General features: G+C 39.6%; 1 protein-coding gene across 4 annotated transcripts; it reads left to right on the top strand.

Moving 5' to 3' along the window:
* Nucleotides 1–14,547: 14,547 nt before the first annotated feature.
* LOC115225358 lies at nt 14,548–49,182 on the top strand. Of its 4 annotated transcripts, none has more exons than XM_036514095.1 (10): nt 14,548–14,632; nt 27,411–27,517; nt 29,649–29,716; nt 32,994–33,055; nt 36,326–36,402; nt 38,050–38,223; nt 40,254–40,356; nt 42,802–43,011; nt 45,747–45,814; nt 48,738–49,182. In XM_036514095.1, the coding sequence occupies exons 1-9, from the start codon at nt 14,585–14,587 to the stop codon at nt 45,801–45,803; spliced, it is 906 nt and encodes a 301-aa protein (XP_036369988.1). In that variant the 5' UTR covers nt 14,548–14,584; the 3' UTR covers nt 45,804–45,814; nt 48,738–49,182. The 4 variants fall into 4 exon arrangements, with proteins under 4 accessions (XP_036369988.1, XP_036369986.1, XP_036369989.1 ...); XM_036514093.1 differs by having other exon boundaries at nt 45,727–45,814; nt 48,738–48,919; XM_036514094.1 differs by lacking the exon at nt 14,548–14,632 and adding an exon at nt 19,830–20,012 and having other exon boundaries at nt 45,727–45,814; nt 48,738–48,919.
* Nucleotides 49,183–65,591: the final 16,409 nt, after the last annotated feature.

Raw genomic sequence — 65,591 nt, 5'->3', positions numbered from 1 at the left:
ACGCACACACACACACACACACACACACACACACACACACATGCTATATCTCATTTTATTATCTATTTATCATTCTTTTCATTTCACATTCAACACAACGTGAGTAGCTACACAGCTATTTCCAAAAGATAAAATTTCCAAAAGATAAAATTCTTTTTAAAAATAGCAAACAGCCGTGATAATGCATATGAGTCATCTCTTATCTTTTATTCAATCGAATCATGACCTTGAAGTATTTTTAACCGATCGTTGCCAGCCTCGGCTGGCCCCCGTGCCGGTGACACGTAGAAGCACCGTCCATTCGTGGCTGTTTGCCAGCATCGCCTGGCCCCGTGCCGGTGACACGTAAAAGCACCGTCCGTTCGTGGCTGTTTGCCAGCCCCGTCTGGCACCCGTGTCGGTGGCACGTAGAAGCACCGTCCGTTCGTGGCCGTTGCCAGCATCGCCTGGCCCCGTGCCGGTGACACGTAAAAGCACCGTCCGTTCGTGGCTGTTTGCCAGCCCCGTCTGGCACCCGTGTCGGTGGCACGTAGAAGCACCATCCGTTCGTGGCCGTTGCCAGCATCGCCTGGCCCCGTGCCGGTGACACGTAAAAGCACCGTCCGTTCGTGGCCGTTCGCCAGCTCTGTCTGGCACCTGTGCAGGTGGCACGTTAAAAACACCCACTACACTCGCGGAGTGGTTGGCGTTAGGAAGGGCATCCAGCCGTAGAAACACTGCCAGATCTGACTGGGCCTGACGAAGCCTTCCAGCTTCCCAGACCCCAGTTGACCCGTCCAACCCATGCTAGCATGGAAAGCGGACGCTAAATGATGATGATGATGATGATGATCGATCCAAGTACTAAAGCCTTTAGCGAGGTATGCCTGTTTTTCTGACCGGAGTTGGTAGCGAATTGGTCACTGGTGTAGGAGACAATCACCCCTGTAAAAAAATTCATGGCTTTCCACATATGATAGAGCTGATAATGTAGAGGCAATTGTGAAGTTGAACGTCGTAAATCATAAAGCAGGCAACGGCTGTGATCTTTTCCGTTTGAACGGCAGTTTTTTTCTAGCGGTGTCATATGAAATTGTCACCCATAATTATGACCCTAGTATCGATCTATTGCATTTCAATCTGTTTTAGGGTTAGGGGGAAGGGTAGGGAGAAGGGTATCTTTTTTTGTTCACAAATGTAAATAAACCCAATCTGTTTCTTAAACGAGGGACATATTCATACGGCACAGAATGTTTTTTTTACCTCAATAGACGTCACTGATTGGTTGAAATTCATAGCTTTCCACAAGTGATAGAGCTGATAATGTAGAGGCAATCGTGAAGTTGAACGTCGTAAATCATAAAGCAGGCAACGGCTGTGATCTTTTCCGTTTGAACGGCAGTTTTTTTCTAGCGGTGTCATATGAAATTGTCACCCATAATTATGACCCTAGTATCGATCTATTGCATTTCAATCTGTTTTAGGGTTAGGGGGAAGGGTAGGGAGAAGGGTACCTTTTTTTCTTCAGAAATGTAAATAAACCCAATCTGTTTCTTAAACGAGGGACATATTCATACGGCACAGAATGTTTTTTACCTCAATAGACATCATTGATTGGTTGAAATGTAAACATTGGCAATGTGTGTTTTTGCCAATGTTTACACCTATATGGCAAAAACACACCTTCCACTCATATAAATAATAAATAATATAGATAACCTCTTTGGTTTTAATAATTACTTTCACATCTACACCACTACCGTAGACAAATGCTTCCTCTCTATTCTGTTGCATCAAACATTAAATATAGTTGGCGTATGTTTATCTCTTTCTCTCTACCCCTACCCCTCTCTCTCTCTCTCTCTCTCTCTATCATGCACACAATCAAACACACAGACACAAATTTCTCACATTAATACTATATATATTTGACAATTGTTCCCCCCCACACACATGCATTTGCAAACACAAACACACAGACACAGATGCAGTTATATACACACACTCATACACACAGACAAACACTCAAACTCATTAACAAAACATACACCCGTCAATCCCCATACATACAGCATACATACTGTCCGCTTCCTATTTTTTTATAACTTCCTCTTTCCATCCAATTTTGACATCATTGCTTATAACAGATTATTTTAAATAAATACTCATTATCACTGTGGAAACCATGTAGGCAGACGGTAAGAAGCTTTTGTTTGTCTTGAGCCTGATAGAGTTTCCTTGTATTTCCTGATGAGAAGACAGCATAATGCAACCTTCATTCCTTCGGAATTAAGAGTATGCAGTCTACGAAACATATGTCGAAAGTAAAGGAATTTTGTTAAAATCTTCGTTCGACTCCATTCTTTTCATTTATTCATATAAAAAAACACACAAATTTCCACACACGAACACGGGGTTCGGCCCTTGTCATGTAACTTCAACTGTGTTTTACTGACGTGAATTTGCTACCCAGGTATTGATTAACCGAATTATCCATACTAGGATAATTCATTCATCTACTTATATATATATATATATATATGTATATATATATAGTTTAACAATTAAGGATAATCTCTTAATAAGGGATCTTAACAAGAAATTATCGGGTAGCTAGCGTGGAAAACCTCATAAAAGAAAAGAATTCGAAAATAATTTTTTTCTTTTGAACAAATTAATATATCTATATTGTATAGAGGGCATTATTACACATAAATGACCTCACACTAGGAGGGACAAAGTCATTACTACCAAAATTATACTAATCATACCAAATGCAGTTTTTCAAAGCAAGACATTTAAAAAATGAATTTAGTTCTGTATCACCGTGATTTCACATTCAACTTACGTCTAATGATCATAAGAAAAAAAATTATTTTCGAATTCTTTTCTTTTATGAGGTTTTCACGCTAGCTACCCGATAATTTCTTGTTAAGATCCCTTATTAAGAGATTATCCTTAATTGTTAAACTTATCCGAAATACTTTTCATTACCCGACATGCAGTTCGTAAAAAGCCCGCCATTTACCGGATATATGATTTATAAACATTCCATGTGCTTGGTCGGAGTGAGCAGTTGTTGTTCGTCTTCGCTACGTAAGGTTGGTAGTTTATTTATGATGTGTTCAGAATCAGTTCTGCTGATGATCATTAGACGTAAGTTGAATGTGAAATCACGGTGATACAGAACTAAATTCAGTTTTTAAATGTCTGCTTTGAAAACTGCATTTGGGTATGATTAGTATAATTTTGGTAGTAATGACTTTGTCCCTCTTAGTGTGAGGCATTTATGTGTAATAATGCCCTCTATACAATATAGATATATATATATATATATATATATATATATAACCACGGAGTGGTTGGCGTTAGGAAGGGCATCCAGCTGTAGAAACATTGCCAGATTAGACTGGAGCCTGGTGCAGCCTTCTGGCTTCCCAGAACCCCGGTCAAACCGTCCAACCCATGCTAGCATGGAGAACGGACGTTAAACGACGATGATGATGATGAATAAATTCAGGGTGAATACTTGATAACTGTAAGCATGTGAGAAAATAATGTGAGAAATTTGTGGCATAGTGACATAGGTGATAGGATATATGTATCAAATGAAGTACATGAAAAACAGGACGCAAAGGATTTTGCGGTACATATGTTTCTGGCTTTATTGAACAATTTATATCAATGCATAATTGATATAACAGATAGATCAAAAGCCTTCTTCAGCCGCGTACAATTGCTGCACCAAAGACTTGTATCACATTATAACAGGTTTGAGAAAGAGTTTGAGAAAAAACCGAGTGTCATTGGGAAAGTTAATCCTCAAAGGCGTACGTGGTATTGTTAGACTCCACGACATAGAATGAATACTGCGTAGATTACTTCATATAAGGGAAGGAATATATATACTCTACTCTCTTTTACTTGTTTCAGTCATTTGACTGCGGCCATGCTGGAGCACCGCCTTTAGTCGAGCAAATTCTTTGTAAGCCCAGTACTTATTCTATCAGTCTCTTTTGCCGAACCGCTAAGTGACGGGGACATAAACACACCAGCATCGGTTGTCAAGCAATGCTAGGGGGACAAACACAGACACACAAACACACACACACATACATATATATATATACATATATACGACAGGCTTCTTTCAGTTTCCGTCTACCAAATCCACTCACAAGGCATTGGTCGGTCTGGGGCTATAGCAGAAGACACTTGCCCAAGATGCCACGCAGTGGGACTGAACCCGGAACCATGTGGCTGGTTAGCAAGCTACTTACCACACAGCCACTCCTGCGCCCTATATATATATATATATAGAGAGAGAGAGAGAGAGAGTGCTTAATATTAAACAACAGATGTAAATGTATACCAATACATGCATACATGAATGCAGTAGTATTCGGTTTAGTCTACGTATATGTGGATTTATATATGTATATTTATGTAAATATATGCAAATGTATGAGTGGGGTTTCCCGTATTGTTCTCTGTTATATTATGATTATATATGCAAATGTATGCGTGGGGTTTTCCCGTATTGTTCTCTGTTATATTATGATTATATATGCAAATCTATGTGTGGGGGTTTAGAAGATCTTAGTGTATATTTGTGTATGTAATAGTGTGTATATGTTAATGTGTGTATGTATCTCTTTTACTCTTTTACTTATTTCAGTCATTTTGACTGTGGCCATGCTGGAGCACCGCCTTTAATCGAGCAACTCGACCCCGGGACTTATTCTTTTGTAAGCCCAGTACTTATTCTATTGGTCTCTTTTGCTGAACCGCTAAGTGACAGGAATGTAAACACACCAGCATCGGTTGTCAAGCAATGCTAGGGGGACAAACACACACACACACATACATACATACATATATATACATATATAAGACGGGCTTCTTTCAGTTTCCATCTACCAAATCCACTCACAAGGCTTTGGTCGGCCCGAAGCTATAGCAGAAGACACTTGCCCAAGATGCCATGCAGTGGGACTGAACGCGGAACCATGTGGTTGGTTAGCAAGCTACTTACCACACAGCCACTCCTGCGCCTATTACTTATTCTCGATGTTGTAGGGCCATAAACAAACCAACACCGGTTATCAAATAGTGGTGGGAAGAAGCATTCACAGATATATACATACATCGCATAACAAAACTTGTGCCCGTGCTAGCAGGGTGCCAAGAGCACCATCCAAGGGTGATAGTTCCCAGAGCAGCTAACTGACCCTCATGCCAGTGGCATGTAAAAAGCACCCACTATGCTTTTGGAGTGGTTGGCGTTAGGAAGGGCATCCAGCTGTAAAAACTCTGCCAGATCAAGATTGGAGCCTGGTGCAGCCATCTGGTTCGCCAGTCCTCACTCAAATCGTCCAACCGGACGTTAAACAATGATGATGATAATGATGATGATGATGATATAAACGTATATGTGACCGCGCGTGTACAGTTGGTGATTTTTTACCTCTGTCTTCCCTTCTCTGGATCTTTCCTTCTCCTATGTTTCCAACAAAGAGCTCCGCTCGAAACGTTAAACCCTCCTTCTTTCCTTCTTTCCTGAGCGTCCAATAATACTATATTTGTTCCACATCCTCGCGTTGTTGTGTTTTCTTGTTTGGATTAACTGTATATATATATATATCAATGTATGTAAATATATATGTATATATTATGTATCTGTGTATATATGTATGTATGTATATATATATATGTATGTATGTATATGTATATATTATATATGTGTGTATATATGTATGAATATATATATATATGTATGTATGTATATGTATATATGTATGTGTGTGTGTATGTGTATGTGTGCATATATGTATGTATATATATATGTATATGTGTGCATATATGTATATGTGTGTATATATATGTATATGTGTGTATATATATATATGTATATGTGTGTATATATATATATATGTATATGTGTGTATGTGTGTATATATATATATATATATATATATATATGTGTATATGTGTATGTGTGTATATATATATATATATATATATATATGCATATATGACTGACTGCTAAATCCACAAGTTTTTTTTTTTTAAATTCTCTCTCTTTGGATACAAAACGTTCATCTTGGACATTTTATGACAACCACCTCAACATTGGAAAAGTCAATTTGAAGATAAACAGTAAGGAAGTGATTTATAATAATAATGATAATAATAATAATAATCCTTTCTAGTAGAGGCACACAGCATGAAATTTTGGGGGAGGGAACTAGTCGATTACATCGACCACCATATTTCACTGGTACTTAATTGATTGACCCTGAAAGGATGAAAGGAAAGGTTGACCTCGGTGGAATTTGAACTCAGAAAGTAATGACTGACAAAAAGCTGCTAAGTATTTTGCCCGATGTGCTAACAGTTCTGCCAGCTTGCTTCATCATCATCATCATCATCATCATCGTTTAAAGTCCGTTTTCCGTGCTAAAAAGGGTTGGACGGTTTGACTGGGGTCTGGGAAGCCAGAAGGCTGCACCAGGCTCCAGTCTGATCTGGCAGTGTTTCTACAGCTGGATGCCCTTCCTAACGCCAACTACTTTACAGTGTGTAATGGGTGCTTTTTACATGTTTCAGCTTTAAGGTTGTGACCATGCTGGGGCATCACCAGTATAATCATCTTTTCACTGCCCAGTCTTATGTGATTGGCAGTCAATGCAGGAGGGAGTTTGACACTACTGCCCTCTTTTGAGTTTTCTTGCTGTGATGTAGGGGTCATCAGGGACCTTGGAGAGTGGGGAATCAAATTGTTTCTTCAAAACACCTACTTCATGAAGCTCTCATGTTTTGCCATATATATATATCATCGTTTAACGTCCGTTTTCCGTGCTAGAAAGGGTTGGACGGTTCGACTGGGGTCTGGGAAGCCAGGAGGCTGCACCAGGCTCCAGTCTGATCTGGCAGAGTTTCTACATCTAGATGCCCTTCCTGATGCCAACCACTCCGTGAGTGTAGTGGGTGCATATATATATATACACATATATATATACATACATACGTTTATATCATCATCATCATCATCACCGTTTAACATCCGTTTTCTGTGCTAGAAAGGGTTGGACAGTTCGACAGGGGTCTGGGAAGCCAGAAGGCTGCACCAGGCTCCAGTCTGATCTGGCAGTGTTTCTACAGCTGGATGTCCTTCCTAATGCCAACCACTCCGCGAGTGTAGTGGGTGCTTTTACATGCTTGTAGGTCTGTGATTAACCATTTAGAATGTAATCCAACCATATCCAGTCCAAATATTTTTCTTGTGTTATGTTCAAACTAACAAGATTTGGCCTCTCACACCTATCCTACAATGTCATTCTAATGATAAACAATCACATCACCAAAATCTCAAAGCATGATTAATTTAAAACAATGTGGATGAATAAGTGTTGATTTGATAGAAAAATGTGAATGCCAAAGGGATAAAGGATTTCCACCCTTGACCATCATGTTTTATCTCTCCATACAAGGGACCCATCATATCGTTTAAAGTCTGTTTTCCATGCTGGCATGGGTTGGACGGTTCGACCGGGGATCTGGGAAACCAGAAGGCTGCACCAGGCTCCAGTCTGATCTGGCAGTATTTCTACAGCTGGATGCTTTTACGTGCCACCAGCACAGGTGCCAGGGGAGGCTGGCAACAGCCACGATCGGCTGGTGCTTTTTACGTGCCACCGGCACAGAAGCCAGCCAAGGCAGGGCTGGCATCGGCCACGTTCGCATGGGGCTTTTTATGTGCCACCGGCGCAGGTATCACAACTATAATTTCCATTTGATATTTATTTTAATGTTGATGTACTTGACTCAATAGGTCTCCTCAAGCACAGCAGATCAAGTGCCACTGGCACAGAAGCCAGTCAAGGTGCCGCTGCCATCGGTCACTTTCGGTTGTGCTTTTCACATGCCACCGGCACAGGTATCACAACTACAATTTCCATTTGATATTTATGATATAAAAATAATATTGAAATTATTGTATACAGTGCTCAGGTGCACCACAACTTGTCTGACAGTGCATATAAAGTACATGCAGTAATGTACAAATGTCTGGAAAGCGAACAGTGTATGAGTCAGATACGTGCTTGTGTGTGTATGGAGGGGAGAAAGCTCAGGTGTGGTGTTGGCGAATCTCAGGAAGCATGGAAGTTTTGAAGGATGTAGTGCTCCGACAACTAACAACTTATGCCGGCAGTTTGTTCCATGCTTCAGCAACTCTTAGCATGAAAAAATGTTTCCTAAAGTCATGGGAGCTGTGCTGTTTTCTGACTTTGTAAATATGTCCACGGGTGTTAGATGGGTGGAGTTTGAAAAGGTGCTCAGAGTTATTGTTTGTACAATGGTTGATAATTATCATTAATAATATTGGGTTGGTGCATAATTATTGCAGCATTTTTGCAACAAATTTTATAAAAGCAATAACATGTAACAAAAGCATCTTTAAGTGATTTTTCCGGAGCATATTCACCATCTACTTCAATTACTGCTTCCCATTTGCTTGGCAGACGGTCAGACCATCATTTAAAGATGTTTTTGTTAAATATTTTTATCGTTTTTGATGAATAAAATTTGTTGAAAAAAAGCTGCAATAATTACGAACCAACCCAATAATAAACCTTTCTTCTACAGACACAAAACCTGAAATTTTGTGGAAGGGGGCTAGTTGATTACATCGACCCCATGGTGTAACTGGGACTTATTTCATTGACCCCAAAGCAATAAGAAGCAAAGCTGACCTCAGTGGAATTTGAACTCAGAAAATAAGAACAGACAAATTGCCGCTAAGCATTTTACCTGGCATGCATACTATTCTTATTTCTTTATTGCCCACAAGGGGCTAAACACAGAAGGGTCAAAGAAGAACAGACAAACGGATTAAGTTGATTATATGGACCCCAGTGCATAACTGGTACTTAATTTATCGACCCCCGAAAGGACGACAGACAAAGTCAACTTCGGCAGAATTTGAACTCAGAACGTAACAGCAGACGAAATACCTATTTATTTACTACCCACAAAGGGCTAAACACAGAAGGGACAAACAAGGACAGACAGATGGATTAAGTCGATTATATCAACCCCCCTGTGCGTAACTGGTACTTATTTAATTGACCCCGAAAGGATGAAAGGCAAAGTCGACCTCGACGGAATTTGAACTCAGAACGTAACAGCAGACAAAATACTGCTAAGCATTTCGCCTGACATGCTAACGTTTCTGCCAGCTCACTGCCTTCCCACTTATAATGATAACAATTGCGTGAATATTTTCAAAATATTTATACAAATTAAAAGTTTGTAACTTGACAATTTTAAGGTTTGCTTCTGTAGTAGTTTTTCTTGGATCTTTTCCGTTTGACCGGCATTTTTAAAAAAATAATTTCCACGTAACTAAACACTTTTAAACTTCGTATACTGGTAGAATGTGTTTATAAAACATCTTTTTCTCTTGGCTTTATTAAGAAAATTCTATGGTTTGTAAGATATTTGTTGTTTTTTTTTCTTCAGTTTCTGCAATTTCAACCAATCACTGACGTTTATTGAGGTAAAAAAACATTCTGTGCCGTATGAATATGTCCCTCGTTTAAGAAACAGCATGGGTTTATTTACATTTGTGAAGAAAAAAAGATACCCTTACCCCACCCCTAACTAACCCTAAAACAGATTGAAATGCAATAGATCGATACTAGGGTCATAATTATGGGTGACAATTTCATATGACACCGCTAGAAAAAGACTGCATGGTTCCAGGTTCAGTCCCACTGCACAGCACCTTGGGCCGACCAAAGTCTTGTGAGTGGATTTGGTAGACGGAAACTGAAAGAAGTCCGTCGCATTTATATATATAAAAGTATATGTTTGTATGTCAGTGTTTGTCCTCCGCATCCCCTGACAACCGATGCTGGTAGATCCCTTTAACTAATCAGTTCAGCAAAAGAGACCAATGGATTAAGTACTAGGCTTACAAAGAATAAGTCGTGGGATCGATTTGCTTGACTAAAGGCAGTGCTCCAGCATGGCCACAGTCAAATGACTGAAACAAGTAAAAGAGTAAACTTAGCGGTTCGGCAAAAGAGACCAATGGATTAAGTACTAGGCTTACAAAGAATAAGTCCTGGGGTCGATTTGTTTGACTAAAGGCAGTGCTCCAGCATGGCCGCAGTCAAATGACTGAAACAAGTAAAAGAGTAAACTTAGCGGTTCAGCAAAAGAGACCAATGGATTAAGTACTAGGCTTACAAAGAATAAGTCGTGGGATCGATTTGCTTGACTAAAGGCAGTGCTCCAGCATGGCCACAGTCAAATGACTGAAACAAGTAAAAGAGTAAACTTAGCGGTTCGGCAAAAGAGACCAATGGATTAAGTACTAGGCTTACAAAGAATAAGTCCTGGGGTAGATTTGTTTGACTAAAGGCGGTGCTCCAGCATGGCCGCAATCGAATGACAGAAACAAATAAAAGAATAGTTTAAATAAATGAATAAAAAATGAATTGTAAGAGAACTTTAGTTTCACTTTCTCATGATAAAATTGAAAATTCTGAGAAAAAGCAAAAAAAAAAAAAACGACAGAAGGCGTCCAGTGATACAAGGGAGGCAAATGTGTATATGTTCTAATATAAAAATCTCTCTCTATATATAAAGCTGAAGTTGTCTGTGTGGCAGGTTTGGTAGCCTTCAACTAACACCATCTCCTCCGAGACCCTGCGGCACAAGTTGACCAAAATTGAGAACATGATAGAAGAAGGATTGCTCTTCCTTCCGTAGAAGAAAAATTCAAATCAGACCATGTTAACACCAAAAATTACATACATAAAAAAAGGTGTTTTTTTCTATGAAAATCCCTATTTTTTACGATTTTTTGACTGCTGTGTCGCCACTTTTCGGTGTATTTCAATCAGAAAAATGTTCACATAAAGAAAATAACAAGCTACATAATGCAAAATTTTTACTTTTCAAAATACCAATTCTAAAGAGTCGAAACAAACCCGGGAGATACTGCTATTATATATATAAAGCTGAAGTTGTCTGTGTGTGGCAGGTTTGGTAGCCTTCAACTAACACTATCTCCTCCGAGACCCTGCGGTGCGAGTTGACCAAAATTGAGAGTATGATAGAAGAAGGCTTGCTCTTCCTTCCGTAGAAGAAAAAAATTGAAATCGGACAATGTTAACACTAAAAATTATTTACATAAAAAAGGTGCTTTTTCTATGAAAATTCCTATTTTTTACGATTCTTTTCACTGTTGTGTCGCCACTTTTCGGTGTATTTCGACCAGAAAAATGTTCACTTAAAGAGAATTACAAGCTACATAATGCAAAATTTTTACTTTTCAAAAGTTCTAATTCTAAAAGGTCGAAACAAACCCGAGCAACGCCGGGCGATACTGCTAGTCTCTCTCTCTCTCTCTCTCTCTCTCTCTCTCTATATATATATATATATATATATATATATATATATATTATATATATATATATATATATATAATTAATTAATAAGGGTGAGAGAATTAGATACTAATTTAATAGTATATCTATTCAACACCAAGTGGCCTAGTGCTCCGAGAAACCTGGATTATTATAATATTTTATAATATATTATAATATTTTTACAAAATAAATATAAGAGAGTGGTCATTATATGGCTCACTCTAGCACTAGTTAATCCAAAAGGTTTCAACCACAAAAATACATGTTTCCCATGAAAGTCAGTACGATTGTTAGTGGTTGAAACCTTTTGGATTAACTAGTGCTAGAGTGAGCCATATAATGACAACTCTCTTATATTTATTTTATATTATATATATATATATATACTGGTAGAATGTGTTTATAAATACCAAACCAATATATATATATATATATATATATATATATATATATATATATATATATATATATATATATATATCTACATATATATATAAAGCTGAAGTTGTCTGTGTGTGGCAGGTTTGGTATTTATAAACACATTCTACCAGTATACGAAGTTTAAAAGTGTTCAGTTACGTGGAAATTATTTTAATAAACTGCCGTTCAAACCGAAAAGATCCGTCAGCAGAAGTTGGCCATTACCTTCTCCCAGAGCTTAGGTATTTCGCTCATAAACACACGCATCGCCCGGTCTGAGATTCGAACCCGCGATCCCTCGACCGCGAGTCCACTGCTCTAACTGCTAGGCCATGTTGAAAAGTGTGTAACTGAAAGGCGAAGTTTCAAACAACGGGATTTATTTTCGTTACATTTACGATTATAAATAAACCACGTCAGCCCATTTCATTTCATTTGAGTTTGAGTCCATGCTCAGGCCAAGTCGAAGACTCCACCCTCAGAGTCTGGTGTGGTTGCCAGGTTGTATTCTCTGTTTAATTTTGACATGTGTAGGAGCGAGTTTGAGTCAGTTTGTGCTCGTTGTGTATATCCTGGGAGATGGGGTTTAAGTATCTATCCAGCTGCAATTTGAATGATTCCACACTGCATCCTGATAGATTTCTGACATGTACTAAAATATAATTTTAGCGGTATGTATTTGTTGACAATCTGCTTAGCCTTGTGAAATTACTACTAATGAAAGGGTGTGAGACGGATGTGATAGAAAGGGGTAATCTGTAAGCGTGGACATTTAGATAGATTAATCAAATGTGAGCAGATGTGAGGCGCAGGAGTGGCTGTGTGGTAGGTAGCTTGTTTACCAACCACATGGTTCCGGGTTCAGTCCCACTGCATGGCCCATAAAGGTGTAGGAGTGACTGTGTGGTAAGTAGCTTGTTTACCAACCACATGGTTCCGGGTTCAGTCCCACTGCATGGCACCTTGGGCAAGTGTCTTCTACCATAGCCTCGGGCCGACCAAAACCTTGTGAGACGGAAACTGAAAGAAGCCCGTCGTATATATGTATATATATATATGTGTGTGTGTGTGTACGTTTGGGTGTCTGTGTTTGTCTCCTTAGCATTACTTGACAACCGATGCTGGTGTGTTTATTTCCCCGTCAGGCGCAGGAGTGGCTGTGTGGTAGGTAGCTTGTTTACCAACCACATGGTTCCGGGTTCAGTCCCACTGCATGGCATCTTGGGCAAGTGTCTTTTACTATAGCCTCGGGCCGACCAAAGCCTTGTGAGTGGATTTGGTAGACGGAAACTGAAAGAAGCCCATCGTATATACGTATATATATATATGTGTGTGTGTGTGTACGTTTGGGTGTCTGTGTTTGTCTCCCTAGCATTGCTTGACAACCGATGCTGGTGTGTTTATTTCCCCGTCACTTAGCGGTTCGGCAAAAAGAGACCGATAGAATAAGTATTGGGCTTACAAAGAATAAGTCCTGGGGGTCGACTAAAGGTGGTGCTCCAGCATGGCCGCAGTCAAATGACTGAAACAAGTAAAAGATAGTAAAAGAAGTCTACTTAGCCTTGTGAAATTACTGTGTAACGGATGTCATAGAAAGAGCAATTTGTAAATGTGGTAGGCATGACATTTAGATAGATTAATTGTGAGTATATAAATGTCAGTGTGAAACAACAGGCTGGGGATCTTTTCCGTTTGACCGGCAGTTTTTTAAAATAATTTCCACGTAACTAAACACTTTTAAACTTCGTATACTGGTAGAATCTCTCTCTATTTAAACGGCAGTTTGTCTGTGTGTGTTTCTGTTAGGTTGTACCCTCACCCTGACCACGGCTTTCAACCGATTCTGATGAAACTTGACACACACATAGCCCAATGTCATAATTCAAAACTAACGCAGCGAAAATTTTGAAAAGTTCCCCCAGTTCTGAAAAAAATCGATAAATTCGACATGGGGTCGAGAATCAGAAACCCAAACCACAGACCGTCTAGGGGTCGCAACTCCACCTTTTTTAACTCTCAAAAAAAATTTACCATAATTTTTTTTCCATTTTTTGGCTATAACTCTCTAAAAATGCTTTATAGTTATTTCCCTTACAAACCTGAGCAACGCCGGGCGATACTGCTAGTGTGTTTATAAAACATCTTTTTCTCTTGGCTTTATTGAGATGAAATACGGCAACGCACTTCGCCCGGCGTGCTAACGATTCTGCCAGTCGCCGCCTTCCTTCCTCCCACTTTTACCGTACATCTATTGCTATCCCTCCCATACAGTCTTTGTCTCTCTCTCTCTCTACTCCTTTCCCTCCGTATTTATCCATTCCTCCCACTATAACTACTTCCTTCTTTCACTTCCCCCTTCTATATATATATATATATATATATATATATATATATATATATATCACCACGTCAGTCTCCTCCTTTTCCCCTCAGTCATTCAGTCTCACCTCCCCTTCTATATCTCTCTCTCTCTTACTACGTCAGTCTCCTCCTTTTCCCCTCATTTATTTTGTCTCACCTCCCCCTTCCATATATATTTCTCTCTCTCTCACCACGTCAGTCTCTTCCTTTTCCCCTCATTTATTCAGTCTCACCTCCCCTTCTATATATATCTTTCTCTCTCTCTCTCTCTCACCACATCAGTCTCCTCCTTATACCCTCATTAATTCTGTCTCACCTCCCCCTTTCTCACTTCATCTGATACACTCTGAAGTCATTTTCAGTTTCCGCGTTACTTTGAAATGGCGGGTTATTTGAATTCAGTCGAAAAGCTTCTGCACCGTTTAGAGGTAAGTTCCTTATTATTCATTTAATAAACCGACAGTATCTAATATTCTACATCCAACCATCTACTTAATAATACATAAATACATACGTGACATTTTAAATCGCTGAAATACAAAATTCTCGAAATAAACCGTTCCTGACCCTCGTCGAAGTAGGTTAGTCTGTTTAAAAAGTGAGACGAAGGTTAAAAAAATATGCACACCAATCATTTTCGGCGTTTAGGATTAAAAAGTAACAGGGCAATCTTTCGTCTCTAGTAGACCTTTCCGTCGATTTCCGTAAAAAAATATTTTTTTTTTACATATGGGCTTGCGGGAACTTTTGAAGTAATGAGAGCGAAAGAGACTAAGAGAAAGCGATTGTATGATGAGGGAAGTTCTTTTGAAGTTACCGTGCATGGAAAGCATTGATGTACATGTGTGTGTGTGTGTTTGATGGGGTGTGGGAGACAGACAGTATGTTGTGTAAGTGAAGAGACAGAGTAATGTGTGAAAGAAAGAGATAACTGAAATTTTTTACTCGGTGTATGTGTATATGTATGTATATTACTTCAAAAGTTCCCGCAAGCCCATATGTAAAACAAAAAATTTTTTACGGAAATCGACGGAAAGGTCTACTAGAGACGAAAGATCGCCAAAGATGGTTGTGTGTGTGTGTGTGTGTGGTGGAATTCCTCTTGGCTCTATTTAAATACAAAGGTCCCGATTCATCCCGACAGGCGGCATTTTAGAATTTTAATTTCCATTTCTTTACTACCCACCAGGGGCTAAACGCAGAGGGGACAAAGATGGAAAGACACACAGATTAAGTCGATTATATCGACCTCCCTTGCGTAACTGGTACTTAGTTTATCGATCCCGAAAGGATGAAAGGCAAAGTCGACCTGGGCGGAATTTGAACTCGAGGTCGACTTTGCCTTTCATCCTTTCGGGGTCGATTAAATAAGTACCAGTTACGCATTGGGGTCGATATAATCGACTTAATCCGTTTGTCTGTCTTTGTTTAGAATTTTTATTTGAACTCACGCCACCCACTCCATTCTTCAATTTTCACTTTTTTCAGGATTTTTCTTTTTTCTTTGTGAAATTCGTAGAAAAGTATGAAAAAATTTTGTAAAATTACAATTTTTAAAAAAAATACCTATTTCTTTATTACCCACAAGGGACTAAACACAGAGCGGACAAACAAGGACAGACATAGGTATTAAGTAGATTACATCGACCCCAGTGCGTAACCGGTACTTAATTTTTCGACCCCGAAAGGATGAAAGGCAAAGTCGACCTCGGCGGAATTTGAACTCACAACGTAACGCAGACGAAATACCACGAAGCATTTCCCTCAGCGTGCTAACGCTTCAGCCAATACCTCCCAACCCTGACTCTAACGCTAAGAAGAAAGGGGAAAGACTTCCGCCCGCCCCTTATTATCTCCCAATTTTTTTTTCTGCCGAGGTTCCGGAAAATTGCCAGAAATCGGCATCGTGAAATCCATCCACCAACACAATTCTTCAATTTTGACTTTTTTCACCCCAAACACTAACCCTAAAACCCTAACCGTAACTACAGAAATATTTTGAAATTTTTGTCCGAATCAGAATGTCCGTTTTTCCGGTTAACCGGTTTTTTTTTCTGCATATTTAGAAAAAAAAGAAATTCTCTTAAAAAAGGAATTTTACAAAAATGTTTGGAAATTTTTTTCAGAATCGTAATCTTCGTATTTTTCCGCATATTTTGAAAAAGAAAATTTCTGAAAAAAGTTTTAAAATTAAGGAAATGGGGGTGTGGTCATTTAAAACTGCCGATTTTTGCCAATTTTTTTTGCAGATTCGTATTCCCCGTAGTTTGTGTCCAAGAGAAAAAAATGTTTTATTTTGACACATTCTACCCAGTATACAAAGTTTTAAAGTGTTTAGTTAACTAGAAATTGTGTTGAAAACTGCCGTTCAAAAAGAAAAGATCCAAAATGGTTGTTGACAGTTACAAAAAATATTGAGTGCCAAAATGGCAAGACTTCCTTTTGTACCCTGAACCCCAAACTCGTTTCATTTTATTTTTAGTCTTGCCTTTCTTTGCTATTTTTTACTTTTTTCCCCCCAAACACTAACCCTAACCGTAACTACAGAAATATTTTGAAATTTTTGTCCGAATCAGAATGTTCGTTTTAACGGTTAACGGTTTTTTTTTTTCCCTCGGTCTTCAAGTTTTTTTTTTTTTATTTTTAACGAAAGTTACAAAAAACAAATGAGTGCAGAAATAACAGCAAAGTCAAAATAGCAAAGAAAGGCAAGACTAAAAATAAAATGAAACGAGTTTGGGGTTCAGGGTACAAAAGGAAGTCTCGCCATTTTGGCACTCAATATTTTTTGTAACTGTCAACAACCATTTTGGATCTTTTCCTTTTGAACGGCAGTTTTCAACACAATTTCTAGTTAACTAAACACTTTAAAACTTTGTATACTGGGTAGAATGTGTCAAAATAAAACATCTTTTTCTCTTGGACACAAACTACGGGGAATACGAAATGGCAAAAATCGGCATTTTTAAATGACCCCATTTCCTTAATTTTTAAACTTTTTTCAGAAATTTTCTTTTTCAAAATATGCGGAAAAATACGAAGATTACGATTCTGAAAAAAATTTCCAAACATTTTTGTAAAATTCTTTTTTTAAGAGAATTTCTTTTTTTTTCTAAATATGCAGATAAAAAAAACGGTTAACCGGAAAAACGGACATTCTGATTCGGACAAAAATTTCAAAATATTTCTGTAGTTACGGTTAGAGTTTTAGGGTTAGTGTTTGGGGTGAAAAAAGTCAAAATAGCAAAGAAAGGCAAGACTAAAAATAAAATGAAACAAGTTGGGGTTCAGGGTACAAAAGGAAGTCTCGCCATTTTGGCACTCATATTTTTTGTAACTGTCAACAACCATTTTTCTTTTATTCGACATAAACACCCCCTTTTCAGCTACGGGGAATACGAATCTGCAAAAATCGGCATTTTTAAATTACCACCCCACATTTCTTTAATTTTTCAACTTTTTCATAATTTTTTTTCTCCCAAAATATGCGGAAAAATACGAAGATTATAATTCTGAAAAAAATTTCCAAAAATTTTTGTAAAATTCTTTTTTTAAAGTCAAACTGAACAACGCAGTATTGGATTTACAACAAAGCGGGATGGCCACGACCAAAATGTCTAATAATTTAGGGTTGGTCAGGGATTAAATTCCAGTTGAAAGAGAACGAGCATAGCTGAATGGTTAACGAAGTTTGCCGTAGCTATTCGAAGGAAACCCAAGTGAATTGTCGCCTGTAGGGGTCTACTTTGAAAAAAAAAATGTTTTTCAATGCTTCTAATTGTTTTGTAACGAAAAACAAAAAACGTAATTGTCTTTAAAATAATATACACCGTATATCGTTGAAAAATATTTCCTGAGCTACAGTAGGGGCTCGCTATTAACTTAGTTTTTGCAGTGTTGCGCCCATCAGCTCATTTGCATACGCCAGTCGCTGTAGGATCGACTACTTCCGACTGGCTAGCCCGGATGCGCGCACCGTTCCAGTCTACGTGGCTAGTGCCAACGACGTCATTCTTTAGTACGTTGAAAGACCAGCGGCACCACAATTCGTTATTCTGGAACTTTAAATCCTCAACCGTGGATCAATTTTGGAGGGATCCTGAAATATCACTCAATTAACCGAATCACGAGACAAGATTCTTCAGTGGTTGGCACGGCGTAAATTATTGCTTTTTTTTTTTTTTTTTTCTCAGCAAATTTTACTCTACAAAAACAGTAACAATATTTAACAAAAGCATCTTTAAATGACGATCTGGCCGTCTACCAACTCAAATGAGAAGGAATAATTGACGTAGATGGTGAATATGCTCCGGAATAATCATTTAAAGATATTTTTGTGGCGAAGTTTCGCATGTCGTAGATCAGATTTCCGTCGATTTCCGTAAAAAACTTTTATTTTTTTACATAAGTAATGAGAGCGAAAGAGACTAAGAGGAAGCGATTTATGACGAGAAGGTTTCACTTTGAATCGGCCTGTGTGTGTTTGATGGGGTGTGGGAGACAGACAGTATGTTGTGTAAGTGAAGTGCTTTGTTAGTGTGTGCGAAGAGACAGAGAGAGTAATGTGTGAAAGAGAGAGATAACTGTTTTTACTCGGTGTATGTGTATATGTATGTCTGCATGTATGTGTGTGTGTGTGTGTGTATGTATCTATGTGTGTGTGTAAGTATGTGTGTGTGTAAGTATGTGTGTTGTGTATGGCCGATTCATCGTAATTTTTTACTCGGTGTATGTGTATATGTATGTATGCATGTATGTGTTGTGGTGTGTGTATGTATCTATGTTGTGTGTGTGTTTATGTATGTATGTATGTATGTATGGCCGATTCATCGTAATTTTTTACTCGGTGTATGTGTATATGTATGTCTGCATGTATGTGTGTGTGTGTGTGTATGTATCTATGTGGTGTGTAAGTATGTGTGTGTGTAAGAAGTATGTGTGTGTGATGGCCGATTCATCGTAATTTTTTACTCGGTGTATGTGTATATGTATGTCTGCATGTATGTGTGTGTGTGTGTGTATGTATCTATGTGTGTGTGTAAGTATGTGTGTGTAAGTATGTGTGTGTGTAAGTATGTGTGTGTGTATGGCCGATTCATCGTAATTTTTTACTCGGTGTATGTGTATATGTATGTCTGCATGTATGTGTGTGTGTGTATGTTATGTATCTATGTATGTGTGTATGTGTATGTATGGTCGATTCAGTGTAATTTTTTACTCGGTGTATGTGTATATGTATGTCTGCATGTATGTGTGTGTGTGTATGTATCTATGTGTGTGTGTGTGTGTGTAAGTATGTGTGTGTGTGTATGTATGTATGTATGTGTGTGTGTGTATGTATCTATGTGTGTGTGTGTGTGTATGTATGGCCGATTCATAGTAATTTTTTACTCGGTGTATGTGTATATGTATGTCTGTCTCTTCACACACACTAACAGAAGCACTTCACTTACACAACATACTGTCTGTCTCCCACACCCCATCAAACACACACAGGCCGACTTCAAAGAGAAACCTTATCGTCGTAAAATCGCTTCCTCTTAGTCTCTTTCGCTCTCATTACTTATGTAAAAAAATAAAAGTTTTTTACGGAAATCTGTGCTACTACAACCGAAACTATGCCATTTTTGTTACAAGTTGTTATTGTTTTTGTTGATTAAAATCTGTGGAAAAAAAGCCGCAATAATTATGCACCAACCCAATTATGAACACGTACTCTTACGATAATTGCAATTCGTCATGCGGCCTTGCTACGTATGGTGACGCTATTGGTGGGAAAATGTGGTCCTACAAGATCTGTGGATGGAGGTAATTAGTTTGTTACTGTTTCATTCTTAGAAAAAAAGCCAGGGTTTTTTCGGTTTGAACGGCAGTATTTTAAAATAATTTCCACGTAACTAAACACTTTTAACTTCGTATACTGGTAGAATGTGTTTATAAAACATCTTTTTCTCTTGGCTTTATTGAGAAAATTCTACAGTTTGTAAGATATTTGGGATCTTTTCGGTTTGAACGGCAGTTTTTTAAAATAATTTACATAACTACAGATTTCTGCCCCCGATTTTAGATGGTCGTAAGATTCAGAGAAATGGATATAACCCTACGGAATATGTTGTATTATGTCGACGTAGATTCCAAATATACAAAAATTTGGGTGTGAGGAATTTCGGAAACTTCACCAGAGTTCACTTTAATTTGTCATAACTCTTCAGCAAATGGATATTTTTTAATGAAATTCTCTACAAACCTACCTCGGCCTATGTAGATTCCAAGGACATAGGAATTTTGAAGGCGGAGATGCAATATTTCTTCACTTTTTCCAGAATTTCTTCTCTTTATTTTTTTTTTTTTACGAAATACGTACAAAAATACGGAGTTTATGATTCATGTGTGAGTGTGTGTTCTTGATACTCGTTTAGAACAAGTAGTTTTACACCAATTACACTATTTTTTTCTTAGTTTAAAGGCCGTGGACTGAAGATGTGAAATTTCCGAGGCCACTCCCCATTCGCGTGCGCGCATTTTTTTCGTGATAGTCGTTTAGAGCAAGTTGTTTTACACCTATTACGCAATTTTTGCTTTTGTTTTTGTGCCCGGTTCAGACGCTTTCGGAAATTCCCGATATAAATTTTCCGAGGCCTCTCCCCCACCCCTCTTTCGCGAGTGCGCATTTCTTTTGTCATATTCGTTCAGAGGAAGTTGTTTTACACATATTACACAAATTTTTTTTTGTTTCTTTGAATGGTGTAACGCTTTAGTTTAACCCAAAAATTTGGGGGTGAGGAATTTCGGAAACTTCATCGGAGTTCACTTTAATTCGTCTTAACTCTCAAGAAAACGGATATTTTTTAATGAAATTCTCTACAAGTCTACCTTGGACTATGTAGATTCCAAGGACATAGGAATTTTGTAGGAAAACAACCGGGGGTTATTTTTGAGAACTGTTCTGCACTCGGGGGTGTTTCAGAATACGTCGTCCATATTTCTTTACTCCCGTTTCGGGCGTTGTACTTAATGAAGCAACAGGCAATGAAGGTCATTGATGCTCTCACCAGGAAACTCGTTATGCTAGAAATAGCAGCTAAAGGTCTAAACGTTTCTAACAGAAAGGCATTGAATGGAATAATTCGCCGTTTAAACCTTTTTTTTTTTAATTACGTGTATGTGTGGGGGCGATGAGAATAAGGGTACCACTAGCGAACAGTGGTCCCGGTGCGCGCATCCGCGCTAGCTAGTCGTAAGTAGTCGATCCTACAACGACTACCTAGCAAAGTAAATAAGACACAAAATAAATAATTTTTTTAAACAAAGTAAATAAAACACACAAAGGATCGACTAGTCACGACTAGCTAGCGCGCATCCGGGCTAGCTAGTCGTGACTAGTCGATCCTTTGTGTTTTATTTACTTTGTTTAAAAAAATTATTTATTTTGTGTCTTATTTACTTTGCTAGGTAGTCGTTGTAGGATCGACAAGTCACGACTAGCTAGTAGTACCAATAACAGCTAAAGGTCAAGACGTTTCTAACAGAAAGGCATTGAACGGAATAATTCGCCGTTTAAACCCTTTTTTAATTACGTGTATGAGTGAGGCGACTGAGAATAAGCATTCCACCTGTTTGTGCTTTTTTTCCCCCCTCTACGAATTCCGCCCTTTGTCTCCCCAACGGTCATTCTGAATATGCAAAAAAATCGGATCTTTAGAACCCTTTGAACGGCAGATCGAGAAATTAATTTTTTTTTTAACTAAACACTTTCAAACTTCGGATACTGGTAGAATGTGTTTATAAAACATCTTTACTCTTTTACTTGTTTCAGTCATTTGACTGCGGCCATGCTGGAGCACCACCTTTAGTCGAGCAAATCGACCTGAGGACTTACTCTTTGTAAGCCCAGTACTTATTCTATCGGTCTCTTTTGCTGAACCGCTAAGTGACGGGGACGTAAACACACCAGCATCGGTTGTCAAGCAATGCTAGGGGGACAAACACACACACAAACAAACATATACACACATACATATAAACATATATATATATATATATATACGACGGGCTTCTTTCAGTTTCCGTCTACCAAATCCACTCACAAGGCTTTGGTCGGCCCAAGGCTATAGCAGAAGACACTTGCCCAAGATGCCACGCAGTGGGACTGAACCCGGAACTCCTGTGCCTAGTGTTGTTCAGAAAAGTTTATATGTTCAAAAAGTAAGTTCTTGTGTTTCGGTCAATCAATCAATGACGTGTATTCAGCTAAATAAAATTACTGCTGTTGTCTGTCAGCAACAGCTTCGTTTCTCAGTTATTTATAGACCTATTTCATCTCAGTTATGTTTGTACGAAGAAACGAGTGTATCTGAAGCATGTTTACTTCATGGCATCACCATAATACTTCGTGCGTTTCTACTGCCTTTTCGGGGTTTTTTTTTCTTTCCTGTTTTTCAGCTACTATTTTCGGAAAGACTTTTTGGTTAAACTAAAGCGTTAAACCCGGTCAAAAAAACAAAAAAAATGTGTAATAGGTGTAAAACAACTTCCTCTGAATGAATATGAAAAAACAATGCGCGCGCGCGAAAGGGGAGTGGGGGAGAGGCCTCGGAAATTTCACATCGGGAATTTCCGAAAGCTGAGCCGGGCACCAAAACAAAAAAAATAGTGTAATATGTGTAAAACAACTTGCTCTAAACGACTATCATGAAAAAAATGCGCACTCGCGAAAGGGGGTGGGGGAGAGGCTTCGGAATATTCACATCTTCAGTCCACGGCCTTTAAACTAAGGAAAAAAATAGTGTAATTGGTGTAAAACTACTTGTTCTAAACGAGTATCAAGAACACACACTCACACATGAATCATAAACTCCGTATTTTTGTACATATTTCGCAAAAAAAAAAAAAATAAAAAGAAATTCTGGAAAAAGTGAAGATATTTTAAAGTTAAAGAAAACATTCCTTATGAGATAATTTCACTGTTTTTCTTCAAGATCTTTTCAAGAAATACTGTTACATAAACAGACTTAGGTGAAGCGAAACATTCTTTGATTGGATTATTTATAATCCTTCCGAGTGAATATGCATATATCGCAGTTAATCTTTTTCTTGCTGTCAACTAATAGGGTTACATGGTACTAACAAGTGAAATTATGTCATAAGGAATGTTTTCTTTAACTTTAAAATATCTTCACTTTTTCCAGAATTTCTCTTTTTTTTTTTTGCGAAATATGTACAAAAATACGGAGTTTATGATTCATGTGTGAGTGTGTGTTCTTGATAATCGTTTAGAACAAGTAGTTTTACACCAATTACACTATTTTGTTCTTAGTTTAAAAGCCGTGGACTGAAGATGTGAAATTTCCGAGGCCACTCCCCATTCGCGAGCGCGCATTTTTTTCATGATAGTCGTTTAGAGCAAGTTGTTTTACACCTATTACGCAGTTTTTGCTTTTGTGCCCGGTTCAGACGCTTTCGGAAATTCCCGATATAAATTTTCCGAGGCCTCTCCCCCACTCCCCATTTCGCGTGCGCGCATTTTCTTTTTCATATTCGTTCAGAGGAAGTTGTTTTACACCTATTACACACACATTTTTTTTGTTTCTTTGAATGGTGTAACGCTTTAGTTTAACCCAAAAATTTGGGTTAATATAGGGCGTAACAAATATCAGAAAATCAAAAAAAAAATGTGTGTAATAGGTGTAAAACAACTTCCTATGAACGAATATGAATAAAAAATTCGCGCACGCGAAAGGGGGGTGGGGGAGAGGCCTCGGAAAATTCACATCGGGAAGTTCCGAAAGCGTCTGAGGAGCTGACCCGGGCACCAAAACAAAAAAAAAACAGCGTAATAGGTGTAAAACAACTTGCTCTAAACGACTATCATGAAAAAAATGCGCGCTCGCGAAAGGGGGGTGGGGGAGAGGCTTCGGAAATTTCACATCTTCAGTCCACGGCCTTTAAACTAAGAAAAAATAGTGTAATTGGTGTAAAACTACTTGTTCTAAACGAGTATCAAGAACACCACACTCACACATGAATCATAAACTCCGTATTTCGCAAAAAAAAAAAATAAAGAGAAGAAATTCTGGAAAAGTGAAGAAATGTTGGATCTCCGCCATGTGAATCAAAATACGTGTCAGAAACATCTTGAAATACTACAGAAATTATGTTACGAAAATGATAATGTATACATACCTCTTTGAGTGGTCCATCGATAATGATGATAAAGAAATGAGTTGGATTTGAACTCAGAGTATTTGACTAACACAACTACATACTACAAGACTCAAAATATTCAGCCAAGTCACCACCCTTTAACTAGCAATAATAATAACATCAATAACATAACAGCCAAAAGATTTATTTGTTCTGAAAATAACAATCATAGTAAATAAATATGTTCTTTAATATTCACATTCATGTGCACAGTTAAACACACTTACATACAAACAGTCACGCATGCATAATACAGAACGGAACACATAAATGAAGGATGCATTACTTAGTATATATTACATCTAGAGAATTTTGATTAATAAGTCAAATATGCAAATTATAAAGATAATTAATTGCTTTACTAAACAGTGTTGTAAAGGTGAAAAAATAAATTTGGGAAAAAAATACACGCCAAAACTAATTAATAAAGGATAATTAGGGAAGGATTGACACAAAATAATAATTTTTTCTGTCTCTTTTTTTCTGATAAATGCATCTTAATAAGTGAGAAGAATTGCATATATCTGAACTATTTCAAAGAAAAGCATAAATTTAATGTTTAAAATAGCTTTAACCAAGGAATGAGATCCAACATTTCTTCACTTTTTCCAGAATTTCTTCTCTTTATTTTTTTTTTTGCGAAATACGGAGTTTATGATTCATGTGTGAGTGTGTGTTCTTGATACTCGTTTAGAACAAGTAGTTTTACACCAATTACACTATTTTTTCTTAGTTTAAAGGCCGTGGACTGAAGATGTGAAATTCCGAAGCCTCTCCCCCACCCCCCTTTCGCGAGCGCGCATTTTTTTCATGATAGTCGTTTAGAGCAAGTTGTTTTACACCTATTACGCTGTTTTTGTTTTTGTGCCCGGTTCAGACGCTTTCGGAAATTCCCGATATAAATATTCCGAGGCCTCTCCCCCACCCCTCTTTCGCGAGAGCGCATCTTTTTTTGTCATATTCGTTTAGAGCAAGTTGTTTTACACATATTACACTATTTTTTTTTTGTTTTGGTGCCCGGGTCAGCTCCTCAGACGCTTTCGGAACTTCCCGATGTGAATTTTCCGAGGCCTCTCCCCCACCCCCCTTTCGCGTGCGCGAATTTTTTTTTTCATATTCGTTCATAGGAAGTTGTTTTACACCTATTACACACATTTTTTTTTTGATTTTCTGATATTTGTTACGCCCTATATTAACCAAAATTTGGGGGTGAGGAATTTCGGAAACTTCACTGGAGTTCACTTTAATTCGCCTTAACTCTCAAGAAAACGGATATTTTTTTATGAAATTCTCTACAAGTCTACCTTGGACTATGTGGATTCCAAGGACATAGGAATTTTGTAGGAAAACAACCGGGGGCTATTTTTGAGAACTGTTCTCCACTCGGGGGTGTTTCAGAATACGTCGTCCATATTTCTTTCCTCCCGTTTCGGGCGTTGTACTTAATGAAGCAACAGGCAATGAAGGTCATTGATGCTCTCACCAGGAAACTCGTTATGCTAGAAATAGCAGCTAAAGGTCTAAACGTTTCTTATAGAAAGGCATTGAATGGAATAATTCGCCGTTTAAACCTTTTTTTTTTAATTACGTGTATGAGTGAGGGCGATGAGAATAAGGGTACTACTAGCGAACAGTGGTCTCGGTGCGCCCATCCTCGCCAGCTAGTCGTGACTAGTCGATCCTACGATTACCTAGCAAAGTAAATAAAACACAAAATGAATAATTTTTGTTAAACAAAGTAAATAAAACACAAAGTAAGGATCGACTAGCTAGCGCGCACCGGGACCACTGTTCTCAAGTAGTACCAATTTCTCGATCTGCCGTTCAAAGGATAAAGATCTGGTGCGCGCATCCGCGCTAGCTAGTCGTGACTAGTCGATCCTTACTTTGTGTTTTTGTGTTTTATTTACTTGTGTAAAAAAAAAATTATTTATTTTGTGTCTTATTTACTTTGCTAGGTAGTCGTTGTATGATCGAGTATTTACGACTAGCTAGCACGAGTAGTAATAAGTTGGTACTTGTATCGCAGTGTGGTCCCGGTTGCGCACACGCGGATTCGCGCATGCGCGCTAGCCAGGCGTATGCACTCGAGATCATACGAGGTGACTTGCGCATGCGCTGTGCGCGATTCGCGCATGCACGTTACGACCCCCCACCCCCATATAATTTGTTAAACTTAATGAATTAATTTCTTCACACAAATGTATATAACTTTTTTTGGTAAAATTACAGAGTAACACCCGCACGATTTTCACTAAAAACAAAAAAATCGGATTTTTTTAGATACCTTTCTGCTTTTTAAGACAATAAGGTGTTATTGGAGGGAAATCTGGCTGCTATTTCTAGCTGCCTGAGTGACAACATAGCGATTCCCTCGCGGATTTACCGATAAATGAATTAATTACTATTTTACAGAATAAAATTAATGAATTAATTATATAAATTAAATAATTATTGATATATTAATAATATTATAATATTTTTTGAACAAAGTAAATCATTTTTAAAACTTAAATAATAATTTTTTTTTTACACAAATGCGAACGTATATAATTTCTGAAACTTAATTATTTTTTTTTGTTAAACTTAATGAATTAATTCCTTCACAGAAATGTATAAATTTTTCGGGTACTAAATTCTTTCCGTAGAATTTATCAAATTAAAAAACGCAAAATTAATATATTTTTTTGAAATTGCAAATTATTTAGAATATAAAAATATGATTTTCAACAGAGAGAATTTATCAAAATATAAAACAAATGATGTTTGAAGTTAAGTTTTAAAATAAATGTGATACCTATTCTCTGTAAGTTGCTAAATCTTCTTTTGTCCAATTAATATAAAATATCAATAATGTGTGTGTTTAGTACTGACTTACTAAACTACTTAATGTACTGTTTAAATTGAGGCAGATTTCTTGACCATTCCATGCCCTCGCTGTTTATACCTACCTCCCCTCTCACACCTAAATGGACTGTTCATGTTGTCTTTCTATTTTACCAGGATCTAGACTGCCCCCATGTCGTGGGGATTGATCGGAACTGGATCTTGGACCAACTGGTTAACCCTTCGGAAGAACGAACCAAGATTATTGCATGGCTGCTGAGGATGTAGGTATCTCTCTTTACTCTTTCTCTTTTTTCTTGTTTCAGTCATGCTGGAGCACTGCCTTTAGTCGAGCAAATCAACCCCAGGACTTATTCTTTGTAAGCCCAGTACTTATTCTATCGGTCTCTTTTGCCGAACCGCTACATGACGGGGACATAAACACACTAGCATCGGTTGTCAAGCAATGCTAGGGGGACAAACACGGACACACACACACATATATATATATATATATATATATATATACGACAGGCTTCTTTCAGTTTCCGTCTACCAAATCCACTCATAAGGCTTTGCTCGGCTGGGACTATAGTAGAAGACTACGTAACTAAACACTTTTAAACTTTGTATACTGGTAGAATGTGTTTATAAAGCATCTTTTTCTCTTGGCTTTATTGAGAAAATTCTATAGTTTGTAAGATATTTGGGATCTTTTCGGTTTGAACGGCAGTTTTTTAAGATAATTTCCACGTAACTAAACACTTTTAAACTTCGTATACTGGTAGAATGTGTTTATAAAACATCTTTTTCTCTTGGCTTTATTGAGAAAATTCTATAGTTTGTAAGATATTTGTTTTGTTTTTTCCTTCAATTTCTGCAATTTCAACCAATCACTGACGTCTATTGAGGTAAAAAAAAAACTCGCTTGAAGAGTTTACTCTTAGGCAGACAATGAAAAATGGCAACACAGCGCTAATATATGATACATGATTTATAAAAACTTGTAACATACTAATAAATATCTGTGAATATAAAACCATCCAGATTTCTGAGTACCTTATTTCTTCTAATATAAAATACCTGCACATCATCTCCAAACCTTCTAATATATTTGGACAATCAAACTGGTGAATGATGTGGAAAGTAGTAATTAGGGTGACAACCACAGTAGTTGAGGGGAGATAAGCCTATTGTTGTTCTGAATATTTTGTGGTTCTGTCCATTAGTCTGCTTGCCATGAATAACTACAGTAGTCCAGAGATAAGCCTATTATTGTAATCTCTCTATGTATAAAGCTAAGTTTGTCTGTATGGTAGGTTTGGTAGCCTTCAACTAACACTATCTCCTTCGAGGCCCTGCGGCACAAGTTGACCAATAACTAGCTACATAATGCAAAATTTTTACTTTTCAAAAATTCCAATTCTGAAGGGTTGAAACAAACCCGAGCAATGCCGGGCGATACTTCTGGTAATCTCCCTATATATAAAGCTGAAGTTGTTTGTATGGCAGGTTTGGTAGCCTTCAACTAACACCCTCTCCTCCGAGACCCTGCGGTGCGAGTTGACCAAAATTGAGAGTATGATAGAAGAAGGCTTGCTCTTCCTTCCGTAGAAGAAAAAATTCAAATCGGACCATGTTAACACCAAAAATTATTTACATAAAAAAGGTGCTTTTTTTCTATGAAAATCCCTATTTTTTACGATTCTTTGACTGCTGTGTCACCATTTCTCGGTGTATTTCAACCAGAAAAATGTTCACTTAAAGAGAATAACAAGCTACATAATGCAAAATTTTTACTTTTCAAAAATTCCAGTTCTAAAGGATTGAAACAAACTCGAGCAATGCCAGGCGATGCTGCTATTATATATATAAAGTTGAAGTTGTCTGTGTATGGTAGGTTTGGTAGCCTTCAACTAACCACTATCTCCTCTTCTGAGACCCTGTGGCGCAAGTTGACCAGAATTGAGAGTATGATAGAAGAAGGCTTGCTCTTCCTTCCGTAGAAGATAAAATTCAAATTGGACTATGTTAAGACCAAAAATTATTTACATCAAAAAGGTGCTTTTTCTATGAAAATCCCTATTTTTTACGATTTTTTGACTGCTGTGTCGCCACTTTTCGGTGTATTTCAACCAGAAAAATGTTCACTTAAAGAGAATAACAAGCTACATAATGCAAAATTTTTTACTTTTCAAAAATTCCAATTCTAAAGGGTCGAACCAAACCCGACCAACGCCGGGCGATACTGCTAGCTTGAGAAGTAAAATTGTCAGCACACCTGTGCTTGACTCTAAGACAAACTTACCTGCCTAAGTTTTTCAAGCTGAGGTAAATTTGCACAGAACCTATGACAAACACCTACAATGCCATGCAAACATATTTATTTACCGTTTTTCCTTCTCTGCCACTTAGGATTGAACCGACCATGCTGGTTTCCATCGACACCACAGCTCACTTTGACAATGAGAGCCTTAGGAAAGGTAACTGACTAATTGATCTCTCTGGTTTGTCTAGGGATTAGGGGCAGGGGTCATGGTTGGTATGTATCAATGTCCATGGGATGTATACGCTTACTCTCTTTTACTTGTTTCAGTCATTTTACTGCGGCCATGCTGGAGCACTGCCTTTAGTCGAGCAAATCAACCCCAGTACGTATTCCTTGTAAGCCTAGTACTTATTCTATCGGTCTCTCTTGCCGAACCACTAAGTTACGGGGACCTAAGCACACCAGCATCGGTTGTCAGGTGATGTTGAGGGAACAAACATACATACATATATATATATACATATATACGACAGGCTTCTTTTCAGTTTCCATCTGCCAAATCCACTCACAAGGCTTTGGTCGGCCCAAGGCTATAGTAGAATACACTTCCCCAAGGTGCCACGCAGTGGGACTGAACCCGGAACCATGTGGTTGGTAAACAAGCTACTTACCACACAGCTACTCCTACGCCTATATATATATATATACACACACACACACACACACATATATATGACGGGCTTCTTTCAGTTTCCGTCTACCAAATCCACTCACATGGCTTTGGTCGGCCCGAGGCTATAGTAGAAGACACTTGCCCAAGGTGTCCCGCTGTGGGACTAAACCCAGAACCATGTGGTTAGTAAGCAAGCTACTTACCACACAGCCACTCCTACGCCTATATATATATATATATATACACACACACACACACATATATATGACGGGCTTCTTTCAGTTTCCGTCTACCAAATCCATTCTCAAATCTTTGGTCAGCCCAAGGCTATAGTAGAAGTCACTTGCCCAAGGTGCCCCGCTGTGGGACTGAACCCGCAACCATGTGGTTGGTAAGCAAGCTACTTACCACACAGCCACTCCTACGCCTATGTATGTTGATGTTAATATAGTAAAGCTGGTGGGTTGTTTTTTTTTTTGGCCTCTAGGTCAGTACCAATCCAGCAGATTGATCGTGTGACATTCCTACCATGACCATGCTTTTTAACTCCAGGGACTACACTGGCCAATGATGTCATGGGTTGAAGATGGGTGTGTGCCAGTGTCCCATTTGCAGCACCCATGGCTAGTGCCATGCATAAAGCACCCAGTACAATCCTGTGAAGTGGTTGGCGTTAGGAAGGACATCCAGGTCAATCCATGTCAAAAGAAACCTAGCTGGAGCATGGACAGCTTTCCCGCCGACCAGCTTCTGTCAAACTGTCCAACCCACACCGCCAGTAGGGAAAATGGACGTTTGACGATCCTAGATGTCAGTGGAATTATAATAGTAGACTAACTTTATCTTTCCTCCATTTTGGTTTAAGCCTTTTGTTACCATATTTCTGTTGAGATGCTCTGTGTTTCTTTCAATTAATTTTAAAAATAACAAAGTATTTAGTAAAATAACTTAGTTATCATTAAGCTAGTGTTAGGAACATAAATTGTGACTAAGGTTTGGTGGAAGATTTTAATTCAAAATTTATGAAAACAAGACATTTGTACTACAGAGCCAGAAGCAGTTTCAGCCGGGTTGGTATTGAAAGGGTTAAGAATTGTTTCTCTATTATATTTTTAAGCCCTTTGTTACCATATTTCTGTTGAGATTCTCTGTGTTTCTTTCAATTAATTTTAAATATAACAAAGAATTTACTAAAATAGCTTAGTTATCATTAAGCTAGTGTTAGGAACATAAATTGTGACTAAGGTTTGATGGAAGATTTTAATTCAAAACTTATGAAAACAAGACATTTATACACAGCCAGAAGCGGTTTCAGCCAGGTTGGTATCAAAAGGGTTAAGAATTGTTTCTCTATTATATATTTTTAAGCCTTTTGTTACCATATTTCTGTTGAGATGCTCTGTGTTTCTTTCAATTAATTTTAAATATAACAAAGAATTTACTAAAATAGCTTAGTTATCATTAAGCTAGTGTTAGGAACATAAATTGTGACTAAGGTTTGATGGAAGATTTTAATTCAAAACTTATGAAAACAAGACATTTATACACAGCCAGAAGCGGTTTCAGCCAGGTTGGTATCAAAAGGGTTAAGAATTGTTTCTCTATTATATATTTTTAACCCTTTCGTTACCCTATTTCTGTTGAGATGCTCTGTGTTTCTTTCAATTAATCTTTATATATAAAAGTGAGGTTGTGTGTCTGTCTCCTACGATTTAGATTCCTAACTACTCCCACATTTTGCGGTGCAGTTTAACCAAAACCGGGTATCTTTTAGTCATGATTCATATCGAGCCCTTCTGGGTATTAGCATGAGTCTATGATTTTAAAAAAAATTTACCATCAATTTTTTCCCATTTTCAATGCATTTTTGGCATATATAAGGGAAGTAACTCTCTAAAGATTTATTATTAAATCTCAGAACGTAAAAAGCTACTGTAAACCCCCCCCCCTTGTGGTTAGCCATATTGAGATGGCTATTATACTTTACATCTCTAAAAATGCTTATATAGTTATTTCCCTTACAAACCCGAGCGATACTGCTAGTTTTAAATATAACAAAGAATTTAGTAAAATAACTTAGTTGTCATTAAGCTAGTGTTAGGAACATAAATTGTGACTAAGGTTTGGTGGAAGATTTTAATTCAAGACTTATGAAAACAAGACATTTGTACTACAGGGTCAGAGGTGGTTTCAGCCAGGTTGGTACCAAAAGGGTGAAGAATTGTTTCTCTATTATATATTTTAACCCTTTTGTTACCATATTCTGTCAAGATGCTCTGTGTTTCTTTCAATTAATTTTAAATATAACAAAGAATTTAGTAAAATAACTTAGTTGTCATTAAGCTAGTGTTGGGAACATAAATTGTGACTAAGGTTTGGTGGAAGATTTTAATTCAAGACTTATGAAAACAAGACATTTGTACTACAGGGTCAGAGGTGGTTTCAGCCAGGTTGGTACCAAAAGGGTGAAGAATTGTTTCTCTATTATATATTTTAACCCTTTTGTTACCATATTTCTGTCGAGATGCTCTGTGTTTCTTTCAATTAATTTTAAATATAACAAAGAATTTAGTAAAATAACTTAGTTATCATTAAGCTAGTGTTAGGAACATAAATTGTGACTAAGGTTTGGTGGAAGATTTTAATTCAACACTTATGAAAACAAGACATTTGTACTAAGAGCCAGAGCCGGTTTCAGCCGGGTTGGTATCAAAAGGGTTAATAAAACATGGCACTAGTGATATACTGGGGTAGATATAGTATCGCTTCATGCTTGGAATATGTTTTTCTTTTCATTCTTCTTTGTTTGTTGTCACAGATCTGTTGATGCTGCTGTCATCCCTGGGGTTCTGTGGACCTGACAGAATGGACTTGATAAAGGTAAGAATATATCACTCGTCTGTGATTTTCTTCATGGATGAGGCAGGATTTGTTTAGACAGATTTCCTACATCTTGTTGCCCTTCCTTTTGCCAGCACTTATTAAAAGTTAAGTTAATTTTTTGGCTCAAAAAGCAAGGCCATGTAGGGGCACATGGAGTTATGTACAGGGTGGTGTTCATGCAAAGAGTTCAGGCCATTTGTGGTCAAGAGAGACTTTGAACCGAGCGGTCGTCGGCATCTTCACTATCTCGTCCGGCAGCTTATTCCACGGATCTGCAACCCGGACAGAGAAAGCCCTCTCCTTCGATTGAGATGAAATTGTCGCAGATAGAGCTTTTCGGAGTGACCCCGCTCTGGAGCAGGAGTGAAGAGCAGCTCTTTCGAGAGGTTACACTTTCAACTTATGATGTTGTGAGCAAGAATGAGATCACCATAGCGTCGTCGTTTTTCTAGAGAAAAAAGGTCGAGCGTCTTCAGCCTTTCTTCATAAGACAAATGCTTGAGACCAAGAACCATGCGGGTAGCCAGCTTCTGGACTCTTTCGAGATGATGTATGTCTTTGAGGAGATAAGGAGAAGAGGCTTGAATCCCGTACTCCAATATGGGTCTCACCAGCGTGACATAGAGCGGTAGGAATATGGCTGCTGTGAGCATTCCGAATGACCGTCGAATCAAAAACAGAACTCCGCGTGCTTTGTTGGCAGCATGGACGCACTGGGCTGAAGGCGAAAAGGAAGAATCCACCAAGATACCAAAAAGAAAGGTTGTAGTTTCATCTGGCCAGGCATGCTTTCACAGAAATCTGGAAAGGCATGACACTGCTTGTATGACAGTGACACTCCTTTACAGCTATCATGCAATGTCAAGGACAAGGCGACGAGCTGGCAGAAACATTAGCAAGCTGGGCGAAATGTTTCGTCTGGGTCGATGTAATCGACTTAATCCCTTTGTCTGTCCTTGTTTGTCCCCTCTATGTTTAGCCCCTTGTGGGTAGTAAAGAAATAAGTGTGTGTGGAAATATATATATATTTTTTTTTGTTTCAGTCATTTGACTGCGGCCATGCCTAGGCACTGCCTTTCGTCAAGAAAATCGACCTCAGGACTCATTCTTTGTAATCCTGGCATTTATTCTATCAGTCTCTTTTGCCAAACCGCTAAGTTACAGAGACATAAACACACCAACATCGGTTGTCAAGCGATGTTGCGGAGACAAACACAGACACACAAACATATTCACACACACATATATATATCTACATATACACATATATATGACAGGCTTCTTTTCAGTTTCCGCCAACCAAATCTACTCACAAGGCTTTGGTTGGCCGAGGCTATAGTAGAAGACATTTTCCCAAGGTACCACACAGTGGGACTGAACCCAGAACCATGTGGTTGGTAAGCAAGCTACTTACCGCACAGCCACTCCTGTGCTTATATATGACGGGCTTCTTTTCAGTTTCCGTCTACCATATCCACTCACGAGGCTTTGGTGGGCCTGAGGCTATAGTAGAAGACATTTTCCCAAGGTACCACACAGTGGGACTGAAACCAGAACCATGTGGTTGGTAAGCAAGCTACTTACCGCAGCCACTCCTGTGCTTATATACGACGGGCTTCTTTTCAGTTTCCGTCTACCATATCCACTACAAGGCTTTGGTGGGCCTGAGGCTATAGTAGAAGACATTTTCCCAAGGTACCACACAGTGGGACTGAACCCAGAACCATGTGGTTGGTAAGCAAGCTACTTACCGCACAGCCACTCCTGTGCTTATATACGACGGGCTTCTTTTCAGTTTCCGTCTACCATATCCACTCACAAGGCTTTGGTGGGCCTGAGGTTATAGTAGAAGACATTTTCCCAAGGTACCACACAGTGGGACTGAACCCAGAACCATGTGGTTGGTAAGCAAGCTACTTACCGCACAGCCACTCCTGTGCTTATATACGACGGGCTTCTTTTCAGTTTCCGTCTACCATATCCACTCACAAGGCTTTGGTGGGCCTGAGGCTATAGTAGAAGACATTTTCCCAAGGTACCACACAGTGGGACTGAACCCAGAACCATGTGGTTGGTAAGCAAGCTACTTACCGCACAGCCACTCCTGTGCTTATATACGACGGGCTTTTTCAGTTTCCATCTACCATATCACTCAGAAGGCTTTGGTGGGCCTGAGGCTATAGTAGAAGACATTTGCCAAGGTACCACACAGTGGGACTGAACCCAGAACCATGTGGTTGGTAAGCAAGCTACTTACCGCACAGCCACTCCTGTGCTTATATACGACGGGCTTCTTTTCAGTTTCCGTCTACCATATCCACTCACAAGGCTTTGGTGGGCCTGAGGCTATAGTAGAAGACATTTTCCCAAGGTACCTCACAGTGGGATTGAACCCAGAACCATGTGGTTGGTAAGCAAGCTACTTACCGCACAGCCACTCCTGTGATTATATACGACGGGCTTCTTTTCAGTTTCCGTCTACCATATCCACTCACAAGGCTTTGGTCAGCCTGAGGCTATAGTAGAAGACATTTTCCCAAGGTACCACACAGTGGGACTGAACCCAGAACCATGTGGTTGGTAAGCAAGCTACATACCACACAGCCACTCCTGTGCTTATATACGACGGGTTTCTTTTCAGTTTCCGTCTACCATATCCACTCACAAGGCTTTGGTCAGCCTGAGGCTATAGTAGAAGACATTTTCCCAAGGTACCACACAGTGGGACTGAACCCAGAACCATGTGGTTGGTTAGCAAGCTACTTACCACACAACCACTCCTGCATCTATCTCTTCTCTCTATATATAAACGGCAGTTTGTCTGTGTGTGTTTCTGTGTGTCTGTTTGGTTGTACCCTCACCCTGACCACGGCTTTCAACCGATTCTGATGAAACTTGACACACGCATAGCCCAATGTCATAATTCAAAACTAACGCAGCGAAAATTTTGATAAGTTCCCCCAGTTCTGAAAAAAATCGATAAATTCGACATGGGGTCGAGAATCAGAAACACAAACCACAGATTGTCATGGGGACGCAACTCGACCTTTTTAACTCCCCAAAAAAATTTGCCATATTTTTTCCCCTTTTTTTGCTATTTTTTGGCTATAACTCTCTAAAAATGCTTTATAGTTATTTCCCTTACAAACCCGAGCAACGCCGGGCGATACTGCTAGTATTTTTATACAGCTTTAGGATTGCATGAAAGCATTTTACTCTCTTTCTCTCTCCCTCTCATTGGCAGTTTCTCCTTTCTATTTTTTTAAGGGAACAGCTTCGAAAAGGGATCAGCTCCAGTTGTTCTCCCTCCTCTTGGACGTTGTTGAGGTCAGCCATAGTGAAGGGTAAGTATATTCCTCATGTCTTCTCTGTCTTTGTTTTTTTTTTTTCTTCCTCTTTCTCTCTTTCCTCAATGTGTGTCCATGTTGGTCTGAATACTGAAAAGTCTGGTTATCATTTGTTCATCATCGTTTAACATCCGCTAGCATGGGTTGGACGATTTGATTGAGGACTGGTGAACCAGATGGCTGCACCAGGCTCCAGTCTTGATCTGGCAGAGTTTCTACAGCTGGATGCCCTCCCTAATGCCAACCACTCTCTCTCTCTCTCTCTCTCTCTCTATATATATATATATATATATATATATATATATATATATATATATATATATATATATATATATATACTTTATTTAAAAGCAGCAGAAAATTCAACAAAATCTGTTACTCTGAGTTTCTGCTGCTTTAAATAAAGCATATTACTCTACCACTGGTATTTGAGTACTCTTTTTTCCACCTTGTTTCACATTTATGTGTTTACTCCGGTATATATATATATATATCATCATCATTTAACATCTGCTTTCCATGCTAGCATGGGTTGGACAATTTGACTGAGGGCTGGCAAACCAGATGGCTGCACCAGGCTCCAATCTGATCTGGCAGAGTTTCTACAGCTGGATGCCCTTCCTAACGCCAACCACTCCGAGAGTGTAGTGGGTGCTTTTACATGCCACCGGCACAAGGGCCAGTTTAGAGGGACTGGAAACAGCCACGCTCAAATGGTGCTTTTTATGTGCCACCTGCACTGGTGACAACCTCCCTCGAATTTTTTTTTTTTTTCAACGTGCCACCAGCACAAATACCGTATTTCTATCTCTCTTTGTCTTACACACAGTCTCTCTTCTCTCTCCGTATGTGTGTGTGTGCGTGCATGCATGTACGTGCATCTGTACATTTATATATGCGTTTATGTGCACGTAAAATGCACCATCTGATTGTGGCCGTTGTCAGCCTCGTCTGGCCCCCATGCTGGTGGCACGTAAAAGGCACCATCCAATCGTGGCCGTTTGCCAGCTCCGTCTGGCACCTGTGCAGGTAGCACGTAAAAAGGACCCACTACACCCACGGAGTGGTTGGCGTTAGGAAGGGCATCCAGCTGTAGAAACACTGCCAGATCAGACTGGAGCCTGGTGCAGCCCTGGTTTCCCAGACCCCAGTCGAACCGTCCAACCCATGCTAGCATGGAAAGCGGACGCTAAATGATGATGATGTGTTTGTAGGCGCAGGAGTGGCTTGTGGTAAGTAGCTTGCTAACCAACCACATGGTTCCGGGTTCAGTCCCACTGCGTGGCACCTTGGGCAAGTGTCTTCTACTATAGCCCCGGGCCGACCAATGCCTTGTGAGTGGATTTGGTAGACAGAAACTGAAAGAAGCCTGTCGTGTATATATATGTATGTGTTTGTCCCCATAGCATTGCTTTACAACCAATACTGGTGTGTTTATGTCCCTGTCACTTAGCGGTTCGGCAAAAAGACACCGATAGAATAAGTACTGGGCTTACAAAGAATAAGTCCCGGGGTCGATTTGCTCGACTAAAAGGCGGTGCTCCAGCATGGCCGCAGTGAAATGACTGAAACAAGTGAAAGAATGTATATTCTCCCAAGCTGTTGTGGCGTTATAAATGACTTTCCTTCCTCTTCAATCGCTAGCCTCCCGTCAGACTTAGACGATGTTTGGCAAAAACAAGACCACTTCGTGCACCAGATAGCCACCCATGCGACCATTATGAAGAGCTTGCTCTCTCACAAGGTCAATCTCCTACCATCAGAAGTTGCGGCTCGCATTATGAAGAATCAACAGAGAAACACAGAAGATTTGTCAAAGTAAGTACCCTATTTTTCTCTCCATCTCTCTCTTTCGATGCACCTCCCTGTGCCTGTGAAATCTTGTATCCCTGCCGTAAGGCTTTATTTCCACACACACCAGCTTAATTTAATTCGTCCTTAGTCGAAAGACACCTGTTGTTATGTCCTGTTATTTGTATTTGTGTAACATTCTCCGTTTTTTTTTTTCTTTATTCCGTCCTTCTCGTATACATTCTCTGCTTTCTTCCAAGGAATCTAATGCTCTTAGATTAGTGTTTCCTTGGGGCTGGCCAGATTGGAGCAATCTCGAGTATAATCGGCCGAAATTGCAACAATAATCTGGAACTTGGCTGAGGAAAGAAAACTCCGTATGACCCATCCTTGTGTTCTTTGTATCATCTATCTGGATGTATTGTTGTCCCTTTTTTGTATCACCTAACTGTCCGGATGTTTTGCATTCTTGTCCCATTTTGTATTTTATGATAGACTAGCAGTATTGCCCGGCGTTGCTCGGGTTTGTTTCGACCCTTAAGAATTGGAATTTTTGAAAAGTAAAAGTTTTGCATTATGTAGCTTGTTATTCTCTTTAAGTAAACATTTTTTCTGGTTGAAATACACCGAAAAATGGCAACACAGCGCTAATATATGATACATGATTTATAAAAACTTGTAACATACTAATAAATATCTGTAAATATAAAACCATCCAGATTTCTGAGTACCTTATTTCTTCTAATATAAAATACCTGCACATCATCTCCAAACCTTCTAATATATATATATATATTTATTTGTACAATTTGTTTTTGTGCCTGGGGTATAAGGTTCTTTATGTGAATTCGTTGGTTGAAATAACAAGCTAAGAGAAAAAGTCATTGAAGAAAGTTGCCAATAGCAACAAAAAAGCTTTGACAAAAAGAAACAAGCAAACACAAAACAAACAACCTACTAACATTTGATTATTTTGAAAAAATAAATAATAATAATAATAATAATGAAATTGTTGTATACAGTGCTCAGGTGCACCACAACTTGTCAAAAGTGCGTATAAAGCATATATGAATGTATATATATATATATATATATATATATATGTGTGTGTGTGTGTGTGTGTGTATTAATAATTAATGAAATTATTGTATACAGTGCTCAGGTGCACCACAACTTGTCAAAAGTGTGTGTAAAGCATATGCAGTAATGTACAAATGTCTGGAAAGCGAACAGTGTATGAGTCAGATACATGCCTGTGTGTGTATGGAGGGGAGAAAGCTCAGGTGTAGTGTTGGCGAATCTCAGGAAGCATGGAAGTTTTGAAGGATGCAGTGCTCCGACAACTAACAACTGATGCCGGCAGTTTCTTCCATGCTTCAGCAATTCTTAGCGTGAAAAATGTTTCCTAAAGTCATGGAAGGAGCTGTGCTGATTTCTGACTTTGTAAATATGTGCACAGGTGTTAGACAGGTGGAGTTTTTAATTAATAATAATAATGAAATTATTGTATACAGTGCTCAGGTGCACCACAACTTGTCAAAAGTGTGTGTAAAGCATATGCAGTAATGTACAAATGTCTGGAAAGCGAACAGTGTATGAGTCAGATACATGCTTGTGTGTGTATGGGGGGGGGGGAGAAAATCAGGTGTAGTGTTGGCGAATCTCAGGAAGCATGGAAGTTTTGAAGGATGCTGTGCTCCGACAACTAACAACTGATGCCGGCAGTTTGTTCCATGCTTCAGCAACTCTTAGCCATGAAAAAATGTTTCCGAAAGCCATGGAAGGAGCTGTGCTGTTTTCTGACTTATTAAACATGTCCACGAGTGTTAGACAGGTGGAGTTTGAAAAAGTGCTCAGAGTTATTGTTTGTAAGATGGTTAATGAATACTTAACCAAATGATTAACAATAAAGGAGTTGAGTTGAATGAGTGCATGTGGTTATAATACTGGTTGGGGTCTTATCTGGGGCTAAATGTATCTCTGGGACTCTCACACCTTCCGCAACCACAAACCACACACACCCTTACTTATCCTCACTTTGTCTTGGTATTTTCCAGGAATAGAATAGCTGACCTGGTGAAGGGGTACGAAAGTACTTTAGAGACCCTCCAGCAGGAGTTAGCAGAGAAATCCCAGGAATTGGAGGTGATCAAGGATATGGTAAGTTATTGTTTAACCCCAGATCGGACATATCAGGTCATCCCATAAGTGCTGGCCGAATTTTGAATAAAAAAAACAAGGATCTTTTTGGTTTGAATGGCAGTTTTTTCTAGCGGTGTCATATGAAATTGTCACCCATAACTTCAGCTTTATATAGAGAGAGATTAGTTTAAATGTACGGAAATGCATAAAAATAATTTTTAATTCCATTAGATATATAGAGAATACCAAACGAGTTCCCTATGGATACCGTATTTATTACGAGTGGCTTGTAAACGTATCTGATAAATACGGTATCCATAGAGAATGAGTTTGGTATTTTATTTATTACACACGAATAAACGACCATATTTTATTAACCCAATAACTAAATTCTTCACATCGTGTTGAAGCGCGCATGAATACAGCTTGATTTCACGTCAGTGACGTCACAATGTGTAACTGTAAAAGATGTCATGCTGCAGGAAGATAGTCCGACTTTATAGCGCTAAGTTTTCAGGTGAAATGACTGATAACTGATGACTGTTTAACATTTTGTTAACATTCAAGAAATACATAACACAGATTGAAAGTTTAGTTGTAACTTATGAATGACAAAAGTAGTGCCGTCACCGTGACCTCGGGTCATCGCCATGGATTGACCAATCAGAAGCAGCGCTCGCAGTATCTGACATATGTTAGATACCAAAAATATCTCAGTGTTCTTACTCACATCATCATCATCATCATCATCGTTTAACGTCCGTTCTCCATGCTAGCATGGGTTGGACGGTTCGACCGGGGTTCTGGGAGCCAGAAGGCTGCACCAGGCTCCAGTCTAATCTGGCAATGTTTCTACAGCTGGATGCCCTTCCTAACGCCAACCACTCCGTGTGTGTAATAATCTAAAATACTATTAAATTTCTTTCGTTTTAAAAACAAATGTAAAATCGGACAGAACTTATGGGATGACCTAGTATATCTAGGGCTACATTATCCAATGTATTGTATACTACTTAGTATTAATGGTTATAGTTTTTTTATTTCTGGGTCAGTCCTGATCCACACAGACCTATGATCAAGGATGTTCCAGCTGTGACCATCCCCTCTTTTATTCAGGCATAGTGTATCTAGGACTACATTATCTAATGTATTGTTGTTTATTTCTGGGTCAGTCCTGATCCAGACAGACCTATGATCAAAGACGTTCCAGATGTGACCATCCCCTCTTTTATTCAGGCATAGTGTATCTAGGACTACATTATCTAATGTATTGTTGTTTATTTCTGGGTCAGTCCTGATCCACACAGACCTATGATCAAAGACGTTCCAGATGTGACCATCCCATCTTTTATTCAGGCATAGTGTATCTAGGACTACATTATCAAATGTATTGTTGTTTATTTCTGGGTCAGTCCTGATCCACACAGACCTATGATCAAGGATGTTCCAGATGTGACCATCCCCTCTTTTATTCAGGCATAGTGTATCTAGGAGTACATTATCTAATGTATTGTGTACTACTTAGTATTAATGGCTATAGTTATTTCTGGGTCAGTCCTGATCCACACAGACCTATGATCAAAGACGTTCCAGATGTGACCATCCCATCTTTTATTCAGGCATAGTGTATCTAGGAGTACATTATCTAATGTATTGTGTACTAGTTAGTATTAATGGTTATAGTTGTTTATTTCTGGGTCAGTCCTGATCCACACAGACCTATGATCAAGGACATTCCAGCTGTGACCATCCTATCTTTTATTCAGGCATAGTGTATCTAGGACTACATTATCTAATGTATACTAAGTATTAGAGGCTACAGTTGTTGTTTGTCCCTGGGTCAAACCTGATCCAGACTGGTGTATGTTCAAAGACATTCCAGCTGTGACCATCCCGTCCATTATTCAGACGTAGTATATCTGATGTATAGTGGTTAATATTAGTGGCTATAGTTGTTGCTGTTGTTTAGCCCCAGGTCAGTCCTGATCCAGACAGACAGCCTGCGATCAAAGACGTTCCAGCCATGACCACCCCATGTTACATTCAGGCATAGTGTATCTAGGACTACATTATCTAATGTGCAGTATAGTAGTTAATATTAGTGGCTGTAATTGTTGTTTAGCCCCATGTCAGTCCTAACCCAGACAGACCTATGATCAAAGACATTCCAGCTGTGACCATCCTATCTTTTATTCAGGCATAGTGTATCTAGGACTACATTATCTTAATGTATAGCATAGTAGTTAGTATTAGTGGCTATAACTGTTGTTGTTTAGCCCCAGGTCAATCCTGATCCAGACAGACCCATGATCAAAGATGTTCCAGCTGTGACCATCCCATCTTACATTCAGGCATAGTGTATCTAGGACTACATTGTCTAATGTCCATAGTATACTAGTTACTATTAGTGTCTGCATTTGCTGTGTATGTATTAATAGCATTGTTTTTTTTCCTTCCATGCAGTATGTTTATAATCCGTTCACAAGCGAAGAACTGACTGAAGTCTGCCACAAACTCGATGTGGTGGTCACCAATATGAATCAACACCTGGAGAAGTTCCACACCTGTTACGACAACGAACTGGTCTCCTGGTGCCGTATGCCCGACACTCCGCCGACCGAACTGGGTACCATCTTGGATCGGTTGTATACCAAGATGGACTCTTTTGCATTGGTAAGTAATCTCTCTGTTTGCTATTGTAGTAGTAGTAGTAGTAGTAGTGTGAAGGCTCGTGGCTTAGTGGTTAGGGGCATTCGGTTCATGATCGTAAGGTTGTGAGTTCAATTCTCAGCAACGCGTTGTGTCCTTGAGCAAGACACTTTATTTCATGTTGTTCCAGTCCACTCAGCTGGCAAAAATGAGTAGTACCTGTATTTATAAGGGCCGGCCTTGTCACACTCTGTATCACGCTGAATCTCCCTGAGAACTACGTTAAGGGTACACGTGTCTGTGGAGTACTCAGCCACGTGCAGGTTAATTTCATGAACAAGCTGGGACCCTCATCATCGTAACTGATGGAGTGCTCATCTTGTGAAGATGCAATGGCCCAGTGATTAGGGCAGCGGACTCATAGTTGTAGGATCGCGGTTTCGATTCCCAGACCTGGCGTTGTGTGTGTTTATTGAGCAAAACACTTGGTATTGTTTCTACAGCTGGATGCCCTTCCTTACGCCAACCACTCCTTGAGTGTAGTGGGTGCTTTTTACGTGCCACCGGCACGGAAGCCAGCAAAGGCGGCGCTGGCATCGGCCACGTTTGGGTGGTGCTTTTTATGTGCCACCGGCACAGGCATCACATCTACAGTTCCCTTCGATTTTTTTATTTTGATGTTGATGTACTTGACTCAATAGGTCTCCTCAAGCACGGCAGGTCGCCCCACAATCCAAGGTAAACACAGCAGGTCGTCCTGGGATTCACGGTACTTTGGGCTGGGGCTGGTTGTGTGAATCAGGTGTATTACGATAAAATCCAACGCGTCAGCTTGTAACGCAGTAAAGTGTTATTTGAGGGACGTTTAGCTGTTATTTCTAACAGGCTGAGTGACTACATACTAAGCTGTCTTGTGCACCCACCTGAGGGTGAGGGCAGTGGTTATTTGATGATTTAAGTTAAGTTAATTTTTGGGCTCAAAAAGCAGATAGCAAGGCCATGTAGGGGGACATGGAGTTATGTACAGGGAGGGTGTTCATGCAAAGAGTTCAGGCCATTTATGGTCAAGGGAGACTTTGAACCAAGCAGTTGTCGGCAGCTTATTCCACGGATCCGCAACCCGGATGGAGAAGCCCCTCTCCTTCGATTTAGATGAAATCGTCGTAGATAGAGCTTTATATATATATATATATATATATATATATATATTCAATTCAATTCAATTTTTATTGGCTCAAAAAGCAAAAGCATGTCGGGGGACATGGAGTTATGTACAGGGTGGTGTTCAGGCCATTTGTGGTTAAGGGAGACTTTGAACCGAGTGGTCATCGGCATCTTCACTATCTCATCGGCAGCTAATTCCATGGATCCGCAACCTGGACGGAGAAAGCCTCTCTCCTTTGACTGAGATGAAATCGTCGTAGATAGAACTTTATATATATATATATATATATTCAATTCAATTTTTATTGGTTCAAAAAGCAGAAAGCAAGGCCATGTAGAGGGACATGGAGTTATGTACAGGGAGGGTGTTCATGCAAAGAGTTCAGGCCATTTATGGTCAAGGGAGACTTTGAACCAAGCAGTTGTCGGCAGCTTATTCCACGGATCCGCAACCCGGATGGAGAAGCCCCTCTCCTTCGATTGAGATGAAATCGTCGAGATAGAACTTTATATATATATTCAATTCAATTCAATTTTTATTGGCTCAAAAAGCAAAAGCATGTCGGGGGACATGGAGTTATGTACAGGGTGGTGTTCAGGCCATTTGTGGTTAAGGGAGACTTTGAACCGAGTGGTCATCGGCATCTTCACTATCTCATCGGCAGCTTATTCCATGGATCCGCAACCTGGACGGAGAAAGCCTCTCTCCTTTGACTGAGATGAAATCGTCGTAGATAGAACTTTATATATAATATATATATATTCAATTCAATTTTTATTGGTTCAAAAAGCAGAAAGCAAGGCCATGTAGAGGGACATGGAGTTATGTACAGGGTGGTGTTCATGCAAAGAGTTCAGGCCATTTCTGGTCAAGAGAGACTTTGAACCGAGCGGTCGTCGGTATCTTCACTATCTCGTCCGGCAGCTTATTCCACGGATCCGCAAACCGGATGGAGAAAGCCTCTCCTTCGATTGTGATGAAATCGTCATAGATAGAGCTTTTCGGAGAGTCCCCGCAGCTGACGCCCCGGAGCAGGAGAGAAGAACAGCTCTTTCGAGAGGTTACACTTTCCGCTTATGATTTGGTGGTGCTGAAGGTGTAGATGTGGGCGTAGGAGTGGCTGTGTGGTAAGTAGCTTGCTTACCAACCACATGGTTCCGGGTTCAGTCCCACAGCGTGGCATCTTGGGCAAGTGTCTTCTGCTTTAGCTCCGGGCCGACCAATGCCTTGTGAGTGGATTTGGTAGACGGAAATTGAAAGAAGCCTGTCGTATATATGTGTGTATGTATGTGTATATATATATATATATATATATGTGTGTGTGTGTGTGTTTGTCTCCCTAGCATTGCTTGACAACCGATGCTGGTGTGTTTACGTCCCCGTCACTTAGCGGTTCGGCAAAAGAGAACCGATAGAATAAGTACTGGGCTTACAAAGAATAAGTCGCGGGGTCGATTTGCTCGACTAAAGGCGGTGCTCCAGCATGGCCGCAGTCAAATGACTGAAACAAGTAAAAGAGTAAAGAAAAATGTGTTTTGTGTTGTTAATTTTGAACTTTTCCTTTGCATTGACAGATGATGGGAACTTTTGAAAGCATTCGTGCCACCACACTGCAGCTGGAAGACTTGGATACAGTGAAACCAGGCCGTGACACCACGCTGAGTAAGTGGACATTCTGTTGGACTGTGGCCATGCTGGAGCACTGCTTTGAAGTGTTTCACTCGAACAAATCAACCCCAGGATTTTTTTTTCTTAAGCCTTGTACTTATTCCATTGGTCTCCTTTTGCCAAATTGCTAAGTTATGGGGACATAAACACACCAACATTGGTTGTCAAGCAGTGATTGGGATACACACACACACACACACACATTTATTTTACTTGTTTGTCATTTTGACTGTGGCCATGTTGGAGCACTGCCTTTTAGTCAACCTACATGGTTCCAGATTCAGTCCCACTGCGTGCCACATTAGGAATGTGTTTTCTACTACATCCTTGGGCCATCCAAAGCCTTGAGTGGATTTTAGCAGCCGGAAACTGAAAGAAGCCTGTCATATATATGTATCATCATCATCATTGTTTAACGTCCGCTTTCCATGCTAGCATGGGTTGGACGGTTCAACAGGGGTCTGGGAAGCCAGAAGGCTGCACCAGGCTCCAGTCTGATCTGGCAGAGTTTCTACAGCTGGATGCCCTTCCTAACGCCACCCGCTCTGTGAGTATAGTGGGTCCTTTTTACGTGCCACCGGCATGGAGGCCAGATGAGACTCGCAAACGGCCACGACCGGATGGTGCTTTTTATGTGCCACCGGCACGAGGGCCAGTCGAGGCTGGCAACGGCCACAATCGGATGGTGCTTTTTATGTGCCACCGGCACGAGGGCCAGTCGAGGCTGGCAACGGCCACAATCGGATGGTGCTTTTTATGTGCCACCGGCACGAGGGCCAGTCGAGGCTGGCAACGGCCACAATCGGATGGTGCTTTTTATGTGCCACCGGCACGAGGGCCAGTCGAGGCTGGCAACGGCCACAATCGGATGGTGCTTTTTATGTCCCACCGGCACGAGGGCCAGTCGAGGCTGGCAACGGCCACAATCGGAAGGTGCTTTTTATGTGCCACCGGCACGAGGGCCAGTCGAGGCTGGCAACGGCCACAATCGGATGGTGCTTTTTATGTGCCACCGGCACGAGGGCCAGTCGAGGCTGGCAACGGCCACAATCGGATGGTGCTTTTTATGTGCCACCGGCACGAGGGCCAGTCGAGGCTGGCAACGGCCACAATCGGATGGTGCTTTTTATGTGCCACTGGCACGAGGGCCAGTCGAGGCTGGCAACGGCCACAATCGGATGGTGCTTTTTATGTGCCACCGGCACGAGGGCCAGTCGAGGCTGGCAACGGCCACAATCGGATGGTGCTTTTTATGTGCCACCGGCACGAGGGCCAGGCGAGGCTGGCAACGGCCACAATCGGATGGTGCTTTTTATGTGCCACCGGCACGAGGGCCAGTCGAGGCTGGCAACGGCCACAATCGGATGGTGCTTTTTATGTGCCACCGGCACGAGGGCCAGTCGAGGCTGGCAACGGCCACGACCGGATGGTGCTTTTTATGTGCCACCGGCACGAGGGCCAGTCGAGGCTGGCAACGGCCACGACCGGATGGTGCTTTTTATGTGCCACTGGCACGAGGGCCAGGCGAGGCTGGCAACGGCCACAATCGGATGGTGCTTTTTACATGCCACCAGCACAGAGGCCAGTCGGGGTGGCGCTGGCAACGGCCACGTTCGGATGGTTCTTTTATGTACCACCGGCACTGGTATCCCAGCTACAAATTCCATTGATGTTGATCGATTGAGATTTTGATTTTGTATAAAATAATGTGTGTGTATATGTATGTACTTGTGTGTCTGATTTTGTCTCCCCCCCCCCACCATGGCTCGGCAACTAATGTTGGTGTGTTTGTGTTTACGTCCCTGTAACTTAGCAGTTTGGCAAAAGAGACTGATAGAATAAGTACCAGACTTACAAACAAGTCCCAGGCTCAATTTGTTCGACTAAAGGTGGTGCTCCAGCATGGCTGAAACCAGTAAAAGAATAAGCAATCAATTAGTTGGATATTTAACCAATTAACTAACGATAAAGGAGTGGAATTTATCCAGTGCATGTGTACTAATTATTGGTTTGAAATTTTGGCCTAAGGGAGTAAGTCAAATACATCGACCTCTTCCCAGTACTCAACCAGTACTTATTTAATCGACCCGAAACGATGAAAGGCAAAGTTGACCTCAGCGGAATTTGAACTCAGAACGTAAAGACAGATGAAGTGCTTCTAAGCATTCTGCCCAGCGTGCTAACGATCCTGCCAGCTCACCAGGTGTTAATGATGTTGGCATAATAGCTCTCCCTAAGAGCGGCGAGCTGGCAGAATCATTAGCACGCCGGGCGAAATGCGTAGCCGTATTTCGTCTGTCGCTACATTCTGAGTTCAAATTCTGCCGTGGTCAACTTTGCCTTTCGTTCTTTCGGGGTCGATAAATTAAGTACCAGTTACGCACTGGGGTCGATGTCATCGACTTAATTCGTGTGTCTGTCCTTGTTTGTCCTCTCTGTGTTTAGCCCCTTATGGGTATTTCGTCTGCCGCTACGTTCTGAGTTCAAATTCCACCGAGGTCAAGTTTGCCTTTCATCCTTTCGGGGTCGATAAATTAAGTACCAGTTACGCACTGGGGTCGATGTCATCGACTTAATTCGTGTGTCTGTCCTTGTTTGTCCTCTCTGTGTTTAGCCCCTTATGGGTATTTCGTCTGCCGCTACGTTCTGAGTTCAAATTCCACCGAGGTCAAGTTTGCCTTTCATCCTTTCGGGGTCGATAAATTAAGTACCAGTTACGCACTGGGGTCGATGTCATCAACTTAATTTGTGTGTCTGTCCTGGTTTGTCCCCTCTATGTTTAGCCCCTTGTGGGTAGTAAAGAAATATAATTATTATTATTATTATCACTATTACTACTACTACTATAGCTATTATTATTACTATTACTACTATTGCTATTATTACTATTATTATTATTACATTCTTGTCATTTCAGAAACAGCCAGTGACTCCTTCTTTCTGACCCTGACGGATTTCCTCAACCAAATTGCAGTCCCTGCTGTCGGAGACCAAAGTGCCGATGGTTATCTTTCTGTGTGATAACGGAATGTTCCAGAAGGGAGGAGGTAGTCCTGTCTTGTCTCGTATGTAAGACTAAACAGCCTGATTCACAAATTTCATCTCTTTTTTATTTTTTTTGCTCCCTCCACCACCTTCCAAAAGTTTTTGTCTCCTTCCTTGACAGTCTTAATATTTTGAGCACATGTGCTCCTATTCACACTCCAGGGTTTTGGGGACTTGGGACAGTAAATGAGGAGATAACGGTTTGTGCAGTTAGCGAGAGGCTAGTAATCTCACTGCCTACTTGGATGTATATATGTGTGACTATGTGTGTGTGTATATTCTTGCATCACTTCACTGCCATATGTATGTATGTATGTATGTATGTATGTGTGTGTGTATATATATATATATTATTAAAATTATAACTTAAGGTATCTCATAGATATCCTAAGTTATAATTTTAATAATAATAATTATTATCTTTGAAGGTTTTTATTTCCATGCTGGCCACTTGAAAAGATCGTTATTTAATTTAAGTTAACGATCTTATCCTTATATATATATATATATATATATATATATATATAAAGTTAGAGATAAAACCACTATTAGGCAAATCAGTGAAAAACATAAACCAAAATATAGAAATAAAATTAATTAATATAATATACAAAATATATAAAATTCAAAAACTTAAAGTAAAAATTTAAATTTAAATTTTGAATTTTATATTTTATAAATTTTGTATATTATATTAATTAATTTTATTTCTATGTTTTGGTTTATGTTTTTCACTGATTTGCCTAATAGTGGTTTTATCTCGAATTTCGTTTATATTTATACTGTAAAATTAGATTTAGTCTTAAATGTAAGTTTGGATTTACTCCCTAATATTATTATGATATATATATATATATATATATATATATATATATATATATATAGGGAAAAATTCAATCTAGTATTAAATCAAATTTCGCAATATAAATTTGAGTAAAAAGCCACTATTATGCAATTGAAACAATGATAGACATAAACCAAATCATAAATAAAAAAATAAAATTTATTTTTATAAAACATAACTAGATCACAAAAACATACCTATTTTTTTTATTCATTTTTATACTTTTTGTGATCTAGTTATGTTTTATAAAAATATATTTTATTTTTTTATTTACGATTTCATCTGTCTATCATTGATTGAGTTGCATACTAGTGGGTTTTTCTTTAATTTACATATTAAAGGTAGACGGAATAGGGACACCTGAAGAAGGGGAATATTCCTCGTGTTGTATGTCTTATACTCTGTTTTTTTCGTTGTTTGAAAAAAAAGTCCATTTCCACGCTTTTGTTTTTTTTTATGTCCTGTACTCGTATGTATATATATGTGTGTGTATGTTTGTGTTTGTTCCCCTAGCACTGCTTGACAACCGATGCTGATGTGTTTACGTCCCCGTCACTTAGCAGTTCGGCAAAAGAGACCGATAGAATAAGTACTGGGCTTACAAAGAATAAGTCGCGGGGTTGATTTGCTCGACTAAGGGCGGTGCTCCAGCATGGACACAGTCAAATGACTGGAACAAGTAAAAGAGTAAACTTAGCGGTTTGGCAAAAGAGACCGACAGAATAAGTACTGGGCTTACAAAAAGAATAAGTCCCGGGGTCGATTTGCTCGACTAAAGGCGGTGCTCCAACATGGCCGCAGTCAAATGACTGAAACATGTAAAAGAGAGTAAAGAGATATGCATGTATATATACATATAGATGTAGGTATGTACATATATGTATGTATATATGCATTTATTTATACAGTCAACTACTATGCCACCCTGCGGGACTGAGCCAAAGTGGTGTAGTACCGAGGGTCTGTTATCTAAACACTACATAACCAAAAATTTACTGAACATACGAATAAAAATTCATAGGGTAGGAAGTAAGCCAATAAGAAGTTCAATGCAATGGTAAAAAGAAGACATCCAAGTTTATTAAGTTCAGATTGCTTTTAGTTAATCCTGAAGCTCTCAAAAATTGTCAGCTGACGCATCTTCTTTCGGCGGATTTCATTCATTTCGTTGTCTAGCCTATCACACGCCTGCATGACGCTGGGTTTTCCGCTGCTCTGCTGCTGCATAAACTTTCGGATGGTGCTCCATGCTCTCTGGGCATCTGCAAACGAAGCGTATTCCTCTTCCGCAATTACCTCCTCGTCTTCACTTTCCACCGGCTCTTCGTTATGCATTACCTCCTTTGCTATTTCTTCTAGAGTTAGTTAGTTAGTTAATTTGGCTCAAAAGCAAATAGCAAGGCCATGTAGGGGGACATGGAGTTAAGTACAGGGTGGTGTTCATGTAAAGAGTTCAGGCCACTTGAGGTCCAGGGAGGCTTTGAACAAAGCGGTCGTCGGCATCTTCACCATCTCGTCTGGCAGCTTGTTCCACGGATCCGCAACCCGGACGGAGAAAGCTCCTCTCCTTCGATTGAGATGAAACATGTCGGACAATACAAGGGGCGGTAACTTGTATCAGGTATTACTAATGATACGAGGGGCCCGACAATAACGTTTTTCGCAGCATCCATAATCTCCTTTTCCTTCAGCGTAAACTCAGTCCGCTTGCGTTTCTGAGCTGACATTGTGTGCTACTTTCTGAACTTTTCCACAACATTACAAATACGAAATGTACAAAATGTAGGAGTACAAAATTTCGAAAAGTTGCGTGCGCTTCAGTTTACAAGTGGCATAGTAGTGAGAGTTGAGGGTGGCATACTAAAAAAATTTTTGTTTATTATTTGGCCGGGACCGCGCAAAACTGGCATAGTATCGAGAGTTGACTGTATATTATTTATATTATTTTTATTATTATATAGGCGCAGGAGTGGCTGTGTGGTAAGTAGCTTGTTTACCAACCACATGATTCCGGGTTCAGTCCCACTGCGTGGCACCTTGGGCAAGTGTCTTCCACTATAGCCTCGGGCTGACCAAAGCCTTGTGAATGGATTTGCAAGTACATATCTGTATATATCTATATATATATATATTCTTTTTTTTTTCTTTTTTCCCGTCTGTCTTGTATATTATATTATTTTTATTATTATATAGGCGCAGGAGTGGCTGTGTGGTAAGTAGCTTGTTTACCAACCACATGATTCTGGGTTCAGTCCCACTGCGTGGCACCTTGGGCAAGTGTCTTCCACTATAGCCTCGGGCTGACCAAAGCCTTGTGAATGGATTTGCAAGTACATATCTGTATATATCTATCTATATATATATATATATTTTTATTTTTTTTTTTTTCCCGTCTGTCTTGATAGACAATGGGTCGCGCCAAGGGTGGGGCCTACTTTGATGATGAGCAGCATCTGCTGTGACTGAACAGTCCAATTCTAGAGTGGCAGTCCCTGGTACAGTTGCTGCACACGAACATCGATGGGTACGTGTGGGGTGTTGCTGCAGTTGTCCTCCTCCTGTCCCGCCTGTCCGACCACAGCTGTGCTCTCCTTTCCTCAGCCATGGAAACGCCTTTCCTCACTGTCCGACGCCGGGATTACGCCAATTCACCCTGGCTTAAAACTCATAACTGCCATCTCAGCTTGTTCCATCGATGGAGTAGTTTCTCCATGGCGCAAGCCTGGGCGGTAGGAACGAAGACACTGGGCTGCCCAGACACCAGAATCTCCCTCTCGGGCCCCCCCAGACATAATCCAAAGGAATACAGTGCAGTACGTTTGGAGTCTGGTTGTATATATATATTAATGGATGAATGAATTATCCTTTTTTTTACCGCTAACATGGAAAAATCAATAAACAGTTACCATGGTAGCAAAATTCACGCAAGTAACAAGGATGTAGCCACCTATTCAAAGGTAGAAACTCCGGGTTAATGTGCAGTGATTTGTATTGTATAAGTAAATAAATGGAGTTGAACGCAGATGCTATTCAAATTCTTTTACTTTCGACATATGTTTCGAATGAGAAGATTGCATTTTACACCGTTTATTCCTTTGGAATAAAACCTATGTTGTCTTCGAAACATATGTCGAAAATATGCACACAAACATACGCAAATAATGTATACGTGTGTGTGTATATATCATCATTCAACATCCATCTTCTATGCATGCAAATATACACATGTATACAATCATGTATATATATACAGGGTGAGGAAGCAAAATTTACAATATTTTGAGGCAGGGATTGAAAGACGGTGTATGACCAATTATTTTATTGAAAGTTATGAGAATTTATTTGCCACAAGAAAATTTACATAATAGAAAATGTTTTTATTTTGTGTGTCCTCCTTCTTTCTTAATAACTGCCTTCATACACTTCCTGAAACTTGCACAAGTGTTCCTCAAATATTCGGGAGACAACTTCTCCCATTCTTCTGTAATAGTATCTTTAAGAGAGTCGACATTGCTGTGTGATGTTCTATTGGTAGCATGTTCTAAAACGCCCCAAATAGCATAATCCAGAGGGTTTAGATCTGGGCTAGAAGGCGGCCATAAACATGATTCCCAAAAATCGCTAAAGTTGGATTTGCAGAAATCTTGTATTTTTCTGGCTGCGTGGGCTGGAGCACCATCCTGTGTCCATACATAATTACCATCTGGGTATTTTGCTTTAAGCCATGGCAATACCTGGTATCTCAGAGTCTTGTAGTAAGTATTAACATTGATCTTTTCATCAGCTCTGTAGAATTTTATAGGCGTTTTCTTTCCATCGGAAGCCACAACACCAAAAGCCATAACTTGAGCAGGATGTTTTGTTTTGAATGTCCCCTGAACCTCAGCTGTTGATTTTGCAATAAATCTGTCATTTCTGCAGTTCAGAACAGCATCAACAGTGAAGATCTTTTCATCTGAAATATCGTTACAATGGAGGACTTTTTCTTGAACCGTGTAATAATTTTCTTGCACCTATCCAATCTCTTTTCCTTCATAGCTGTTGTCAACAGGTGTTTTGGTGTTCTTGTATAAGATTTTAACCTCAAATCATATTTTACTGCATTTCTAATGGTCTTCTTGTCTACCTCAAGTTCAATTGCCATTTTCCTCGTGGATTTGGTTGGATCCTTTAGGATTTTGGATTTGAGAGCTTTAATAAAAGCTTTGGTGCGTTTTTTGTTGATTCCTCCACTTCCAGACTTCCTCGTAATAGTTTTGCTCATAGTCATTCTATTCTTTACATTATAAACAGTCTTTATGGACACTCCAACTATTCTTGAAATCTCCGTTGGTGTGACGAGGGCATTCAGCAAATCACACCCTCTTTGACATTTGCTTTCCTGATTACTCATATGGGCAAAAGTTTCTGAAAAGGTGAGGATAATAGTGTTAGGTATGATTACGACATCAATATATGCTAGGTTTCAAAACAATTGACTTAGTGCCTACTGAGGAAAAAAACAACTTAACGTTCATTGTAAATTTTGCTTCCCCACCCTGTAGATAACCGTGGCTTTTTCTGCTTTAATGAATTCAAGGAGCTTCTGGTTTGCGTTTATTTGGTAAGAATTCTTTTAAGTATCATCTTCTGAACTTTTTTATTATCGTTTAAGAAAAATGATTCGTATACATCCGATAGATTCTGATAACTATGATAACAAATATTATTATTATTACATTTGGAGAAGTGTTTCAAATCTCTCCAAAAGTTTTTCTTACATTTGGAGAAGTGTTTCAAATCTCTCCAAAAATTTTTCTTACATTTGGAGAAGTGTTTCAAATCTCTCCAAAAATTTTTCTTACATTTGGAGAAGTGTTTCAAATCTCTCCAAAAATTTTTCTTACATTTGGAGAAGTGTTTCAAATCTCTCCAAAAATTTTTCTTACATTTGGAGAAGTGTTTCAAATCTCTCCAAAAATTTTTCTTCGCTCACTTGTTGTCACAAAGTTTTTCATAAAGAAGTGCTTTTCAAGCCTTGCCAGGCTCGTGGGCCTGGTTTCTGTGGCGTGTGTGTTTCCCCCCCATGACACAAGTTTTTAAGCATTTCTGTGAATGAATTTGGAAAACGGAAACTATGTTGAAGCCCATTGTGTAAATATGTGTGTCTGTGTTTCTCCCCACAACCGGGGGGGGGGGGACGATCTTTCTGCTGGGATGTGTAATACATCATTGTATGCATGGGGGACACTGAATCAAAATGACAACTTGTGAGTGGATTTGGAAAAAGGAAACTGTGTTGAAGCCTGTGTGTAAATATGTTTCTTTGTGTTTCTCCCCCCACCAACACCAAATACCAGCTTCAGAAAAACGGTTATTTTTTCTAAACTGTTCATTATTTCCAAAATTAACTGAAAGACGGTGTATTTCAGTGGAAGCCATCATCATCATCGACCATAGCATTTTAACGTCCGTCTTTCGATTCTTGCATTGGTCGGACAAGAGTAAGATGGAGCAGCGTTTTAGAAAAGACGATGTTAAACCAATGATAATGATGATGATACATAAAAAATGAAGATAATTTGTGTAAACACCAACTACAATAATCAGTGAAGGTCTACAACAAGGTTGACCATTATCAGAAGAAATTTCTTAATTTTTCCTCCTCTAAGAAAAACAAGAAATTATAGAAAATATAGAATTCTTAAACATCTGACCGATTCTAGTGCTTCTTACATGACTTGTATTGGTTGACGTAAGGTTTGATCCCATTGCAAGGTTTGTGTCTGAATTCCAAATTTCAATTCACTTTGGTTGGAGGTCGTTCCTTTAAATTTTGCCACCAGAAATCAGTCTCAGAAATAGATGTATTAGGAATTGCCCCTTTGGAATTTATCTTGATTTTTATCAGAAACAAGTTGCTGGCAACCCTTTGGGGGGGGGGGCTAAAAACTATAATAATCAGTGATGGTCTATAACAAGGTTGACCATTATCAAAAATAATTTCTTGATTTTTCCTCCTCTAAGAAAAGCAAGAAATAAAAGAAAATATAGAATTCTAATACATCCGATAGATTCTGGTGCTTCTTACACGACTTTTACTGGTTGACATATGTTTTGATCTTATTACAAAGTTTGACTTCGTAACTATGACGGTATTTCTGTAGGTAGTTAGCGAAACCAGCTGGTGACTTTATCTTGATTGCTGTCAATGCCCAGGAATAAAATTTGCTTAGGGGTGCAGACCCAGGTTCAAATATTTGGTATTAACAGGGTTAATATATTAACTATAATAATCAGTGTTGTTATCATGATAATAATCGGGTTGACCATTATCAAAAATAATTTCTTGATTTTTTTTTTCCTCCTCTAAGAAAAGAAAGAAATTAAAGAAAATCACTGAAATATGAATTGGAAATTAAGAATGGAACCTGTTCTCAGTCATTCACACAAATGATATATCTCAGGTGAAGGTAAAATTTATAGAAATCAATTACAGATTCTACAACCGTCTTGACTGCTTTTTCTTCAAACTTTGGACACTCTGAAATAAGCATTTCAAAGTTTTATACTTCATATTAACATTTCTTTGTCTCTTAATAATCTATATTCCATTTTTGTAAGTGGCGTTAGCGCGCGCGCTATTGGGATAGCGTCACTACAAAACTATAATAATCGGTGAAGGTCTATAACAAGGTTGACCATTATCAAAAGAAATTTCTTAATTTTTCCTCCTCTAAGAAAAACAAGAAAATATAGAATTCTTAAACATCTGACCGATTCTAGTGCTTCTTACATGACTTGTATTGGTTGACGTAAGGTTTGATCCCATTGCAAGGTTTGTGTTGAATTCCAAATTTCAATTCACTTTGGTTGGAGGTCGTTCCTTTAAATTTTGCCACCAGAAATCAGTCTCAGAAATAGATGTATTGCCCCTTTGGAATTTATCTTGATTTTTATCAGAAACAAGTTTTTCCCTGCAGTTTTGATACAAAAGCAGAAATTCATCCAGAAAAATCGCTAATTTCAGAAATGAGATCAAAGAACATCTCTGACACCAGAAATAATAATGAGAAAAACATTTAAAAATGGGGTCAAAAGTGTTTGCAAATTGTATATATTGATAAATTTTGTGGAGGCGCAATGGCCCAGTGGTTAGGGCAGCGGACTCGTGGTCATAGGATTGCGGTTTCGATTCCCAGACCGGGCGTTGTGAGTGTTTATTGAGCGAAAACACCTAAAGCCCCACGAGGCTCCGGCAGGGATGGTGGTGATCCCTGCTGTACTCTTTCACCACAACTTTCTCTCACTCTTCCTGTTTCTGTTGTACCTGTATTTCAAAGGGCCGGCCTTGTCACACTCTGTGTCACGCTGAATATCCCCGAGAACTACGTTAAGGGTACGCGTGTCTGTGGAGTGCTCAGCCACTTACACGTTAATTTCACGAGCAGGCTGTTCTGTTGATTTAGATCAACCGGAACCCTCGTCGTCATAACCGACAGTGCTTCCATTCCATATTGATAAATTTAGGCTTCAATATTTTCCAATATAAATAACTATGTTACTCATTGTTCGATATGCAAATATATAAAGTAAATTCCTAGAGACGGAAACCAAATAATCATATTCTGGGGGGGAAATATGGATTTTTAAAAAATTTCAGGAAGTGGCTGTGTGGTAAGTAGTTTGCTTACCAACCACATGGTTCCGGGTTCAATCCCACTGCGTGGCATCTTGGGCAAATGTCCTCTACTATAGCCTCGGGCCGACCAAAGCCTTGTGAGTGGATTTGGTAGACGGAAACTGAAAGAAGCCCGTCGTATATATGTATATATATATATATATATATGCGTGTGTGTGTCTGTGTTTGTCCCCCTAGCATTGCTTGACAACCGATGCTGGTGTGTTTATGTCCCCGTTACTTAGCGGTTCGGAAAAAGAGACCGATAGAATAAGTACTGGGCTTACAAAAGGATAAGTCCCGGGGGTCGAATTGCTCGATTAAAAGGCGGTGCTCCAGCATGGCCGCAGTCAACTGACTGAAACAAGTAAAAGAGTAAATATGGGCCAAAAGAGTTTGCAAGACTCATTTATTCGAAATAATAACATTTTTAAACATAATATAATTTGAAACATTGTGTCATTATGATAATAGTACCATATATTGATAACATATTACAAGAAAACAACAGTTATTGCTCAAATAACAATTAACAAAACAATACAAATTTATAAAACAATTTAACCCTTGATACGCTTTCCTCCATTCTTAATCAAATCCATCAGCCTCCTATCAACAGAGGATGTTAATTTATGCACTTGTTGAGGTGTGATCTCAGAAGATACCTCCTTGATCCTCTCCCAAATGTCTTTTTTACTGTTGAATTGATGCCCTTTTTCGTAAACCTTCCTCTTCAGAATCGACCAGAGGTTCTCTATCGGATTCAGATCCGGGCTCTGAGGTGGCCAGTCCATCAGACGTTCACCAGAGATCCCCTGGTCTGAAAGCCAAGCTTTTGTGAACCGAGAAGCATGGCTTGGGGCATTGTCTTGTTGAACAATGAGATTCTGGTTGACAGCATCATTTTGTGAATTCAACCAGGGCAATAAATTCTCTTCCAAAAACTCGCAGTAGTTCACAATTCATTTTGACACCTTCAGGGACAAGAAAAGGACCAACAATCTCACTTCCAATAATCCCAGCCCAAATCCCTCCTCCCTGTTGACGTCTGAATCGCAAGCGTGGGCTATTGCCTTTAAGAAGCCATCACTTGGTCCAACCGTCGGGACCGTCGAGGGTTGCTCTAGCCTCGTCAGTCCAGAGAACATTTTGAAAATTGGTTTTCAAATATTTAGTGGCCCATGCTAGTCGCATCTGACAGTTGATATCACTCAAAGGAGGACATTTTGTCGGTGTTCTCTGGTCCGCTATTTGTTTCAAAATCCGATTTCGGGTCCTTTTAGAGATGTCAGACACTCCTGCATGGTCGAAAATAGCTTTGCTTGTGCTGTGTGGGTTTGCTAGCACACTCCTCTTGATTTTTCTCAAATCTCGTGGTGAAGTCACCTTTGGTCTGACACTTTTGTGCTTTTTTTCTTCCATCTTTGCTGTCAATGACGAAACGTTTCACAGTTCGATGATCTCGTTTCAAAATTTTTGAAATTTCTAATGTAGACTTCTTTGCAGCAAGTAATTTAACAATTTCACCCAATTTCACTATCTGTCAACATCTTTCCTTTAGCCATTATTAATAAATTTAGGTTAACTGCATAAATTTTTGGCTCACCTGAAAAGAGGAAAATGTTTAACAATTATTAAATTCTGGGTTTTTCGTAAAATGTAGTAATGAAAAAAAAAATTTAATGAATATCAATATATATGACATAATCTACCTCCCTCCCGACCAGGTGACTTCTTTGAAGCAGTGCAATCCTCTTCAATAAAAAAAAAATTGGGGGGGAGGGGACCAACTGACCTCTCGGCCGGTTGGTCTCCCCCTTTTGGCACGCTTCTTTTTTTTTTTTTGAATTTTTATTTAAATTTAAATAAAAAATTTTTTAATCATTTTTATTTAAAGATTTAAAATACAAATACATTTTCAAGAAAAATATAATTAATTTGAAAAGTTCTGAATACATTTCCAGATTACAAATTATATAATTGATAATGAAAAATAGAAATAAATGATAAATGCAAAAGAATTACAGTTCGGAATCTGATAGTTCACTATCAGCCTCGTAATTTGGTGTGTATCTCAGCTTTCTGAACTTTTTCCTTCTTTCTGGGACTTGTTCTTCTTCGTCTGTTTCGGAGAAGACTCTAACGGTTGACCCGCTTCCAGAACCAGACAGAGTCCGAAATCCACCTGGTCGCTTGTTTTCTTTGTCGGCGTCTCTCGATTGGTGAGCTTTTCATATTCTTCATAGAATGTGACATAAATTGTCATCCGATGAGGAACCATCGTCATTAATTAAAGAAGAAAAACAATGTTCATAAAATAATACATTCCATATAATAGGATTAATTTTTTTCTTAACATATTGAAGGAAAGGAGATGTTTTTTGGAAAAGATATTCTGTGTATCTCGTGATGAAAGCATATCTTTCGTGTAATGGTGCGTTGCTGTCGAATTTGTTGTTTGAAGTAATGATCAATGGTGTTCTGTGGACAACCTGGTCTGGCTTGAATTTTACAGAAACTTCAGTGTCAGTCCCTTCAGCAAGCTTTTTGAATGTCTGAAGTGTTTCTAAAGTGAAATTCGGTTCTTCGATTAAACCTATTTCGACATTAATCAAGTTTTGAAATGGGAAACTCCTTGTCCCCTGAATCGTGCTGACATGAGTGAACATCTCAGCAATACTTCTAGCTACCATAGATTTGCCAGTATTTGGCAAGCCCCTTAATACAAGTAGATTACACTTTGGGAGTTTCTTATTCAGTTTCTGTGCGTAGACTTTGTCCTTTAGGTATCCCCATTGTGTTTTTTATAATATGCTTTAAGGGTAGGAAGATCGCTACAGTTCACGTAATGCACGAATGTCCGTGGAAAATTTTTTAGATACAATTGGATTTATATCACCTATGTCTGGTGGTTGATCTCCTGTTGCCATAGCCACAGACCCACCAGGTGCTGGTCCTACATGTGGATCACCCATAGTTTGACTTTCTCCTACACCACTATCTTGTGATCTATCAGCTTCAGTTTTGGATTCTTCACATTCCAATCCTTTTCTTCATTACAGAATCGTACGTAGGATGTGAAATTGCTCGCATGAAGTTATCGTTATTAGGTTTGTGTAACCAATGCGCTTTCCTGTCTCCTTCTGTACGAAATCTTTTTGAAGTAAAACAAAGTTCATGTAAATATTTTGGAAGAAAATTCTGGAATGTTCCGTGCATCCTCCGATAATTTGGTTTCACGTGACTTCACATCCCTCAAGATACCTTGTCCCAGCCATTCTTAGAAAATCTGGGAGCACCAGATTTTTTACTGATTGAGTCCCCAGGCTCAAAACAGCTTTTGACATTAAGTGGTTTGGGTCCGCTGCCACCCAAACCCCTGCGGATAGTCTCCTAAGATACCTACCGCGATGGTATTTCCTGTGCATGAACTTGAATTTGTCGATCTCTGCAAAATTCATGTAAATATTTTGGAAGAAAATTCTGGAACGTTCCATGCATCCTCCGAAAATTTGATTTCCCGTGACTCCACATCCCTTCCACTGTGTTTTTATGGATTGAGGCACTGTTGGGATCCACAAAGGTGACACTGGTTCACAGTCAAATGGTTTGGTAGGCTATTATACGCTCCCCAGGAATCTGTGACAATCTTAGTTCCTGGCAGAACATGGCAGCTAATAATAGGCAACAATGTTGCTGGACTTCTGTTTTCCACAGGAACTAAACACATCTCGGACTTTCCCATTCCACCATTCCAAGAACCTAGTGCCCTTCTCGATGACTACCGCGATGGTATTTCCTGTGCATGAACTTGGATTCGTTGATCTCTACATATTCCAGTGTTTCGGCACCACATTGAAGAACCTGTGGACAATTTGGTCTCGTTTGAATTTAATTGCGACTTCAGTGTCGACGCCTTCAGCTAGTTTTTTAAAAGTTTGTAGTGTTTCCAGTGTAAAGTTTGGTTCTTCTATTAAACCAATTTCAACATTTACTAGGTTCTGGAATGGGGGAACTAGTTGTCCCTTGAATGGTTGATACGTGTGTAAACATATCTGCGATACTTCTTGCTATCATTGATTTGCCAGAGTTAGGAATGCCCCTTAATACCTGAAGATTTCTTTTAGGTTTTTTTTGTGTTAGTAATTCCCATCTTTGGCATCCGGCATCCGTCTATCTCAAGAGACAATGGTGTAGCTCAGAAAAGGTGGTGGGTCTATCTGCACTTCCTGGTGTGGCTGTGCAGACCAATCATCGAGTGGCAGTCCCTACCACATCTGGTGCAAGTGAAAGGGGACGAGAGCTGTGGTTGCTGCTCCTTTCGCCTGGTTCTCTTTAGTTTGACACTGTGTCGCCAGGTGCCTCTGTCGGCAGCGGTGGATTCCCATGTTTGGGTGTTGCTCTGGCATAGCTTTAGGTCCTTCTTGCAAATATCCTTGAAGCGCAGTTTGGGCCGTCCCATTGTTCTGGAGCTTTCCGCTAGCTGTCCGTACAGTAGGTCCTTTGCAATCCGTCCTGCATCCATTCGGCTGACATGGCCTAGCCACTGAAGACGCCTCTCACAGATGATGTTGACACTGTCCAAAACCTCTGTGTTAGCGATCCTGTCCTGCCATTTGCTATGGAGAATCTGCCTTAATTCCCATACTGTTGAGACAAATGTTCATTCAATGATGTCCTGGGTCATGAGTGTGGATCTGAATATTTTTAGAGAGACGTCTCTCTCCATGTAGCATTTGTTGTTGTCGAAGTATCCCCAAGGCATATTTTCAAATTTTTCTTTGAAAGGTTTATTCAGAGTTTTCCATTCTTCATATTCCAATCCTTTTCTTCATTACGGAATCGTACGTAGGATGTGAAATTGCTCGCATGGAGTTATCGTTATTAGGTTTGTGTAACCAATTCGTTTTCCTGTCTCCTTCTGTACGAAATCTTTTTGAAGTAAAACAAAATTCATGTAAATATTTTGGAAGAATATTCTGGAACGTTCCGTGCATCCTCCGATAATTTGATTTCACGTGACTCCACATCGCTCAAGATACCTTGTCCCAGCCATTCTTAGAAAATCTGGGAGCACCAGATTTTTTGCTGATTAAGTCTCCAGGCTGAAAACAGCTTTTGACATTAAGTGGTTTGGGTCCGCTGCCACCCAGACCCCTGCGGATAGTCTCCTAAGATACCTACCGCGATGGTATTTCCTGTGCATGAACTTGGATTCATCGATCTCTACAAAATTCATGGAAATATTTTGGAAGAAAATTCTGGAACGTTCCGTGCATCCTCCGAAAATTTGATTTCATGTGATTCCACATCCCTTCCACAGTGTTTTTATGGATTGAGGCACTGCTGGGATCCACAAAGGTGACACTGGTTCACAGTCAAATGGTTTGGTAGGCTATTATACGCTCCCCAGGAATCTGTGACAATCTTAGTTCCTGGCAGAACATGGCAGCTAATAATAGGCAACAATGTTGCTGGACTTCTGTTTTCCACAGGAACTAAACACATCTCGGACTTTCCCATTCCACCATTCCAAGAACCTAGTGCCCGACTCGATGACTACCGCGATGGTATTTCCTGTGCATGAACTTGAATTTGTCGATCTCTACAAATTTGATGGAAATATTTTGGAAGAAAATTCTGGAACGTTCCATGCATCCTCCGATAATTTGATTACATGTGACTCCACATCCCTTCCACGGTGTTTGTGTCGATTGAGGCATTGTTGGTATCCACAAAGGTGACACTGGTTCACAGTCAAATGGTTTGGTAGGCTATTATACGCTCTCCAAGAATCTGTGACAATCTTAGTTCCTGGCAGTAGTGTATAAAAACCTGGGCGAGTTGCTGTGTACGTCTGTTGGCTTGCATGTTCGTTTTAAGTTCAGGGGTCACCAATTGTAACAGGATGAAAGGTCTGATAGTAGTAGAAAATTCACCACTACTTGTAATAGTTCCACTTTCACTACCATTAAAAGCAAAATATTTGGATATATTGCCTATTCTCTGATAGAAAGGTCTGATAGTAGTAGAAAATTCACCACTACTTGTAATAGTTCCACTTTCACCACCATTAAAAGCAAAATATTTGGATATATTGCCTATTCTCTGATAGAAAGGTCTGATAGTAGTAGAAAATTCACCACTACTTGTAATAGTTCCACTTTCACCACCATTAAAAGCAAAATATTTGGATATATTGCCTATTCTCTTTTACTCATTTTACGAAGCAGAGGCGCGCCTGCGGAGTTCCCGCTTAATTCGCGCAAGCGATATAGCTCGTCTATGCATCGTGTCAGTACATCTACAGGGTGTCCCAAAAAAATGTATACACACCTTAAATAATTGTAAATTTGGGGTTTATTATAATTCGAATAATTTTCAACATGTAAAAGAATTTACAAATATCATTCTATTGTCTTGTTATCGCATGTTCTCAAACTGATGTCCGTTCTGCTCCAGACACTGCTGACAACGCGATGCGATGGAATGGCACACATCATGGAACAATTCCCTTGGGATATTCGTACATTCATGTTCAATGGTTGCCCTCAATTGAACGACTGTTGCAGGTTTCTGTGCGTAGACTTTGTCCTTTAGGTATCCCCATAAAAAGAAGTCTAGTGGTGTGAGGTCTGGTGAACGTGGATGGTATTCGACAAAACCTCTCTGTCCAATCCACCTGTTTGGCAAGATCCCATCAAGAAAGGATCTAACATTGCGATGGTAGTGTGGAGGTGCCCCATCTTGCTGGAAATAAAACTCTTCCTGTTCAAAGTCCTCTCTAATGCTTGGCATGACAGACTGTTGCAGCAAGTGTATACATTTTTTGGGGACACTCTGTATTTAGTCTGATATAGTGTCATGTGACAGAAGAGGCTGAAACAGGCTGTCAAAGGGATCTCAGTGCAAACGCACACGCCACGCGACGTTGGCTGGCCAGAAAATTCCAAAATTTTATCTGCCATCGTGGCAATTTGGTCCACAGTGTTGGACTCAAGGGCTGTAGCCAAAATTGTCTGAAGGTTGGCAGGCAACCTGGAGAAGAATATTATACGAAGCAGAGGCGCGTCTGCAGAGCTCCTGCTTAATTCGCGCAAGCGACTCAAGAATTGTGACGGGGTCCTGTCCCCTGGCTGCTCATCTGCCATCAGCTCGTTGAATTTACTTTCTTCCGACCGCGTGTTGCGTCGAATTTCTGCCTTGACAGTCGCATAGGTGGCGTCTGGGCTAGGATCTGTAATGAGATCTATAACATAAGTTATATTGCTGGAAAATGTGTTTTTTCCTGCTTGTTGAGACTTCATTTGTATTCGGTTCAGCCAACTTATGAAAACAGTGGAGACACATCAATATATTGGTGGCGTGAGATGGTCTGGCCCGCAGGTTGTATAGTAGTTGTGAATACGACAGTGAAATTATTCACAAACAGTAGTGTATAAAAACCTGGGCGAGTTGCTGTGTACATCTGTTGGCTCGCATGTTCGTTTTATGTTCAGGGGTCACCAATTGTAACAGGATGAAAGGTCTGATAGTAGATCTACCACTACTTGTAATAGTTCCACTTTCACCACCATTAAGAGCAAAATATTTGGATATATTGCCTATAATAAAACTATAAGCAATTAATTAAACAAATTTTAGCCACAAAATCCTAAATTGACCCCCAGCAGCCATTTCAACACTAGAAGTGAAGTACAGCTGTAGTGGACCCTCTGATTCTCTTTTACTCTTTTCAGTCATTTTACGAAGCAGGGCGTGTCTGCGGAGTTCCCACTTAATTTGCGCAAGCGACGCAAGAATTGCGACGGGGTCCTGTCCCCTGGCTGCTCATCTGCCATCAGCTCATTGAATTTACTTTCTTCCGACTGCGTGTTGCGTCGAATTTCTGCCTTGAAAGTCGCATAGGTGGCGTCTGGGCTAGGATCTGTAATGATATCTATAACATAACAGTTACATTGCTGGGAAATGTGTTTTTTCCTGCTTGTTGAGACTTCGTTCATATTCGGTTCAGCCAAATTATGAAAACAGTGGAGAGACATCAATATAATGCTGGCATTGGTGGCGTGAGATGGTGTGGCCCGCAGTGTACTTTAACAGCCTGGTGAAAGGTAGTAGCTTATCTGCACAACCGGGAATAAAACGTCTGTAGAAATTGATCATCCCTAGATAATGCCTGAGCTGGTGCAATGAAGTGGGGGGTGCGATGCGTTGAATGGCAT

This window comes from Octopus sinensis, linkage group LG27, assembly GCF_006345805.1.
Source record: "Octopus sinensis linkage group LG27, ASM634580v1, whole genome shotgun sequence".
NCBI classification, from domain to species: Eukaryota; Metazoa; Mollusca; class Cephalopoda; order Octopoda; family Octopodidae; genus Octopus; species Octopus sinensis.
The sequence above is the reverse complement of the archived record's forward strand: the minus strand, read 5'-3'. Positions and strand labels throughout refer to the sequence as shown.

Coding starts and splice junctions, on each gene's coding strand:
- LOC115225358 (XM_036514093.1), top strand. CDS start 14,585: ATGGCGGGTTATTTGAATTCAGTCGAAAAGCTTCTGCACCGTTTAGAG. Junction 14,633..27,410: donor AGCTTCTGCACCGTTTAGAG/GTAAGTTCCTTA, acceptor CTATTTTACCAG/GATCTAGACTGCCCCCATGT. Junction 27,518..29,648: donor ATTGCATGGCTGCTGAGGAT/GTAGGTATCTCT, acceptor TCTGCCACTTAG/GATTGAACCGACCATGCTGG.